The following is a 72,089-nucleotide window of genomic DNA, read 5'->3' as shown; positions in this document are numbered from 1 at the left end:
TGAGTTTAAGTCCTCAACACAGTTTCCATTTTCTCTGAGCATGGAAATGTAATTTAAGGCTCCTTGAATGTGTGTCTCCAGGGTTGCAGACCTAATTAGCCTCAAAGAAATGCGATTTTCCTTTTCCTCAGCCAGGCTTATTTTATTCTTCCTTGACAATGCTAATAGTCCTAATTAAGAAAATATGCTGGGCTTGAAAACAAAATTTCAGCCTTTGTAATAAAAGCTAATATGTTATTCTCCCCATATCTACAAGCAATAAAGTCTATTCTGTGATGGTTGCCAATAAACAAACATGTTGACAAAGTTAGATTTTTGCATTAGCGTACATTGTTTACCAAACAATATATTCTATCTATAAAAAATGAGAAACTCAGAGAAGTATAAATAAGAAGTGAACTACATTCGTTATCCTATTTTTTTTCCAAAAATCACTAGTCTTAATATAGTATACATAACATTTTTGCCTATACAAATGTGTATAACAAAACCTTAAAGTCATATAGTCATCTCTGTTGTGGTCAAAAAGAATTATAGTAGTAAAAGTATCTCCATGTATGTATGTGTGCATGTGTGTGCACACACCTATGTATGGCATGTTTGTGTGAGTGTGTGACAGGTGCATACTACAACACTTGTAGAGGTCATAGGACAACCCTGTATAGTAGAAATCCTTGACTTCTTTGTTTGGTTGGTTGGTTTTTGGTTTGAGTGTTTTTTGTTTGTTTGTTTGTTTGTTTGTGTTTCTGATGTATACCAAAGTTATCCTGCTCAGGGACTTCTGGGAATCACCTCGTCTGTCTGTCATCTATGCAGAAGGGCTATCACATCACACTTTTCCATGGGTTCTGTGGATCTGAACTTAGGTCTGTTGAGTCCTTTACCCACTGTGCTATCTCTCCAGCCTCATTTAAAAGTTTCAATAAAAAACAAACACAGTGGACAAAAAGAAAAGCATAACTCTTAGAGAGAGGGGCACTCCTACAAGAAATGGGATGTATTATGTCAGTTAGAAGAAGGTGTTGCCTGGTCTTGCTTCCAGGGCCATTTGTGTGAGATTTTATTTTAATAGAAAGGTGAGCAGCTCACTATTCTGTTATATGATAAGCTTCACAACATCATTTGCTCTTCATGAGACAGGGTAATTGGAGACACTCAGCCTTTCAGGCTCTGGAACTCTTCCATCCACCTGATCTGCAGCTTCTCATCTTCAGCTCTCCACAGACCTTGTCATCTGTGGCCTCATCACTTCCGTCCCGCTGCTCTTGACAGCTCATATGCTGCCCTTTCATCACTGTGGCTCCTCTTGCTGTTGCTGCCACCATCATGACTGTCACCATAATGACTGTCACCACTACTGTTGGAGTTCTCTCTTTATGTTACCATGTCAGCACACTCTACCAACGGTGCAGCTCAAAAGTCATCAGGAAATATCCACTCAAGAGACACTTTTTGTTACAACACCAGGGGACAACATGGGGGCGGTGGTGGTGGCTTCAGTGTCATTCAAATGAGAGGACAAGCCTGCTTACAAAGCCAGAAAGAGGGTGTGGGGAATATGTTTACTTCCATCACAGCAGACTTTCACTTTAATGTCAGACTGTTCATAACAGTCACAGCCCAGGTCTTCATGCAAATGAGAATCTCTTCTTGCATCCATTCAGAAGTCCCTCCTCCAAATGAAGAACCATATTGGCATTAACCACAAGCCTTCTCCTGGGTAACCAAGGGATATACCCCACTTAGAGAAGGGGTAGAAATGGCTTCAGAATCATGCACAGTTTACATTTAAAGAGATCTAATTTTTCTTTTTTCTAAAACACACTTTATTGTTATTTTGGAAATATATGACATTGTGTTTACTCATTTCTTCAAATGAGGCAAAGTTCATTAATGCTTGTGGTGGAAAACATCTGGCATAAGGTGTGTTTCACAGTAGTGACTGAGACAATGTCTTCAGAAGTCAGCATTGTGCTGCCGTAGCAAGCAGCTGTGACTTTCCTATTGCTTCCCCTAGGCACCCATGGGATGTTCAACACTGCCAATGCACACATGATGATATTGCAACAAGCTGCTTGCGTTATGATACTCTGCTCAAGGTAGATGGTTTGATAGGTTTCTAGGGAAGGTTTGACAGCTATACATCATTGAGTCAGACAGTATCAACCTCCACCAATCATCTTTGCTTATTTAAATTTGCTTAATAAAGACTTTTAATATGAACTATTATTTAACAGTGTTTAACAGTACTTCACCAGTGCTATACTGGTTAGCTTTAAACCATCCCCATTGACATGGACTAGATATCTGAGAATGGAATCTCACTTGAGGGATTTCTCTGATCAGATCGGCGTGTAGGCATATCTGTGGGAGACTGTCTTGATTATTAATTGTGCTGGCTAGTTTTATGCCCATTTGACACATTCTATTGTCATTTTGTAAGAAGGAACCTCAATTTAGAAAATTCCTCCACTAGACTGGCCTGTGGGCAAAACTGGTACATTTGCTTGATTATTGATGCAGGTGGGCCCAGCTCACTGTGGGTGGTGACACCCATGGGCTTGAGGACCTGCTTCCTGTACTAAAGCAGGACACGAGCAAGCCACTGGGAACAATGCCACAAGCAGCACTCTTCCATGCCTTCCACCTCAGCTTCTGGTTCTCTGTTCTTACCTTAAATTCCTGCCCTGACTGCCCAGCATGATAGACTGCAAACTGTAAAATGAAATAAACCCTTTCCTCCCCAAGCTGCTTCTTGTAATGGTGTTTTGTTTTGTTTTGTTTTCACAGCAACAGAAACCCTGACTAATATATTAATTGGTGTGGAAGGGCCCCACCCACTGTAGGCAGTACCATTCTCTCAGTAGGAGACCCTGGTCAGTATAAGAAAGCTAGCTATGCATAAGCCCATGAGTGATCTATCAAACAGAATTCCTTTAGGTCTTGCTTGGATTCTGAGATTTGGTCTGCTTTTAGATGCTGTCACAATTCATATGTGTAGATGCCCTATTATGTCTGGAGGAAATTGTTCCCTTGTATTCATCTACAACACTAGCCCTTACATTATTTCTGCACCCTCTTCTGAAATGATCTGAGTTTTTGGAGGAGGGGATATGATATACATGTTCCATTTAGGGTTGAACATTTCTTTAATCCATTGTTCTATGTACTTTGGCCAATTGTGGGTCTCTGTAGTAATCACAATAATCTGCAATTAAAGGCTTCACTTGTGAGAGCTGAGAGATATATTAATCTATTGATATAATAATAAGTCATTATATCAATATAATTAGGAGCCAGTTTAATACTGTACCAATTTAGCAGCATAACAGTGGTTCTCCCCTAAAGCCTAAGACCTGTCAAGACACAAATTTATAGACAACAATGGTGTCAGGTATGTGTTTCAACTTGCAGATTGGATCTTAAATCCAAGCAGGAAGTGCTTGGTTACTCCAATGATGCTTGGGCAACTATTGTAAAGTGGGCATGTCTTGACAGGCCAGTCAATCTTGAATTAATAGGGTTCACAGCTGGGTAAGACTGATGAATACTTTGGTCCTCTGATAGTGTACATAACATGTTCTAGCACTACAAAAGCTAGAAAGTAGGCATGAGACTTCCAGTCAGTACAAGCCTAATAGCTCCACAATTTATGACTCAGCAGTAGGGTCTTTCTGTCAAGTTCTGGAAGGTAACTAAAAGCATTGACAATGGCTTGTTACATTTGGGGGCCTCAGGGACCCTACTGGCCAACACCTGCAAAAGCAGTAACCTCCCTCACATTGGGCTTTTTATTTCTTAGCCTGTGGTATCTACTATGGACACTAGCATAGTCATGTCATTATAGGGCAACTGCAGTCAACTCACATAACTCATATATCTGAGTTAAATACATGTACTTATGAGTTGTATCCTACATATTCATCCATACTCACATTCCCTCCTCTACGCCACACTGTGCAGATCCATAGAGAGATGTTGACATCTATCTGGAGATGACTGATGAGATAAAAAGAAGCAAGACACCTACCTCAGATGCAGCTTGAGGAAGATTTCCACAATCCAAATCAGCTAAGGCTCTTCCAGGCAGAGGAGAATGAAAGCCAAGTTCTCATTATCTATGCATGAGATGCCTGGCCAGTGCGATTCTCCAGTCCAACGAGCGTGGCTCTCTCTGCATTAGTAACAGGATTGTAGGGAGGCACAGTGTGTCTCCTGTGGACCTAGCGCTCCATGAAGAAGTTGTCAGGTACTCATGGATGAGACAAAGATGTGTAAGGAGGGTTTCATATGGAGCTGTTGTACAGTCACCTCATTTACAGAATCCCTGTCAGTTCTAGTCATTTCCTTTGTTGAAGTCTTGAGGTTTGTTATGGTTTGTCTCTGAAACTCACTTTAAAACTTGTTTTGAAAGCATGGACTCCAATGTAGCCACATATGGAGCTGGGGCCCTGAATAGTGAATGGGTTATAGGGCTCTAACTTCATCAGTGGGTTACTTGATTGATCAGTTTATAGCTTAGAAACTATTAGGAGGTGGGGACAGGTTGGAGAAAGTAGGTCTTAAGTAGATTTTTCTTGCTTATTTTTTCACAGTAATAGCTGGTTTCCACAGGGTTGGAAACAGTTTCTTCCTTACTCCTGTAATACTAATTGTTTTGATATCCCACAAACCACAAATGTTTTAAATGGCTTCAAGAACAGTGGATTATGGTGATATTTTATTTGTACTGAAATGTGATTTAATTTGTAGGTTAATAAATAAAGTTGCCTTGGGGTCAGAGCTAATAGCAAGCCATAGCAGAAGCTGGGTGGTGGTGGCACACACCTTTAGTCCAGAACACATGACAGACAGATCTCTGTGTATTCAAGGATACAGCCAGCATGGAGATACATGCCTTTATTCTCAATACCAACCATAGAAGACCTTGAGGTCTGTATAGTCAGGCAGTGACGAGGAGGTCATGTGGTTGGGTTTACAACCAATAAGAAGGCAGAACAGAAAGTCAATAAAAAGACAGAATCATAGGAAGTAGGCCTCTTGCTGAAGGGAAGGACAACAGTGGCAGGAAGGGTAAGAAGGCTGTTTTAAGTCTCAGCTCTTACTACTGCTCTGACCTCTAGGGCTTTTAACTCTGCATTTGGCTCTGTGTTTCTTATTTAATAATAAGACTGTTACATCTACAGTGGATCATTTCCAGAAGGCTTTAATCTGCTACCCAAATCTCTAAGAAGAATCACTATCTAGGGCAGCTGAAGTCTAACAAAAGGTGTCCTTTAAACCATTAGATGTAAAATTCAAATATTACTCCTTGGTGCATAGACTGCAGAATGTAAGTTGTATAAGGAAGCAAGAAAAACATTAACATTATGATATCTTTCCATCTGCACTTTTCAGTAACAAAGAGAATTGTCAATTGGTGGTAACATTTTCAAAGAAGTCTTTCTTCTGAGCAATAGATTACAATAGTCAATATATGCAAATATTTGCTTTAAACAGATGTGCTTTCATCCAGGCTTTGTTGTTCCTTTAGGCAGCATAGGCTCATTAGACAGATTATAATTTTTGAAGTCTTGAGGTTTGCTATGGTTTGTCTCTGTCACTTATTTCCAAACCTGTGTTGAAAGCTTAAACCCCAATGTAGCAAGTGTGCAGAGCTGGGGCCCTGAGTGGTAATCAGGGTATGAGGGTTCTAACCTCATCAATGAGTTATTGGTTGATCAGTTCAGAGCTTAGGAACTATTAGGATGGGGGGGGGTCCTTGAGTGAGGTTGGGTTATGATGGTGGGATAAATCCTAGGATTTTTCATACTAGAAATGATCATTGGTTTACAGTTCAGTTGCAGATGCATTAGTCCTATATCATTTAGTCTTTGTGTTTCTGGGACAAAATGCTTGGCATAAGCATTAAGGGAGTAAGGCAGCTCCAGCTGAAGCTAAAACAAAACAAAAAGGGGGCTATAGATGTAGCATCAGACACCCTACAGCAATCCTAGTGTGTACAAGACTAACGCAGGGAGAGCCTGGGCCAAGGCTAACCTGTGTGCTTTGGAGATCCTATCTCCAAAAAGCAGAGGAGGGAGAATAGGGTTGGGCAAAACTGACCCACAACATTAAGGATGGCCGTTAAACAGTGGAAGTTTAAGAGTAAAGGAAGGAGGACAAGACAGGAGGTCAGAGGCTGTGTGTTGCCACATTAAATCATGTTCTGAGTATGGCTTGCTGGAGTCACTCACATGGATGTAGCCGCAGTCTGTCTCGATCCCCTTACATATCTGTCACAGGCTCATATTCTGTCTCTTCATATCCAGTCAAGTGGGCATAGCTACACAGTCCATCTTTGTGCCATCAACCTGTTTGAGCACAGGTACAATCTGTCTACATGGCCTCATATTTTCTTCTCTGGCCACTTGAGTTGGTGCCCTCTAAGGAGGACCAAACTTTTTCAGTGTTCACTTTCTGTGTTGATTTTTGTGGGTTCTGCCGCATAACAGAGCATGTGGTTTTGGGTTGGGTGGCTAGTTTTATTACTCCAGATGTCTTTCGGTCTCTAGGTACTGGAAAGATGGAGAGAGCTCCTAGCATGCTTTATATTTGTGTAGCTTATACCCTACGACCTTTAAGCACTTGCCACTGTTCATCCTTTTTCTGGTGAGTCAGTGAGTTGCACACCAGTCTATGGCTCACACCAGATGTCCAACACATGGGACACTGCACAGTTCTGACTCAGTCTCCCCCTCTACATAGAGTATTCTTCTGGCTAGGTCTCAGTGTATAGTTCCCTGATATTTATCCTATTTGCCCAGAATGGGCTATGAGGGGAAGGGGGCCTTTACCTCTGGAGCCTATTGGACACCAACAAAGCAGGGGTCTGCTGATAATAGCCTCTTGCCACTGCTCTAGTAGAGTGATGAAAGGGGACAATTTCTGTTAAATCTACATGGCGCATGAATTCCAGGATTCCCGTCTGGTTGGGCTGTAGACCTGCTCAATGGTATATTCAATGTTGACAGTGTTTTTGAATCTTTGTTCTGTGTTATACTTACACCCCCACCTCTCTCCAGCTCAACTCCTCTTTCTAAAGTACCCTTTCTTTCTTTTCATCTTCGTTGTTTTTAATGCCATCCTAGGTGCCAATGTGTCTGTAAAACATTCCTATATACTATATAAGTGACATATTTTTAAAAAATAAAATCAAATGAAGCCTAGAAAAATCCTCATGTAGCTACTGTCTGACAACTACATTTGTAGTCAGCTAGGTAATTGTAAGTTATTATTGTCAAATGCTATTGGAGAGATTTATGCTAATGGTTGCTCACTTTATCTCACAGTAAGACATTAATTTAGTAAGTTACTTACTCTCTTTTTAGTTAGAACATTAACTAAATCACTTTGGGAAAATAAAACCTAGAAGCAGAATCTAATTGGAAACATTGTTTAAGACAAGGAAGCATTCCTGTATCTATTTAGGGTTTCATTATGCTTCAGCTGGCAGAGAGTTTCATGAAACTCACCTGAAGTCCTGACAGTTCCAGCTAAAATTCATATTTACCAAAGACACAAGTGGAAGGATGACCATGGAATTTTACTGATTTCATTTCAATAAACAATGCATAAAAATTTTCGCTGAATTTCAGGTATCCACAAATATAAAAACCAGTCAAGCTTGTATTTAAATACGTATGGAACATAGCAGGGGAAGAGAAACACAATTAAACCAATAGCAATACTTCCAGGAAATAGAACATTTAAAGAAATTTGCATAAAAGGCTATGAAAACAGGGTGAGAGAGTAATGTATTCTTCCTAGATGGGTCATAGAGTCTTCAGTGTCATCTCAACTCCCCCAGACATGGTACTTTAAAGATGATTTTTACAAGAGTCAAATCATCTATTAAATAAACTATGGGAAATCACGTTGATTCCTGAGATTTGCTCAAGCTGAAGGAGCAACCATCTAGACAATACAAAGGGACCTGGAACTCCAGGAGGAGCATCCTGGGAAGGGAGCATTTGAGCAACAAGATGTAGTGGGTAGCCATTCCAGCTTTGATCTGGAAGTTCCAACCCCCATTGAGGCTTTGGTAACTGTCACGCCTACAAGGCAGGGCCAAGAGAGGACACTGAAGACCTAAGATCTGGATGCGCCGGCTCTCTTGGTTCCTGGACCCTGGACACTGGAGGTAGACCGAGCAGAGTTCTCCAGAGAACACCGCCGGACTGCGCCACACCTTTCCCAGACCCTGTTACCTGTCCCTTCACTTGTAAGTTACCCCACAAAATAAACCTCCCTTTTAACTATGTGGAGTGGCCTTAATAATTTCACCAATAGCAAATGAACACACTAAGGACCATTCCACCCAGGAGAGAAAAGTGAAGTTGAAGAGGGGAAGCTGCTTCACCAAAAATGAAAACAAATGGATCAGGACAAAGAGTGCCTAGGAGTAAGCTTGCTTATTGATTAGGAGAGACTACTGTAGAAGTTAAAAATAGGCTTTGCAGAGAGACATTGAGATATTTTTCTAGAAGCAGGAATACTTAAATAATCTTTTTGGTTCAGTGAAAACTAAAAGTGGAATATTTTCTGTTCATATATCATTGAATTTTCAGGGAGGTAACAGCAGCTGTAATCCAGCCTTCAGGCCCTGTAAAGAACTGAAGGTCCAGGAAGTCAGTCTTGACTTCCCTTTGGGGATATTGCATTGTAGCAGCTGTAATCCTTCTCATTTGGTCTAGAATGGGAAACTACAAGCTTTGAGATATGCAGGTCTAAATCACAAATCTGTCAATTATTGCTGGGCAATGGATAAATTCTAAAATTTTCCATTTTCTCTTTGAAATGTGACCATGCAAGTTAAAGTTTCTACTTAAGTTCCATTTTACATAGAAATTCACACATATGTTTTCTTCTGATGAAGATGCGAATTAATAAAAATTACATTTTTAAAGTATATAGAATATAGAGATTCTAAATGTTGATTTAGTTGAAGATATCCACATGCACACACATGCATACAATCACATAGACACATGTATACACACATTTAACTTCGTGGGTTACTGAGTGACTAATAACACAGAAGCTTCACCATTAAATGAATTGTTTTAAGATTAGTTGTCTTAAATATTACAATAAAGTTATCTGGACTGGAATTGCTTTCCATTTAGGATTGAGAATACAATGCTCAACTGTTATGAAGTCTCTGTTTAAAATGTATACTTTTTGGTATTTCACCATTCCTTTTTAATATTCATAAATAATAATTTACACAGTACTTATACATCTTAAAAGAATGCGATTTACATTTTCATTCTTTCTTTTTAAATTTTATTTTTATTTAAACTCTTTGAGACAATATATTTGGATCATATTCTTTCCCTTCCCCCAGTTCCTCCAGATCTGACAGAAAATCATTCTCCTTCACTAGAGTGTCACTGGGTATATCAACCACACTACAGGACAAGCCCCATGCCCCGGAGTGATTGACCAACACAAGACAGACCTCATGCATTTTTGTTAAACCTTTTCCCCTTTCTTTCTTGGGAGAACAGCAGAATTACTGATTCTTGACTCAGTTCTCCTTGTCTGGGTGGCCTGTTAACCTCATTGACTGTCTCCAAGAACTGGGAACTGGCTTTCTCCCACATTATTTAAAAAAATTGTATTCGGTTTTAAGGTGCTTTCTTCTAAGTAGATCAAAGTTTTCTATTACAAAATTAAGATACCCATGTACTTCAAATGACACAGTATTGAATGATGAATGGGTCATGGGAGAATTCAGGAGAAAAATCCAATAATTATTATAGGTGAATGTATGTGAAACATAATGTACCAGAACTATCGTGATGCTGTAACAGTGGTTACCACAGGGAACTGTATAGGTATAAATATATAAATATATGCACATTTTAAAATATCAGAGTGATATCAAGTAGGTGGCTCCTTAATTCACTTCAAGATCTCAGAAAAGCAAGAATAACTCAAAACACAAAACAATATGAAGAATAGAGACAAAAAGAATATATAAGAATAAAATAATTTCTTCAAATGATACACATGATTAATAAACCTAGCCAAACTAACAAAATATAAAGATAGGATTCAAATTAATACAACTAGTGATAAAAAGGACATGTTATAGCAGATTCTAGCAAACTCCAGAGGGTTATTAAGGCATACTTTAACAATCTCTATTCCAATAAACTGGAAAAAATCCAGAAGAAATGGATACATTTCTGGGCACATAGGACTTACTAAATTAAGCCAAGGAGTTGTAGACAATTTTAAAAGATATATAGCATACAAACAGATTGAAGCAAAAATACAAAATCTTGAAACTAAAAAGCCCAGGCCAGTTGGAGTCTCTGCTGAATTCTATCAGGCCTTTAAAGGACTAACACAATTGCTTCTGAGATGATTCTTCAAAATTTAAAGGAGACAGTGCTACCAAACTCATTCTAAAAGTCAGTATTACCCTGATACCAAAGTTAGATAGAATGCAGCACAAAAGTAGTCATAGGAAAATCTCCCATTTGAACACAGATGCAAAAATTCTCAACAATCCAGTAAAAAAAAAAGCATTCATCATGACCAATTTGGTTTCATTCCAGGGATGCAAGGGCGTTGTAGTGTATACAAATGAAGAAATGTAATATAGCCAATAAACAGACCCAAGGTCAGAAAACAAAAGATTGTCTAAGGTGAAGAAAAGGTATTTGGCAAAGTTTAATATTCCTTCATGATAAAAAAAAAATTCCCTGAGCAAATTAAGATAGAAGAAATACAAATCAACACAATAAAGGCTGTATTAAACAGACTTATAGCCAACATTATATTAAATGTGAAAAACTCAAAGTATTTCCACTAAATTAAGGAAGAAGCCAAAGGTATACATTTTCTCCACTCTTACTCAACATAGTGTTCAAGTCTTATTAGCTAGAGCAACAGAATGAAAGAAAGAAGAGAGATGCTAACAGGGGATGAAGAACTTACATTATCCATATTTGAAGACAGCATGGCCCTATGTATGGGACCCTAAAAACTTGATGCTGATAAACATTTTCAGCAAACTGGCAGGGTATAATTATCATCACTGTCATTGACAACAAATCAGTAACTTTCACATAACAAACAGGCTGAGAAGTAAATCAGGGAGACACTCTCACCCACAACAGCTTAAAAATACCTTGAGTGAACACAACCAAGGAAGCACAAAAGTCTCTACAGTGAAAAATTTAAAAGACTGAAAAAAATATGAAGAAAGTAGAATATAAATATTCTGCTTATGGATTGGCAGAATTAATTTAATGAAAATGTACTGTATTAGCCAAAATGATCTACAGATGCAGGACAGTCTCCATATAAAAAGCTCATTGACATTCTTTCCTGAACTAGGCAAATGCTAAGTGCTAAGATCATATGGAAACACAAAAGACCCCAAACAAACAAAGCTGTCTTCATCAAAAACAACAAGGCAGTATCACGATACCTCATCTCAACTTACACACAAAGCTTTAGTAATAAAAAATTGCATTATTATTGGCAGGAATACAGAGGGCCTAGAAATAAAGACACAACTACAGCCACCTGATTTTTGACAAAGATGTTATATATATATATATATATATATATATGTATATATACATTGGAAGAAAAAGACAGCGTCTTCCTACATAGAACAATGAAGAAAGATGTCTATTCCTCACCTTCCATAAAAGTCAATTCAAAATAGATCAAAGGCCTTGATATAAGTTGTGAATCTCTGAAACTGTTAGAGGAAGAAGTAGGGGAAATGTTTCAAGCTATAAACATAGGCAAAGACTTTCTGAAAATGACCCCAATAGCTTAAGAAGTAAAACCAAAAATTGATAAAAAGGGTTATATAAGGGCTGGAGAGATGGCTTGGCCGTTAAAGGCTAGGCTCACAACCAAAAAGGGTTATATGAGATTTAAAAGTTTCTGCCCAGCAGGGGAAGGGACAGTGTAAGTAGGAGAAAATATTTGCTAGCTATATATCTGATAGAGAGCATTAACAACTAGAATATATAAAGAACTCAAAACTCTAAGAAATCAAGTAGCCAATTCCATAAATGTGAAGCACAAACGAACAATAAACAGATGAAAAAATAGTCAACACCCTTAACCGTGGAGGAATGCACAATAGAATTGCACCTGATATTCCATTTCACTTGCTATAATGGCTATCAGGCAACTACCCAGGCCCCAAATCAGGGTTATGGGTTGACCCACCCCATCTGTGATCTGCTGGGGCACATGAAGGGGCTGATCTTGCAGAACCATAGCTGCAGGATTTCTACACCACAGCGCAACAGCAGAATAACCAAGAGGAGTTCCAATGAGAGTTCAGCATCTATACTATAGCTAACATCAGAGGCCTCGAACCAGACTAATGACTCTGCAATGAACACTTGAAAATAAAGATATATGGACAAAAGGGATGACAGTGTGACTCACTGTGTCACACTACAGCTTCCATGATAAGATTTTTTTCTTTTGCTTTTCTTTTTTCTCTTAAATTTTATGGAAGGCACATTGCAAGGGGAGAGGGTATATACAGAGTGATTGGAAATATGTGGGATCAAGATACATGATGAGAAAGACATAAAGAATAAATAAAAAGAAAGTTTAAAAGAAAGAAAACAAATGGCAACAGATAACAGTAAGGGTGTAGGAAATGTATATGTATATATATGTATACACTAGTCAGAATGTAAACCAAATTAGTCCCTGTGGAAATCAGGAAGGAAGTTCCTCACAGAACTAAAAATAGATCTTACTATGCCATTGCAACCTGTGACCCAACTATACCACTCTTGTACATACATCTGAAGGACTCTGAGTCAACACATCAGAGATGCTTGCACATTCATGTTGATTGTAGCATTCTTCATGAGAGCCAAGTTATGGAATCTGCTTCACTGTCAACAGATGAACCAACAAAGAAAATGTGGCACATGTATGCTCTAGGTTTTTAATCAGCTATGAAGAAGAATGAAATTAGGTTGTTTTCAGAAAAATGGACTCAATTGTAGATATCGTATTATGTGATATATCATTTATCAAAATGATAAATATCAGATATCTTCTCTCATTTGTGGATACTAGATTTTATACAGATTCACAAAATCATATATACACATGCATATATGTATAAATACACAACACATATATATAATATACATATATATAATTTATGAGGGAGCAGAAGTAAGCCTGTGAGAAGAAAGACTTGTGGGAACAGGAAAGGAGGAAGGTGAAGGAGGTGAATATACTAAAAGCCCATGATGCACTTGAGTGAGTGTCTTCATGCACAGCATCACTGTGGCAATGAATATACACTGGTTAACGCCCCAGAGAGGAGTTAAAAACATCCCACTGCGGCCCTAAAGCTGCTGAGTGCCAGTGACTGCTGTCGATTGCATTTGTTGGCAGTGGTTATTTTTTGTTTTGTTTCATTTTGTGTGTTGTTGTTGTTTCGTTTTGCCTCAAGACTCTGGATCCATGTAAGCTCATCTGTATTTGCAAAAGCTTCTGAGAGTGCAATGACAGTCTCGATTGAGCCTGATTCCAAAATTCAAATAGACTTTTGAAGATACTAGGAAGAGTGTATAAAATTTTTACATGGGATAGAGGGAAAGTAATTGTGATCACAGGGTAGCCGGTGAGAGATGGCGGCCGAGATGGGGAGCACACTGTTTTGCAGGAGCTGAAATCATGAGGTTGAGTCCAGTTTCCACCTAGACATATAGGAGTTGTTCCAGCTTTGAGTGAACATTTACATTGTTTCCTTGTTCCTTGGGTGGCACAGTCATCGAAGCTTTGGATGCCTTCAAGGTGATGAAAGATCTGTGGGCTGTGGCCCCTTCTGCTCCCTCTAACAAGCAGCTGTGTGAATGAAACCTTCTGGGTGAGCTGGTCCCAGCCTGTCAGTGGACTGCAGACACACAAAGGAGCCACAACTGGGCAGCAGAATCTTGAGTTGAATATAATAATTAATTACCAAATTAATGTGGTTTATTTTTAAGAAAGTACTAAACTAACAATTTTAGTGAAATAAAACTTAAAATGTATTTAAGGAACATACTTTAACTTCTTAATAAAGATAGATAAAACTTCATGCCAGTAATCACCAATATGCTACTTCTGGCTGATTCTTAGGGCCAGAGTTCAAGATATGTATAGTCCTAGAATGAAAATTTAAAAAAAAATGCAATTAATGTTTTTTTTGATAGTACAAATTGGCACAGCTGTCAGATAGAAGATCTTTCAGGTTTGTGCTATAATTATTGTATTCATAAAACCTTAAAAACAGAATTCTGAGAATCAGACTTTCAAGACTCCAACTTCCAAGGAAATAAGAATGACTGTTTTACTACTCTTAAACATCAAAATAACAATATTAAGTTTAATGGTCCTTAAAGAACAGCCATAATTCACATATACACATACTTTCATAACATATCCTATTTTAGAAAATTGGGGGAAAGAGGAAAGTTATATTGTTCCTGTCTCCCCCAAAAAAATCTAGCATTAATATCTGGTTTCAAATTCTTCCTATCCACGATCACTTGATATTTTTACATGTTTACATTTTGTTATTGTCACTGTGGGATAAAATAGCCCAAAGGCTCAATCCATGAAAATTCTTTGAATATACTTATTATGAGTCTTTATAAGTTTGTTTCAATCTGTTTAACACACTATTTTAGAAATGTCTCAGACTTAAACTTCAGAGTATTTTAACTTTTTTGTATTTATTTGAGATAAGTTTGCTGCATAGATTTTTACATCACTATTTACTATAAAGCTTATGGATACTTTTGATCTGCATCTGAAAGCACATAAATATCATACTTGTGGTGCGGGGTCTCAGTGTACTTCCTGAAGGTTGTACTTGTCACTATGGACATCTGGCTCCATCTTCCTTCTTCTGCACTGAGAGTTCATCACAAGAAACAAAAGCTACACTGCGTCATGAGTAAACGGGTACTCCATCTTCTTTCTCTCTTTTCTTTGTTGATGGAGACAGTGCTGTGATACAGAGCTCTGGCTGGCCTGGTGTTCACCTTGTAGGCTAGGCTAACCTCAAACTCATGTTCTTCATGTTTCCGAGTCCAGGCATTGCAAATGCTTTGCCACTCTTGGCTGCCAGCTGTTTTCTTTATGATCCTCTTTATATATTTTGGGATTTTTTTTCTTACCCTTATCACTGATTTGCATTGTTTTATATGATCTGTCCATGTATGTCAGGAATTTGTCTTTCTCTCTTCTCGTGTAAAAAAATTGTTAGAATAAAAATTGTACTTCTTGGTCAGATTTGTAGCATGCATTTTACCTCTGTTATTTGCTTTATAGTACTTACTGTTATGACATGCTTCAAAGTCCAGACATTTATATTGGAATGCAGGAGTCTGATGCTGTATGAAATGTTTGCTTTGATTGATCTCTGGAAACCATCTGTTCTGTCTTCACTTGCTCAGTGGTACAGTTTTTTCTTCTTTATGTTTGCTTTGGGTTTACCCTTTTATTTACTTTTAATCTTTAGTTAATTAATATTAGCTCATTAACTTTCTAGTTTTCCTCAATAGCAATTACAATTACAGCCTCATTTACTTAGGTGTGAATCAATAAATTTAAAGGTAGTAATTTAATTATTATATATTCTGATGTGTTTAATTTTTCCATTAAGTCATTTTAATTCCTGAGGTATTGACATGTTGTCATATGTGGAAAACATTTAAAGCATTAGTCTTTATTAATTTCTAATAGACTCTGTGACAACTAATGTTTGAGTGGTACCAGTTCCCAAAAGTTTATTATGACATGTTTCTTGGCCTAAACTATTATTATTAGCTTTTTGTAAATGACACATGTTGGAAAATAATTGATCTTATCTAGCTGTTTCATATAAAGGTCTACATATGCTCCCTAAGTCAGTGTTGTTAATTTTGCTGGTCAAGTTTAAATGATTTGACGTTGAAGATCTTTTCTCTGATGACACTTAAAGACATAAGCAAATTTCTAACTGTGTTGACTTTGTCACTCCAGCTCTTCAACGTCTGTCTTCAGAGTGTGAATGTTAGGTACACGCTCATCTAGAATTACTGCCAATCCTTGTTTAAATGGAATGTTCACCACAGATGTCTCACATTGTTGTCTCTGTGCGTAAGGATTCTTGTTAAGGTATAGTGTCTATTCTAGGTACCAGCCAGCAACTTCTTTAGTCTTCTTACCTATTATATTTTACCACCATTTCCTTTCTTTCAATTTTTTGATCATGTTTAAGGCATCTCTTATAAAGAACCTATGCATTTTTTTTAAAAAAAAAAAAAAGCTGCCAGGGCCAGGGAGCTGGAGAGATAGCCCAGAAACCGAGAACATTGGTTGCCCTTTCAGGGAACTAGAGTTCGATTCCCAGTATCAACATGGTGCCTCACAACCATCTGTAACTCCAGTTCCAGTGCATCTGACACCCTCTGTTGACCTCCATAGGCATCAGGCACACACACTGTGCACATGCATACAAGCAGGCAAAATATTCATGGGCACAAAATAAATCTAAATAATTTTTTTAAACCTGGTTTAAGTATAAAAATCCAAGCATGGATAGGAGAGGAGGTTATAAAGTCCTGCTTCTAGCTAAGAAATTATTCACCATTGACAGTTTCTGGGAGAGGGAAAGTCAGTTTTCTTCAAGGTTGTGACTTTTAGAGGCTACCTATGATCCAGTAAGTGGTTCCACAACCATGTACATACTGGCAGCACTAAGTGGATGCAGTGGTTTTGAAAAGGAACACATGAAATTGAGAGGGAATAGTGGTGGAGAAGAAATTGGGTGGAAGAGGACTTGATCAAAACACATTATAAAAATATATAAAATGTTCAAAAAAATCCTCTTTAACAATTGCTATCCACAGACAATGCTAGTAGAGGTATGGCCTTTAGAAGGTGATTAGGATATGAGCCTTGACCTTAGTCCCCCTCCAAAAAGATGGAGATGGACTCTAAAAATCACCCCCAGTGGACTGACTTAACGTCCTTCCCACCCTTTCTGTCATTATGAAGACCTTGTACTTACGCACTCCAGAGGACAGAGTTTTCATGATGCTGCCAGAGAAGTAAATGCTGGGCTCCCACTAGACACTGCCCACTCACCCTGATCTTGCACTTTAAAAAACAGACTCATCACCTTCATCTGTGAACTGTTTGTAAGCATCTGTCCAGTCAGGACACAGAAATCTCAACATCAGCTAACACAGGAAACGTAAGAAGCATGAGCATGTGATTGTGATACGAAAGCATTGTGAAGTTATAAAGAAAAAGATACCAAAGGGTTCAACACACGAGGGGAGGGGGGAGAGAGGAAGAAGGGGGGGTGAAGGGGTGAGGGGGAGAGAAAGAGGAGGGCAGACAGAAAATGGATAATGTGATACTATAAAGGTGGACATTCAGACTTTCTGGAGAGAGTGTGGTAGCAGCAGCTGCCGATGATAGAGAAGCTGCCTGAATCACATTAATCTGCACTTGGCAGGAAGACAACACATCTCTGCAATGCAGGCGAACCCTTCTTGAGAGTGGCACTCATTTAGACTTCAGTTTCCGCTGTGGGTATGATGCCACACCATATGAGAAGGACTAGAGAAAATCATCCTTTCATGTAAGCATGCTAGAGATTGTGAGGACTCTGCAGAGACACCAGTAACAAGGAAGTTCCTCTTGTCCCTGCATCATGGCTGACAAGCTGTGTAGGTTATGGGAGATCCGCTCCCACTTTTAGCCCAGGGTACTCTTGAGGAGGGAGAAGTGAGACATATTTAGATAGAATGATAGAGGGTAGAGAAACAAATACACAGGATAGCCTCAGGAGGGCCTGGATCCTTACCCACTAGCTCCTGCTGTCTCTTCTAAAGGGTCTTTTAAAGGAATGCCAAGGGGTAGGGCAAAAGACCTCCCCTTGCTAGATCAAAGCATACCACACATCTAAGTGCAGACCCTTCCAAACACCTGGTAACCATGCATGTGGTCAAGCAATCCTCTAATGCAGCCCTGATGGGTAAAGCAAGCTCAGATCTCACTAGGAAACCTTTGTGGGCCTCCACAGTAGGTGTTTGAAGATTTTTACTGGAGTTCTTCCCTAGTGCTACATCCAGCCTGTAGAGCACCTATGGGCCCATGCAGACCTGTCAACCATCCCATCAGGTACTCCTGACATGGTCAATGTACTTCCCAGATCATCCTTTCCTCATGTCAGTCTTCTAGCTGCCCCTAACCTGTGCTCATGAGGATTAATTGCACTCATGAAGTTTATTTTCCATTACTCTCCCTGCATGGACACATGGTTGACAACACCCCAGCCACATGCCTGCCACAGTCTATGGCATACTTCTATTAAAAGATGGTCTCCTCTCCTCTGCTCTCCTCTCCATTTCTCTCCTCCCCTCCCCTCATCCCTCTTGTCTTCTTCCCATCACCCACCTGTTGCCTTTTTGTTGATGTGCTGTACTCTCTGTTATCCTTTTCTTTATAGCTTCATGATGCTTTCCTATTACAATCTCATGGTTCTTCGTAATATCTTTTCTATTTTAGATGACATTGAGATTTCTTGTCCTGACAGCACAGACGCTGGCTCAACAGTTTATACGATGAAGTAAAACTTCCATCCACACAGAGATCTTCCAGAAGAAAAACACTTCAAGGACACGGTGAACTTCAGGTGCTTCTAAGGAACAGTGCTGGGATACAGACAAAGCCTCTGGCAAGCAGCAGCAGCCAGCCTAGCCACAGTTTCTGCAAATGCTAGGTGATGCAAGAATACTAACAAAGAAAAGAAGCCACTGCAAATCATCCTAACAGTACAGGGAATTCCACCTTTCAAGGCATTTGACAATGCTTATTATCATTTCCTGAAATCAAGTATCTTTTGAAATGAAAAGAATCAGTTAAAGAAAAATTAGAAAATAATTTAAAAGGAATAAAGCAAAACCTTCTAAGTGCACAGGTGTGGGATGACTCAGCCCTAACAGGCTTGAGGGCCAGCCAGCCCAAACCAGTAATAAGATACTCCTGAGAGCCAACCTGGGTCTGCCTAAGCAACAGCAGCTGAGACATGATCTGAGATGATCTGGACCAATGAGAGGCAGCCATGTCACACCAGCAGATGCATATTCATCAGACCTTCTCCCCCCCACCCCACCCCCGTGGGGTGGAGGGTATATAAGGCTTGTCTCTTCCTGAATAAACTGAGCTTGTTGTTTTGACATTCTCCCAGAGTCTGTGTCATTGACTCTGTGCCTACTAGGCCCTCCCTCAAAGGGAGCAGCACAGGACCCTGACACACTCAGGTAATTGAATACAAAATGTATACATATGTCTTTACATGCTTATTATGAGATGTGAAAAAGATTAAAAACCATGATAAAATTTCCATATAATATCCCAGAAAGAGATGTAGAAGAAAAAAATTGTAAAAGAATCACTGAAATTCATGCTGATCAACAAGAACAAAAAGTAGAAAATAAATTAAATAAGAACCAATTTGTAGCATGAATCTTAAAAGTTCTTAATAAAACCAAACCTGAGGCCAGTTATTGGGGTGAATGCTGGTAGATCAGATGCAGAACAAGCCACAGCTAACCTCACCTGGCCAACTTCTCAGCTGGTCTTGTTTCCTCAGACTGGAAGCCTCTGTGTCCTCATATCCGAATGGCTCTCAGCTGAACTGTGCTGCTGGAAGCCTGAAAGCTTAACCAGCCAAATGCTGCTAGTTTCTGGTCCTCACACCTTATATACCTTTCTGCTTTCTACCACCTCTCCCTGGGATTAAAGGCTCACTTTCTAGGATTAAAGGTGTGTGTCACCATGCCTGGCAGCTTCCAATGTGGCCTTGAACTCACAGAGATCCAGAGGGATTTCTACCTCTGGAGTGCTAGGATTAAAGGTGTGAGTGTCACCATTTTCTAGCCTTTGTATCTAGTGGCTGTTCTGTCTCTGACCCCAGATAAGTTTATTAGGGTGCATAATATTTTGGGGAACTCAATACCACCACACCAATTATCTCCAAGAAACAATAAAATCCATTAAGGCACAAATTCTAGGAATGATAAAGTGGTGATTGTTATGTAACTTTAAAACTTATGAACAACAAATGCACCAACAATGTTATACATAAAAACAGCAATGTATGTTGAAGTCATTTGTAAATGCAAATTATAAAAAAATGCTTACAAGCCAGGCAGTAGTGACACATGCCTTTAATCCCAGAACTCAGGAAGCAGAGCCACGTGGATCTCTGTGAGTTTGAGGCCAGCCTGGTCTACAGAGCAAGATCCAGGACAGGCACTAAAGCTACACAGCAAAACCCTGTCTAAAAAAACCAAAAAAAAACCAAAAAAACAAAAAAACAAAACAAAACTGCTTACATCTTACACAGAAAAGCTGTTATTCTTATCTTTTAAAGGGTCTAGTTTAACACTAAAATCCAGCACACACACACACACACACACACACACACACACACACACACACACACTTCTGCATACATACACAAATACACACATGCACACTCATATACTCATCTATATACAGTTACACACATGCACACACACATGCCTACTCTTATACATAGACACATTCACTCAACCCCCCCACATATGCACACTGGCACACATAAATACTTACACACATCTAAACATATACCAAGCATATGCAAATGTGTATACATCTTAAATGCATACACGCATGATAGCATTTGATTTACTGGCAATTAGTTTTGATATTCAATTGTATATGTAGTTACCTGTGACCATACTATACAGCTGTAGCATTCCTTTAAGTAAATCCATAGTGTTAAATCATATGGCAATGTCATTATTTAACCCTGTAGTTACATATGTTAAGCCTGCATCAGAATAGCTTGTGGGTTTGATCAAGTACAGATTGCCAAAACTCACCACTGGATCTTCCAGCTCGGTTGGTCTGTGGTGGGACTTCATGTTTAGATTTTAGCTCCATGCTTGTGGTTCCTTAAAGTATTAGTAATCACTGTTATTTCTCTGTTTTGGTTTCTTGTGACTATTGTTTACCTCTCTTCCAACTTTTGTGAATCCCAATCTATGTATTTTAAGTGTTTTCTTCGCTTACACTTCAGACCAAGACCACCAGGGCAATTGCAAGTTGGGCTCTTTGATTCTCTCAAAATGGTGAGCATATGCAAAGTTCATACACTCCTCACTGTAGGAATACAGTGATTTTTTTCTGTAATAAATGTTCAAACCATTTTAGCACAATGAAATGAAAAAAAGATACATTCTTTTATAACAAACTTAAATTAGAAAAAAAAACATGTACATTAAATGGATTCATAAATGCCTACTATAGTCATAGACCCCTAATGTATATGAAAGGCCATCAATGTTTTTTATTTTGATTTATTAAAGTTTCATCTTCATGAAAAATACTTCTATGTTAAGGTAACAGAAAGATTAAGAGCTGAATTATGAATGACAATTTCTCAGGCTTGGGAATAAAATTGAACTATCTAAACAGTTACCTGTATTCTGTTTCTACTATCAGATTTCTAGAATAATCCAGAATCATTGCTTCTCTAAAATACCTGTATTTGAAGAACTTACATGGGAAACTTATTTCAAGATCCAGACTTGTGTATCATATCTGAAGGGCAGAATGCTGTCTTTAGGAGTCATCTTAGAGTCTGGATCTTTCTCCTTTCCCATTCACCTTCATTTTGTAACTACCTCTAACCATGTAAGGAATTTCTAGATTTTCTCATTAATTTTTCAAAATTTAGTTTCTCTCAAACACATACACTCATCAGTTTTGACCTAACTACAGAAAAACATTTTACACATTGAAGAATATGTATTTCAGTGTATTTAGGTACATGCCTTCCACATCAAAGTTTTGGTGTACTATTAACTGATTTACCTGTTAAGAAAGAGAGATACCATGAAGTAATCAGACTAAATTTAAAGAGAATATTTGCACAAAGAAATGGTCACCCAAGTTTAAGATGCTTAAAGTAAATGATCAATAAGTAATTTGTATAATTTTTGTCCCATATCCTTTACAGCATAACAGTCTAAAATAAAACTTTAACAGTTTACCATATAAATAGATAAATGCAAAATTGTTAGTTTATCAAAGGTTTTATGTTTTAATCTGTTTCTAATATACTCAATGTGAGGGACAGCAAACATTTACTAACCATAATTTAGTTAAATGTTATTAGAAATTATTTTGAACTTTGACAAAAAATGTTTATTGCATGATTTGAAGGGATCAGCTTAATATAGCTTGTATCAAATTAAAAAGGATTTTTTGATATACATTCATATTTTTAGAAAGGAAAAGGTTTCTTTGGCCACAGTTTTGGAGGTTTCCAACCTTGGTCTGTGTTCTTGTGTCTGTGGAGAGACAAGCACAACCTAGCAGAGAGTGCTTGGTAGAATAAAGCCACTCACCTCAGGGTCAAAAACAAATGAGGAAACAAATGAGTGACTAAGTCTCCCAGTCCCTTGGAAGATGTGCCCCCAGTGGCCTACAACTCCCACAAGATTTCATCTTCTAAAGGTTCCACCCCTTCCCAAAAGTGCCACAGGCTAGGGACATTTCAGGTCCAACTTATAGAAGCATTATGAATAAAGCTGCTGGCAATATTCATGGGCACAATTTTAGGAGGACATGTTTTTGCTAATTTGATTGATTTAGGAGCAGATAGTTAAAATTTATATTCATTTGTTACAAATGTACCATAATCTATTGAGGGTTATAAACAACTCCTTCCAGAAGGAAGATTTCATTTTTCAGTATTATAAATAAGATCTGGCCAGTGATTGCAGACATCACAATTATCTAAATTAATTATTGATGGTATCTCAGGAAATTAATATTAATAGCATAAACAAATAGCAGTTCAATCTCATATAACCTGCTGCAGAATAAGACAGTTTCCTAATATCAGTGTCCATCTTTCATATTTGCATACTAGGCTTCTAATATCCAGGTATGAAAACAGCATGAAACAGAAGTAGCATTTCTAGAATTAACTTTAGTACATTCTCAAAATCTAGACTTGCAAATAAAAAAAATCATGATATTTTAAGTAAATTTCACTACATCTATGAAAATGAAAGTTTAAAGTCAAATAAAATATAAAATATTTTGTTAGAGCTATAATGATTTAGTATTCTGAAAAGAACTAATTTATACTATCACATACCAAATAAGTTCCAAAATACATTATTACGCCACAACCAAATGTTCCAATTCAAATGGACAGATGGGTGGTGTCATGGGTGCCCACATCCATTGCACTGTGGGTTGTAGGTTATAATAAAAAAAAAACATAATATATATTATGTGAATGTTCTAGAGGGAGATAGATTGAATTGTTTAAACATTTAGTTTTAAATTTTAACACTACTGAAATAACAGGACTGGAGTCAGGAATCAGTGTAAAGATTTTATTTTCTCTTTATGCTATATCATCTAGGTTCTATTTAAAAATTATTTTCTGTGGACATATTTATGTTTTACACTTGTATTCTGTACTCGAACTAAAGCCAAAAATGAATCTTAGGACTACAACATGCCCCAGTTAACCCCATCATTACCAGTTAAGTGAATCTTTATCAATATTCCCATGTGACTACTTCAATCTCCATTAATAAAATTGTTTTTCTGTTTCAGAATTATTGAAAAATAGATGAACTCTTTTTCCTCTGTACTATCCAATCATAAAGGACAGACAGGCTGACATTTTGCCTAAGCAAGGACCAGATGAAACATTTAAAATATTGCTATGGTAAATATTAACCTTCAGTGTCCTTATTCCCATGAATTTATAGCTAATCTCCATGGCAGCAAGATGCACTATTGACCCTGACTTAAGGTTAATCCTTCTTTGTTTTCTTTTTCCTGTTCAGAATTAGACTGAAGAAATAAATACACAAACCCAGATTCTAGCTCAACATTTCAGAAAATGATTCTAGCAGTGTCTACAAAGATGCTGAAGTTATTACAAAATCTACACTCATCATTTTGGAGACAAATATTGTATGATCAACTCCTATGCATATTCAAAATTGCAATCAAACAACTATCTAAAAGACAATCATGGTTTAAAAAATTTACCCAAAAAAGAAATAAACTGGTAAACTGTAGAATTACTTAGATGCTTACATTATATTATACCTATATTTAAATTTTTTGCAGAAATGAAAAATGATGTTTTTCAAGTAGCCATTCTCTTTTTCACTCTCTCAAGCCATATAAGTGGGTTCTATATTCTCCATACTCCCATAAGCACTTGGGATTGCCTGTATTTGAAATTTTAATCACCATTGTGGGTGTAAAGTCACCCACAATAATTTGGATTCATTTTTATGATGACTGATGCTCTTGAATGCTGTTTCTTATGCCATTGATTGTCTGTACATCTTCGGCTAAGCTCTGCTCAAATCCTTTACCTATTTTTTATTTATGTCGTACTGTTTTTTACTGAATTGTCAGACTTTTCATATATTATAGATAACATGTCCTTATATGATTTCTAAACATTTTCTCCAATTATGTGCATTGCCTTCTTGCTAGATGACTTGCATTAGAGTACTCGTTTCTGATTTTAATGTAGTAAACCTACTTGTTTGATGTTGTTGCTTGAGTTTTATGTGTTGTTCATAAGAAACCATCCCCTAATCAAGGGTTAATATTTTATTCTTACATCTTACTACTTCTATTAAAGTTTCATTTTTTTGGCTTTTGCCTTTGATCCATTTTAAAAGAATGTCTGTCTATGGTGTAATGCAATCAACCAACTTGACTCCTTCATGTGTAAATGCCCAGTTGTTTCAGAAAAATTTGTTGATGACACTTTTTCTCCCCTTGATTTTTTTCCCCTGAATTCTTTAGGAAATCAACTGTTCATAATGTAAACTATATTTCTGGACATTCCAATCTTCCACTGATCTGTATGTCTATTTTATGTCAATTCCAGACTATCTTAGTATAATTTTTGAAATGGGAAGGTCTTAGTCCTTCAAATTAAGCTTTTAAAAAAGATTGCATTGTGAACTAACTTTAAAATATTCAGTGAAAGGAAGGCTCAATTGAAAATACATGATTATTGCTTCCAAGTTCATCTTTCCATATAGCTTCTGGTTGCAGAAACTAAATGCCATATACAAAATTGCCTTTCCTTGTGCTTTCAGTAACACCCAACATTTAACTGGGGTGGCTTACATGTTCAGAGTTTTAGTCCATTATTATCATAGTGCAACATGGTGGTATGCATGCAGACATGGTGCTAGAGAAGGAGCTGAGAGTCCTACATCTTGACTTGCAGACAGCAGGAAATGGTCTAAAACACTGGGCGTGGCTTGAGCATATATGAGACCTCAAAGCTTACCCCCACAGTGACACACTTTCTCCAACAAGGCCATACCTATTGCAACAAAGCCATACATCCTAATAGTGTCACCCTCTATGAGCATATGGGCACCAACTACATTCAAACTACCACATTTTACTCCCTGGCCCACATAAGCTTGTAACAATATCATATTGCAAAATACATTTAGTCCAACTTCAAAAGTCCCCATAGTCTATCACAGTCTCAAGAATGTTTTAAAGTTCAAAGTCTCTTCTGAGATTCATGTAATCTCTTAACTGTAATGACCTATAAAATCAAAATCAAAAGCAGATCACATACTTATGACATAAAATGGCACAAGATATACATAACCATTTCAATTTTAGTATATGTGCTGCCGAAGTGAGCACACATAACCATTTCAAAATGTAAGGAACAGAGCATAGCAAGGATATACAGGACCAAAGCAATACCTAAAACCAGCTAGGCAAACTCCAAACTCTGAATCTCCACGACTGATGTGAAAACCCTCTTCAGATCGCCAACTACTTTCAGCTTTGTTGACTGCAACACACTCTTATCTCTTGGGCTGGTTCTACACCCTGTTAGCAGCTTTCCTTTGTAGGTATCCCATGGCTCTAGCATCTCCAACATCTTGGGTCTCCAAGGCAATCCAAGCTTCACCTTCACAACTTTATGCAATGGCTTCTTTAGGCCTCCATTCAGGGACACTCCTGACACATGCCTGGCCTCAACAGCTTTCCTTATTCATGGAAGAAGGTTCCATAACACCTTTCTTCTATCCTTGACTCCAAAGCCAGAACTACGTGGCTGAAAGTGACAAGTTCTGCTGCTTGCTGTGTCTGGAACACAGCCCCCTCATTCAATTACATCTTGACCAGCTTTCTTTTTACCATGCTTTCCTTCACTGCCTAAGCTTCACTGTCCTGGAACTTGCTCTGTATATCAGACTAGCCTCACACTCAAATCCACCAATCTCTGCCTTCTGAGTGCTGGGATCAAAGACATATACCACCACACTCGGCTCTAAGCTCTTCTTTAATTTATTTTCAAAGGTTGAAAACTTAGCTGGGTGGGATCTTGCCCTGAAGTCACAACTCCCTTTATTCCATTTCTTAATCTGTTTATCTCCTTGAGCACAGGACTTAGCTTCACTCCACTTCGTTATGCTCCTTTTCTCCTCAAATTGTACATGTTGTATTCTTACTTTCTCAGTTTGCTCCTTTTCATTAAAAATCTTCATTAGAAGCCGGGCGGTGGTGGCGCACACCTTTAATCCCAGCACTCGGGAGGCAGAGCCAGGCGGATCTCTGTGAGTTCGAGGCCAGCCTGGTCTCCAAAGCGAGTTCCAGAAAAGGTGCAAAGCTACACAGAGAAACCCTGCCTCGAAAAACCAAAAAAAAAAAATCTTCATTAGAGTGAATACTTGTAACCCATACAACAGAATCTATACAAGGCTGCTTTGAGATTTCCTTAGCCAATGCAACTTATCCAAAACTCTTCACTTTCGGCCTCAGGTAGACTTTTTGGAGAAGAGTAAATAGAGGTCACATTCTTTCACTAAAGTATCAAAGAAAGATCTCTAAACAACACACTAAGATTCTTCTCCTCTGAATCTTCATGATCCAGGTTCCCACAGTTCATCAAATCACACTCAGCACCATGGTCTTCCATGCTCTTGCTTGTATGGCCCATTGAGCAGCACTCAATAAATGCATTCAACTGCTTTTCTAATCCATATCCCCTTGCCCCAAGGTTCATATTCCTTCAAACAAAAGCATGGTAGGCCTATCACAGCAATACCCCACTTCTGGTACTAGCCTCTGTCTTAGTTTGAGTTTCTGTTCTGTGAAAAGACACTATGACCACAGCCACTTTTATAAAGGAAAACATTTAATTGGGGTGGTTTACATTTTCAGAAGTTTAGTCCATTATCATTATGATGTGACATGATGATGTGCAGACAGACATGGTTCAGAAGAAGCTGAGAGTCCTACATCTTGACCTGCAGGAAAGAAATGGTCAGAAACACTGGCCATAGTTTGAGCATATATGAGACCTGAAACCCCCCATAGTGATACACGTCCTCCAACAAGGCCATTCCTATTGCAACAAAGCCTCACCGCCTAGTACTACCACTAGCTATGAGCTTATGGGGACCAATTACATTTAAATCACCACAATCTTCAAGACATTAAATCAGCTCTTCAAGAACCTCAATTACAAGCTTGGTTTGTAATAATTTTCCAGATACCTATTCCCACCTAACCGAGAAGCACAATGATGGGCTTGTGATCTGCACAGCAACAGGACAGAGCTGCAGACAATGACAACTGGGTGATGTTGTGTGAACTAGCCATTCCAAAGCAGAGTTCAATCAACTGGGTGATGTTGCATGGACTGTCATTCCAAAGCAGAGTTCACTTGCCTGGCTTGGTGTTAGGTGATATCAATTGCTTGGGAACACAGACCAATTGACAGAATTCAGGTTTTTCTCTTCCAAAAGTCGACTCTGTGAGGTCTACTTAATCTACCATTCTGGAACACAAGGAACAATAAATAACAGGAGTGATGAAAATCAATACTTCTTCTTAAGGGTGTGATTGCTTTAGTGACTTCGTCTACATCTGCCACAAGGCAGGGCAATGCCTTTCAATATTCAGTATAGCTCTAAATCTTCCTTTTCTTGATTTACCCAGATTTTCAAATATTCAAACCAAAATTAAAAGTACTGACTACATGAATACCATGTATGGTAAAATTGGAGCATCATTTTTATGGATATGCACCTACCTACTGATTCTACAGTCTAAATAGGATCCAATAAATCTTTCATCTATTGTTTTACAATGTAATTTATACAACTTTAGGCAAAAAAAGCCTCATTCACAGCACAAAACTCACCAGTGTTCATTACCCTTCCTGTGCCTTAAATTATTTGCTACCATGGTGCAATTGATTCTTATTAAAAACTCAATATGCCATGGGTATACACTTTATAATTATAGTGTGTTAAGAGGAAAATCACTTAGTGTGGTGATATATTGTGTACCCTAATAAACTTTGTATGAAGATCAGAGGACAGAACAAGCCACTAGATTAAACATAGAGGCCAGGCAGTTGTGGCACACATTTTTAATCCTAGCACTAAGGATCTCTGTGAGTTCAAAGCCACCCTGGACTACATGAGATTAACTCAGTCTAGGAGAGAAAACAGAGCCAGACATTGGTGGCACATACTTTTAATCCCAGTACTGGGAAGCATACATGCCTTTAATCACAAGAAGTGATGGCTGGGTAGAGAAAGGTCTATAAGGTATGAGGAAACAGGAACTAGAGGTTTTTCAGCAGAAGTATCCCTTTCAGCTAGAGGCTTTTTCAGCCTTTTCAGCTGAGAAAGCTCATTCAGCTAGAGGCCTATCCGCTGAGACTTTTTTTCAGGCTGAGAGGTCCTAGAGGCAAGAGGTGGCTTGTTCCTTTGTCTCTCTGATCTTTCAGCATTTATCCCAATATCTGGTACTGGGTTTTTTACTAAAAGACCATTTAACATTTGAGTTACAACTTAGTAGATGTAAAACAAAGGACAACCAGGCTACAATCCAGATCCCTAGAGAAACTAGGTAACAAGGAAGACCCTAAGAGAGATGTATGGATCGCCCTGAGAAGGGGGAAATGGAGATCTCCTGGGTAAATTAGAGGGAGGTCTAACAGGGGAAATGGGAACATGAGGGATAGGGATGGTCCAGTTGGGGGAGGGATCGAGAGGGAGAGCAAAGAGGGAGATGTCTTGATAGAGGGGGCGAGTATGGGGTTGGGAAGAAGCCTGGTACTTGTGAGGCTCCTGAGGGTCCACAGGGATGACCCCAGCTAAGACTCCTGACAGGGGTGGAGAGGGTGTCTGAACTGGCCTTCTGTGGTCAGATTGGTGACTAACCTAATTGTAATCATAGAATCTTCTTCCAGTGACTGATGGGAGCAGATGCAGAGATCCACAGCCAAGCACTCGTTCAAGCTCTCCTAATCCAGTTGGAGAGAGGGAAGAGGGGTTGTGTGAGCAATGGGGGTCAAGACCATGATGGGGAAACACATAGAGACAGCTGGCCTAAGCTCCTGGAAGCTCATAGACTCTAGACCAACTGCTAGGGAGCCTGCGTGGAACCAACCTAGGCCCTCTGCATGTGGGTGACAGTTATGTAGCTTGGTCTTTCTTGAGGGCCCATATCATTGGGACTAAGATCTATCCTTAGCTCATGAGCTGACTTTTTGGAACCTGTTCTGTATGGTGGGATGCCTCACTTAACCTTGATGCAGCAGGGAGGAGCTTGGTCCTGCCTCAACTTGATATGTCATGCTTTGTTGACTCCCATGGGAGGCTTTATCCTATCTGAGGAGTAGATATGAGAGGGGTAGGAAGGAGGTGGGGGAAGAGAACAGGAGGAGAAGAGGGAGGGGAAACTGTGATTGGTATGTAAAATAAACAAAAATAAAGAAGTAAAATTTAAAAAAAGAAAAAAATCACTAAAATAAGAACATGTTTCTATATGCACATATACCAACACATGGAAGTAAGAGAAAGGTTTCTGTTCATTGGGGTGTGTGTGTGTGTATGTGTGTGGTACTGTGTGTGACATACGTACTTGTTATTGTGATATGCATGCATATGTGTGCATGTGGATGTGAGTGCACACATGTGGGAGTATGCATGTGGGGACCAGCAGTGAGCATAGGTATCTTTCCTCAATCACTATTATTTTTTTCAGAACATGGGCTCTACTTGAAATTGAAGCTCACCAATTCATCCAGACTAGCTGGCCAATGAATTCCAGAATTGGGCTGTCTTCAGATGACCTGCCGATTTTTACTCCCTCAGAGTTACAGGCGTGAGGAAGATTTTGTAGCTATTTATGCGGTTGTTGGGATCTGAACTCAGGCCCTCATTCTGAGAAAACAAGCACTTTACCAACTAAGTAATATCTCCAGTACTAATAAAAAATATGTAAAAATGTATTATCTATTTAGTTACCTGTGTGTGTGCACTCTTGTGTTACAGTGCAATGTGAAACTCAGATAATGTTAAAAGTTCTTTCCTTCCACCATGTGTGTCCTGAGGATTGAACTCAGGTCATCAGCTTTGGCAGCAGATAACTTTTCTTTATCGAGACAGGGTTTCTCTGTGTAGCTTTGCGCCTTTCCTGGAACTCACTCTGTAGCCCAGGTTGGCCTCGAACTCACAGAGATCCACCTATATCTGCCTCCTGAGTGCTGGGATTAAAGGCATGTACCACCACCACCTGCCCAGCAGCAGATAACTTTATTTGCAATGTCATCTCACTGGATACCTCACCCCCCCCCCAAAAAAAAAAACAAGGCTTTTCCAGGGAAAGTCAGATAGAGATCAGGAATGGAGGCAAATTACCAAGAAGATTTTCTGCCCATAATGATCATTTATCATGCATAGGTCCCATATGGGTTAATTCAAAGTTTTTGGGAAACTAACAAATCCAATATTTGTTAAGTAAATTATTTTTAAAAGAATTTCAGATGTCATTTCTATAACTGTTACATAGATGTATGTTATGTAATACTTGGATAAGTCTTATGTTTAAACTACATAATGAATATTAATAATTTTGCATATGTGTCAGATTATGTTTGTGGATATGGACACATGTATATATACACACAAAGATAAATGAGAAATCAAACAGGATTTGGCAGGAGTTGCTTGAGAATTCAGGTCTATCTGGCATCATGGATGGAGCATGAGCCAGTGAGCTCAGCTCATGCAAATCCTTTGGGAAGAGTCATTTTTCTGTTGTTGTGAGCTAGTAACGTATGTCAACTGAGACTCCCTTTTCTCTATTTATGAAATCCACATATGGCTGAAACTCCTGGTGAACAGAAAATATGGTCTTCTAATTGAAGAAAGTTACAACTGCTCATAGTCACCAGCAAATACACTTCCGTTATAGACAGCCATTGGTTTCTCTTGCCAGGCATCATGTTCTTATTCCATGCAGTGAGCATTCAGGAGGTGGAGAAGAAAGGTTCAGGAGCTGAAGGGCATCCCTGACTTCATAGTTTGAGTCCAGTCTGCCTGTTTTTAATCAAAAATAGGCCTTTAAATCACTTAGAAAACCCTCCTCAGGAAAATTATGCATTCTAGAGATTTTAGAAATAGTATAAAGCTTGCCTAAAATGTAGGTTGGCCCCATGCTCTCTCTGGCCATTTTTCACTCTCATGTAATTCACAAAGGTCCCTTTGTCCATTGCATCCCTCGTCCTTGAGAGTGCCCGTATCACTCTGTAATAAATACTGCCTGGCCCTGATACTACGATTTATGTGTCTCATCTGAAATCATTAAATGGAGATCACAAAATCAGGGAGCTAAGGATAGTACCATGCAAGATTCTAGAATACATTCATAAAATGTGTACCTTGGGTGCATGCCATAGTTCATCAAGGAAAAGTGTTTTGTTCTGCAAGCCTGACCACCTCAAATTGATCCTTCCAATTCAATAGGTAAGGAGAAGATTGCCCTCCAGATGTACACCCCAGCATGTGTGTATTCACCCCTCTCAGCCCTGAAGCACACACACATTTAAGCAGAGAAAATGCTTTTATGTAAGACGGAAAAGACAGAAGAGATGACCCACACTTGGCCTTTGATCCTACATCAAAGTATTGACAAATAATATTTATTTCAAATAATCTATACATGCCTTTAAAAGCTACTCTCCTGTTTTCATTGGCATTTAACTTAAGCAAACAGTAATTTCATATCCTCATGTAAACGGGCCTGGATATTTTGAGAACTTATATTTGCAGTATGCATCAGTTTGCCTTGCAAATTTGAAAGATAAATTATTTCAGCGCATGTGCTGTAAGTCCAGCTTTAAGGAGTAAGGAAACTACAAATCACTCAGGTATTGACCATGTCACGGAGACATTCTCAGTCAAGATGGACACAGTGGTTCCTATCAAACCAACTAAAGTGCTGGTTTGGTGAGGATTAAGGATTAAGGTGAGGCTCCAGGGAACATTAGTAAAGTGCTTTCTGATAAAGAAACCCCCAGAAAGGGAGTCCAGTCCATGGATAAAACAGGGTCAAGGTAATGCTTAGGCATATATGGGCACAATACATAAGAAGGCTTCATGCCAGTAGTCACTTTGCTGAGAAGTGGGGCGTGAACTGGATGCTTCTTGTACAGTAGGGTGGTGATAGGCCTATGAGATTGTTATGAGGGGCTACGCAATTCTTCAGAAGGAGCTCCTATAGTCTTAACAAGTGACTAGAAGGAGGCCTGAAAATTTAGTTCAATTGGTACAGTGTTTGCCCACATGTAAACAACCCTCAAGTTATTTTTCAACACTGAATAAAGCTGGGTGTGGTAGCACATGCCTAGTATCCTGGAAGTTAGGAGGAAGGAGTGGATGGACGGAAGTTTAAGGTCATCTTTGACTACATAGGAAGATCAAAGTCAGTCTGGATGACATGAAACCATGCTGAAAAACAAAATAAGATCCATAGGGTCAACCCAGTTTTGTTCAGAGAACATGAAACTTCTTTGTAAATGTCTTGGTTTCTGTTTTTCAAGTAGAAGGCACTTGGCCAGCATAAACTACTCGAGTCTTCACAAAATCCTGGATTGCTCTCTGTATACAGCCTGGCCTGCATAGTGAGGCCAGCAAGGTAAGGCATCTATTTTAACTCTCTCCATCCTTGTTTGCAACGGTAAGCTAGCTTTCAAACTGCAGTGTCAACTCCTGACAGAAATTCTGCCTTCCCACTTCCTTTGCACAGCAACTTACCTCAGTTTCAAAGTCTCCCCTGCGCAGTGTAGATCCTGACTATTCACTGATTGGTATGTGAATGTTTTCAATGGGACCTTGTGGTGATTTGAATGAGAATGGCCTTCATAGGCTCCTACATTTGAATGTTTGTTTCTTAGTTGGTGGACTGTTTAGGTCAGATTAGGAGGTATGGCCTTGTTGGAGGAGGTGTGGCCTTGTTGGAGGAGGTATGGCCTTGTTGGAGGAGGTGTGGCCTTGTTGGAGGAGGTGTGGCCTTGTTGGAGGAGGTGTGGCCTTGTTGGAGGAGGTATGGCCTTGTTGGAGGAGGTGTGGCCTTGTTGGAGGAGGTGTGGCCTTGTTGGAGGAGGTGTGGCCTTGTTGGAGGAGGTATGGCCTTGTTGGAGGAGGTGTGGCCTTGTTGGAGGAGGTGTGGCCTTGTTGGAGGAGGTGTGGCCTTGTTGGAGGAGGTGTGTCACCAGGAGTGGGCTCGGAGGTTTCAAAAGCCCAAGCAAAACCCAGTCTCACTCTTTGTCTCCTGCTTGTGGATCAGATGTAAGCTCTCAGGTACTGCTCCTGCACCATGCCTGCCTGTCAACATGCTCCCCTCCAAGACTGTCATGGCTCACCCCCTGAAACTGTAAACAAGCCCTGGATTAAGTGTTTTCTTTTATAAGTTGCCTTGGTCATGGTGTTTCATCACAGCAACAGAGCAGTAATGAAGACAGACCTTGAATACTATCTGCTGTGGAATGTCATTCTGTATGCTGTGAACATGTGTTGATAAAGAAAATGCTGATTGGCCAGTAGCCAGGTAGGAAGTACAGGCAGAATAAGCAGACAAGAAGAATTCTGGGAAGAGGAAGGCTGAGTAAGGAGTCATCAGCCAGACACAGAGGAAGCAAGATGACAAGGCAGAACTGAGAAAAAGTACTAAGCCACGTGGCTAATCATAGATAAGAATTATGGGTTAAGCTGGGCAGTGGTGGTGGTGCACGCCTTTAATCCCAACAATAGGGAGGCAAAGCCAGACAGATCTCTGTGATTTTGAGGCCAGCCTGGTCTACAGAGTGAGTTCCAGGAAGGCACCAAAACTACACAGAGAAAACCTGTCTTGAAACTGCACCCCCCAAAAAAGAATTATGGGTTAAATTAAGTGTAAGAGCTAGTCAATAATAAGCCTGAGATAATGGCTAATGGCCAAGCAGTTATAATTAATATAAGCTTCTGAGTGGTTATATTATAAAAGGCTGAGAGATTTGTCCCAGTTGTGGGCTAGGCAGGACACAGGAAAACTTCCAGCTACAACTATCCTAATATTTTCTGCATATATACCTGCCCACATCTTGAATACAATGATTTTGGTGATTCTTGAGGTAGAATAACTTCACCATGTTAACAGAGCACAAGCAGGACACACTGCCACTAGAAGGCAAGCTGTAGGCCTCCAAGGTAGGCAAGTTTATGAGATGTTACTGGCATATGTTTTGCTCTATAAACATGGGCAGCAGGCTGCAGATGATCTTAACTGTATGGCAGAGTATTGGTGAAATTATTAAGGCCACTCCACGTAGTTAAAAGGGAGATTTATTTAGTGGCGTAACTTACAAATGAAGGGATAGGTAGGTTGCAGGGTCTGGGAAAGATGCAGCGCAGTCCGGCGGTGTTCTCTGGAGAACTCTGCTTGGTCTACCTCCAGCGTCCAGGGTCCAGGCAACAAAAGAACACGGTGTATCTGGATCTCGGGTCTTCAGGGTCCTCTCTTGGCCCCGCCTTGTAGGCATGACAGTTACTGAAGTCCCAATGGGGTTGGAACTTCCAGACCAAAGCTGGAACGGCTACCCACTACAGCAGAGGGTGGTCAGTCAGAGCTCTGTGGCTGGTTGCCTAAAGATAATTCTAGCCCCACCTTCATCTTTTCTTGTTCAAGTCCAGTGTTGTCTAGTGACCATCAGCCTGTTCCAGATTTGTAGCTGAAGGTTTTCCTATGTCTCACCTGGTGGCCAGTCAGACCCAAGCAAACACACAGAGACTTATATTACTTATCAACTGTATGGCTGAGACAGGCTTCTTGCTATCTAGTTCTTATATCTTAAATTAACCCATTTCTATAAATCTATATCTTGCCATGTGGCTCATGGCTTGCTGGTATCCTTACATCTTGCTTTTCATGGTGGCGGTGGCTGGCAGCATCTCCTGACTCAGCCTTCTACTTCCCAGAATTCTCCTCTCTGCTTATCCCGCCTATACTATACTTCCTGCCTGGCTACTGGCCAATCAACGTTTTATTTATCAATCAATCAGAGCAACACATTCACAGCATATAGAAAGACATCCCCAGCACAGATTTTACTCTCCCCCACTTCAAAGCCTTCACATTTTTAGGTGCTGGGGGTAAAGAATGGAAGTCAATGCAGCTGCACAAGAAGCTCTCTCTCCCCCACTCCCTCAAAAGGAAAATTAGTGTCTTCCCAGTATTCAGAGTAAATATGATGCAAATTTGAAGGCACAGAACAGAAATCCCATATCCAAAGTTTCCTTCATTGGCCTGAGCCATTTTTCAGTATTTTGAAATCACTGGTCTTCACAATGAAGCCTTTTTCTCATTATCTACTATGATTTTAAGTTTGGGAATTTGTTCATATTTCAGGGTATGCATTAGATTCTCACAGTCCTTACATAGACCTTAAAACTTTGATACCATTAATAGTTGAAAATTTCATTACTGGCAATTAAGTAAATTGAGACTCAAGGATCAACATAGAACTTGGAAGATACAAACTCAGGTACAGGAACATTCCTCTGTGAGGTGTTTTTTATGGCAGGAACAGGAAAGTTTCTAACTCTTACATTTATTTTCCCAGAGAAAAAAAGTGAATATCTACTATAATATATAAAAGCATCTATAAGCTAGTGAGCTAGGAAATAAACTATGATAACTTGAAAGACCAATCACATGACAGTGGAGTTATGCACATCCTAGTTTAATTCAAGGAAAGATGAGTGATTTCAGTGAAAGAAACCACTGTGTTGCCTTTTACTCTCAATCAGTGTTCTGGCTTCACATATTCTGAGGACTCATTCATCCATTCATGAATATAATAGCATTCATTTCTGATTTGCAGTGCTTTCAAAAAACATGAAGTCCTAGACAAGAAGAAAAATAATAAGTCAATTTTCAGCAATAATAGTGAAATTTCAAATTAAAAAATTTCAAATTAAGAAAATTGAGGGAACTCAGGAGTGGTAGGCAGTAGAGTTTTGAGTTTGAAGCTACACTGGTCTACATGGTGAGACCTTTTCTCAAAAGCTAAGACAAACAAGACACCAAAGAATAACCAAAGTATAAACCAAGCCAAAGAGAGAAAAAAGAGTAACAAAGGAAAATGTATACTACAAATGAGATACTATACATTCATAAGAATGAAACCTTTTCATAAATAAAAAAATGGATTAACCTGGAAGACAGTATGTTACATGAAATAAGCCAGAGAAGAAAATAAAACATAGCACACTCTCATATGCAGAGTATAAAAATGTTCAACTCATCATTCTAAACAAAGAGAGAATTGTATAGCCTGAGGATGGATGTTAGGTTGGGGGAATAAGAGTTGTATCAAAGGTTCTAAATGTTCATTAAAGGAGAATAAATCCTAGTGATCTACACACAGCACTGTGACTGGGGATATATCACTTCATTGCATATTCCAAAACTGCTAAGGAGTAGATTTTAAATGTTCATACTGCAAAATAAAGATAACCCTTGAAGTAAAGGATATGTCAGTTAGTTTGCTTTGATCATCTCACAACCTATACGTCTATCAAGATACCATGTGAAACCCCATAAATGCATACACATAATATTTGTCTATTGAAGTAAGTAGAACTGTTGCAAGATTGAAGCTTTAATTAAGGAATTAGTTATCACGCATCTCAAATTTGCAAAGAATAACATGCTAAATTCTAGTGATTCCTAATCTGGTTTTATAATTAATAACATCTATGTTTGGCCAAACTATTATTTCATTTCCTAAATCTCTATGACTTTACTCTCATTATTGAAGAGCAAATATTAAAATAATCTCACCTGGGTGTGGAAGCTCATACCCGAAATTCTAGCACTTTGGAAATTCAGAAGAGAGGATTGCCATATAATACAGAGGCCAGTTTAGACTACAGAGGGATACTGGGTCTCAAGAAAAAAAATTAACTAAAAGCAAATATGAAATACCTCATGTCTTAGGGTTTCTACTGCTGTGATAAAATATCATGATCTAAAACAACTTGGGGGGGGGAAGGTGTTACTTCAGCTTAGAGTTTCATATCATATTCCATCACTGAGGAAAGTCAGGACAGGAACTCAAATACACCAGGGACACATTAGCAGGAGCTAATGCAGAGTCCATGAAAGAATACTGCTTACTGCCTTGCTTATTATGGCATAGTCTGCCCTTTTATAGAACACATACCACTATCTCAGGGATGGCACTGTCCCCAGTGTTCTGGGCCCTCCAATCATCAATCATCAATCAAGAAAAATGGGCTACAGGCTTGACCAGAGGCAAATCTAATGGAAGTATTTTCTCTGTTGAGTTTCCCTCTTCCAAGATGACTCTAGCCTGTGTCAGGTTGACATAAAATTAACCAGCATCCCATGATATGTTCCTTTAGAGATATATGGACTTCATTAAGCTTATTCATAGCCACAATACCATTGTTGCATAAAAAAATCATTTATTTTAGCATTATATGGCAAGTGTTCACATTTCCCTGAAATGCCACTTGAAGGTTTGACTAATTTGATAAAAATGATCCGTCCCTGTAACCTTCAACTTTGATGATATGGGAGAATTTTCTGAATACTCAACAAACCTCTGGTTTTGAGCTTGGAACTTAGTATGGGAACTGAAAAAAATCTCACGGCCACTGCTTTATCCCAAATATTTCCTGTAACATGCTAGTTAGATCTAGAGATTTGAATGAATGTATATTATTGGATGATTACACTTCATTTTATTAGATGAGTTAATCAAATGATATGTTTAGATAAAAATCCTTGTATCCACAACTTTTATTACATATAACTATTAGTTCTTTGAAGTCTCAATTTAACTTTTTATTTTGAGTCAGAACCTCTCAACATACGAGCTTTGTATCTTTGACTTGAATGACAGCATGGAATCTTTGGACAGAAAATGTGTCCCCTATAAATCCAAACTGTAAGAAAGACTTGAGATCATCTTAGAGCTAGGACTATACATCACTTCTTCTGTAAAACCTGGGAAGTAAGAATGTATTTCTCCTTTGTTTAGTTTTGTCTTTCCTAATTTTTTAGAATCTCATACATATATACAATGAAATATGATCATACCCACTTCTCATCTCCCTAACTAAGAAGGCAATCTTTAAGTATGCAGTTTTCCATGTTATCTCCACATGGTTCTAGGGAGTCCATCTGAAATAATAATCACAAGGAACAGACTTACTATGAGGAAGCAAGCTCCAAGCATCACAGCCTTTATCTTTACATCAAGGTCTATTGGGAACTGGATCCCAAAATTGTCCACATCTGTCAGTAACTCCTTCAGAAAACCAGACCAATGCTTGGAAATCCTTCCAACCACAATTTTTTCATCAAGAGATTTGATCTGAATTGGAAACAAAAGTCAATGAACAAAAGGAGAGACTTAAAAAGTTCTAGAAAACTAATAATAAAACTACTTTCAGGGTTTAAATAAGAGGCAACAAACTCCATTCAAATTATGCTCTCATGTAACTGAACATTGGAAGAGTTAATACATAAAATAGGAATTTTTGGCATTATATGTGAAAAGTTCACAATGTTTCCCCAGTGTTTTCACTTGTTTCTTGAAAGCAAGTTATATGTCAGCTTAAGTTTTGTTAATGTTTCTGGAAATGGAAATAACTTTACACATATCTAGATACTTTCTCATATAGATCTACTTTTACACATACCAGTATATAAAGTCTTTATAGGATGTATTAAACGCCCTCACACATGCTCAGAACTTTATATACACATGCTTTGTAAGATCTCTTACAGTGTTTCTATATTACCTGTGTTTTCTAAAAACATGTCTGTGATTAGATTTTTAGGTCATTGAAGGCAAGGCTTCATGTATAGATAACTGGATTCTAGGAGAGGAATGAAAACCTGCATGGTTACCAAGTGCAGTAAGCAATGGGACAGAGTAACATGGAGACAGCCATTCGTGGGCATGGAGAGAGGGTTCTAAAGGCTTATTAGAAAGTGGCAGCCCACTGGGCAGTGGTGGTGCATGCCTTTAATCCCAGCACTCGGGAGGCAGAGCCAGGTGGATCTCGGTGAGTTCGGAGGACAGCCTGGTCTACAGAGCGAGAAAAAAAAAGAAAGAAAGAAAGAAAAAGAAAGGAAAGTGGTAGCCCTCATCAGCTTTAGAGTATTTTCGCCCCTTCTGTGGAAATGTAGGCCTAAATTTTTTTCAGATTTTCTGACTTTTGAAGAGAATCAGAGAGTCAAAATGACAAAAATTCCCTCAGCTTTAAAAATTCCTCCAGGGAATAAATGTAGAAACATGTTTTCCAATGTACTAATTCAACAGGGAGATCCCAGTGAAGCACTATACCTCACTAACAATTTTCTTCTGAAAAAGATTCACCTCTTTTTCTTTTATGTATGTGAGTGTTTTGCTTGCATGTAGGTCTATGCAGCATATGCATGCAGTGCCTGAGGAGCGTTGTATCCTTAAACTATGAGTCCAGACAAACTCTTCTTCCTTCAGATTGCTTCTTGAAATTGTCAGGTATTAGTCATAGCAATGAGAAAAGTAGCCAATACAGAAATTGTGCATATTTTTAAGATGGCTGTACCTTTTTCTTTTTTAACAGCATCAGTACTGATCTCTCATTGGGCCAGAAAACATTTCTGTGATCATGGTATTTCTCTTTTGAAATATTTGTACAAAGAGCTCCCTTTAATACAACTGTAGCTCATTGCAAAATATGTTCTATTTATAAGGAAAGGAAATCCAATAACTATGATCACATTTGTTACCTTAAAATCAATGTTTCCTCCAAGGCTGCATACGATACATGGACCGACAATTTTGAGAACATCTTGCCTCTTCTCATTTTGAACTGTAAACTTTGGAACACATGGGTGCCATGTCTGAACAACGTAACCTATTGTCACACCAGGAGGAGCTTGGACTTCCATCTACAAATGAAAAAGAACATTAGTAAATATGTTTATCATCATATTGTCTATTTGTGGCTTCATTTACTAAAATGACGCACAGTGCTCCTATCTACAACACCCCTTAATTAGATCAATGTTATTCCTTTTCTTAATTCATGGAGGAGGCAACCACACTAAAGAAAGATGAATTAACTTGCATCAGATTCCTCAGTTAATATAGAAAAGGGATAAATTGAAGGCTTGACAGGTGGCATGCTTCATTAATATCTCCATTTATTAAAATTGTCAAAATTATTAACAAACTTTTTTCCTTAAACTTGTTTATTAACAGTAGCTTATCTATATAAACAGAACTCTGACCACTGGTGAACTTTCAACTATGAATCCTGATATTGTATAAGGAAAGGAGGCTGAGTGCTGTGGGATGGTCTGTATGTCAAATGTATTGCTGATTGGTCAATAAATAAATCACTGATTGGCCATTGGCTAGGCAAGAAGTATAGGCGGGACAAGGAGGAGAATAAAGCTGGGAAGTGGAAGGCTGAGTCAGAGTCACTGCCAGCTGCTGCCAGGACTAGCAGTATGTGAAGATGCCGGTAAGCCACGAGCCACATGGCAAGGTATAGATTTATAGAAATGGATTAATTTAAGCTATAAGAACAGTTAGCAAGAAGCCTGCCACGGCCATACAGTTTGTAAGCAATATAAGTCTCTGTGTTTACTTGGTTGGGTCTGAGCAGCTGTGGGACTGGCAGGTGAGAGAGATTTGTCCTGACTGTGGGCCAGGCAGGAAAACTCTAGCTACAGCTGAAGACTAGACTCATGGCCCTGCTATTTCTTTACTAGGAGGCCATCATGGTGCATTACTGTGCTTATCTGTAAATGATCATTTCCGATGATCAAACCTCATGACCATGTTATACTGTTCCTCAATTGTAGCACTGTCCTCATCAAACACATTTTTCTCAGATACTGCTATGCATGTGAAATTATACCTAGTCTAAATGGCACAGAAAACAAATTAATTCTTTATAAATAACACTTGTTTCTCGAAATACAGTATGTATAGTATTAAACTTCAAATAACTTTTTTCCTGTTGTCTCTGTTTGAGCACAAGTTAAGGATATTATTTACAGAATCACTAGGGGATTCAGGCAGACATGGTTCTGGGCTAATGAAATCCAGGCAAATGCTCCCTTCCCTATGAAGTCTCTAAGCCATGGTATCTGCTCTGAAAGGCACATTTGCAATGAGTAGACACATCAGGCAATATGAAACAGACAACTGAACTTTAGCTGAGGACATCTCCATCTGGGGAACGTTTACTACAGAGGACACAACTTGCTGTGTATATTAAAAGAGAAGAAATGAAAAAGACAGGAGATAATTGTTTTCTGTTTGTCCCTCAGTGGAGTGTTCAAATCATCAGATAATCATAAGATGAATACATCTACCCTTCTCCCAACTCTTCTGTGAATGCACTCTATTTCTAGAAAAATATTCCAGGACATCCTCAGACATGCAGCTCCATTAGTTTGGTCCATGCCTGTCATGATCATTTCTGACAAGAGATTTGGCCAAAATGTCTTCCCTTGAACATCACAAACTATTGCTTGAGCTGTAACTCAGCCACTAAGGGGAGATTAGCCAAGGGCACAGGCTTAGACATTTATCTTCCTTCCTATAGTTGAAGGAAGACCAAAATATTGATCATGGATCATTTTTTAAAATATCAATAACATGACAACAAAATTCTTGCAAACTGTGTTGGTAAGTATTCACAGACCTTCTGGAGGCAGCAGGGACAGAAACAAGAACTACATCTTAGTGGTCGCTTCAAAAGTATAACTTCACGACCTGAGTTATCAAGAATCCTCATAGAGAAAGACCTGCAGTCCCCACAGCAATTACGTGCGCAGAAATTGGACTCTTCGACTGCGTAGTAAACTTTCTGACCAAGCTTGTCCTTGATTTTGTATTTGTTAACAGTTTCAAAACCTAAAATGGCTAAATGAAAAAAAAAAACAGGAAATCATAACCAACAGTGCATTAAAATTCTCAACCTATCTTCAGATCATGTAATATCTAGATAGTCTGGGCCTAGATGATATTCTAGATAACACAAGGAGAGAAAAAAGGGAGGTATATATAGATAATCCAGTGTGAGAGAAGGAAAGAAAAAAGAGAAGGAAGAGAGGCTAGCAAATAAGAAGAAACTGAGTACCACTGGAGGACATGGAAAACAAAACAGTCATTTTTGATACCTCTATGGTCTAACTTGTGGAGACTGCTGCACGGGACAGGCACAGTGGTGACAGATGGATGGATAAATGTCCACTTCTCTAGCATAGTTTCCATGTATTACAGAGAAGCTGGAGAGTGGCTGATGTTTTTTAAACTATGTGAACTAATATGGTAAATCAGTTGGGTTGAGATTTTGTTCCGTAAATCGTATTTTTTGCATTATGATTAGGTGATGGGGAGACTTACTCTCCATGCACACATGAGAGAGACTGAAAACCGAAGGTGAATAATAACATTGCACTGAGCCCAGGGTCCCCTTGAGGATGTAGGTAGGTACTGGACAAGGGGTAAGTGTAAGAAAGGTGCATGGCAGCTCAGCTCAGATTTCAGCTGTCATATCACAGTGCCATGTCATGATATCACAATGCCAATGGCATCCCAAATGAACTATGCCTTACTGGTGTTCTCTTTAATGCTAAAAGCAGAGAGATGTCAAATGCAGATTGTCAAATATCATGGGATGATGCTATGCTAGCTATGGGAATATTCTCTCATTTAGAGGCAGAAAGAGTAATTAATAGTCAAATTTGCCCATAGAAAAATGTCCTTCAGGAATCTTAGCACTATGGACTCATTTTTGAGTCTTTGATGAGACTTGACGAGGCCTTAGATTCAGTCTCTTAAAAACTGGCATGGTATCAACACTTGACACAAATATTTTTGCAAAGATTTTGAAATCTACTTAGAAAACTAATTTTTTTTTTACTGAGAGAGCATCTATTATTCAAATAGCAGTTCAATTATGCAACTTGGCCTATACTTGTTTTTCTATAAAGTAAGATCAACAGGCTTACCCTGATTCTAGTTACTCCTAGTTGCTTGAAAAATTAAAACCAACAAAATGAATCTATAGCAGGGCTACAGATGTAGTTCAGTGGTAGCATAATTGCTTAGTATGCACACGTCCCTAAGTTTGAGTCCTAGTAGTGCAAAAGAAAAAAACTATAAAGTTATATTTATAACATATATTTACCTTTCAATAAGATGAAAGTAAAAATGCTGGTTATAAACAAAGATGCTGAAAATGAGTTGAGAAATCATCATCTTTTTATATTATTTATAATATTAAAAATAATTCCATTTGAGAAAATAAGCAAAATTCATAGATGTGGTTCTTTTAATCAAGGACTGAAGAACTAGTGAATGTGGATTAATATTACACAGTGAGTGTATTTGCTAAATAAATAATTTGAAACTTACATATCTAAAATTTAGAAATGGAAGGCTATATAAAATGCAAAATCTGACTTTGGGGCTTAAAATTCTCAGTAATACTTACTGTGGAATTGAATATTTGTAAACATTTAATATACAAAATATTATAAAGAGATAGTGTTTATTTCCTGAGAAAAACTTTTTAGAAAAACTTAAGCCCAAAATATTTTAATATTTAATAATGTAATTAAAGACAATTTAAATAAAATAAGACAACCTATGTATTTTAATAAAGTCCAGAAGTGTGCCACACAATGCATGTTCTCATTTTTTCCAATGAAAAGGAACTTTGTAGACAGGTGACTATGAATTTAGAAGATGTACTCTAGATTTCAGTTAAGTTTTTTATCATGCTCTGGTAGATGGAAGGAGACACAGTAGTTTTTACATCTTCCTATGGTCTCCCTCCCCTTGGCAGTCATTATGATTTTCTAGTAGCTTCCTCAGTTCTTTTTTGCAACTGGAGACACTGGACCAATGAAGACATCTGTAGGCACCTGGCCCATGCTCTGCACAACATCGTCACACAGCAGGGCTCTGTGCTGAGCTAGGAAGTGCTAAGGAGTCCTACAAAACCTGGATTCCATGCTCCAGCAGGGCACTAATAGCGATTTTACAGAGCACCTCCATCCTAATTCCAAAAGACCATTCACTGGGTGACGTGAACCGTTGACAAGGTTTTGTGCAGGCCTCACACTGGTCACAACTTGGCAGACAGCAGCTAAGAAACCAAGTAGGGTGATAAAACATGGGGTGATTTATAGATATGGGAGCAAGGGTAAGTTTTGGGTGTTCTTTGTCAAAGTAGTATCGGTATCACAAGGACAGTTGACCATCATAATATTTACCAAAAGATTCCTAATCTATAGAAATGAAAATTTCTAGATACAACTACTTGTTGAAGACTACAAGGAAAGACATTGCAAGCAATAAAGTTTGCCATCCTGCATCATTCAGAATGCTATATTTGTGGTGCTCAGTATGCCCTTACTTTCATTGTCTTTTTAGAAATATGATGAATAGAACAAAATACAAACCTTCCACAACCTCAAACTGCTGATGAATCATAATGTGATCTACCTGTCATGGTGAAAAGAAAATTAAGAATTTCAGATGTTTTAGTCAACCAAACTTGGATTCATGTTTTTATTACTTATAATCAGCTACCAACATTTATCAGTATCAAATTCTCATAATTGTTTATTTTTTAATAAAACCATATTTAACAACTCTTTTATTAAAATATATCTATTGAGCCAGGCGGTGATGGCGCATGCCTTTAATCCCAGCACTTGGGAGGCAGAGGCAGGCCGATCTTTGTGAGTTCGAGGCCAGCCTGGTCTACAGAGCAAGATTCAGGAAAGGCGCAAAGCTACACAGAGAAACCCTATCTCAAAAAAAACCAATATATGTGTGTGTGTGTGTGTGTGTGTGTGTGTGTGTGTGTGTGTGTGTATTGAATTAATTTACTATTATCATGGGAAATTCAAAACAGTGAATCCCAGGCCAGACTATATCATCGAGTAGCACCCTTTGTCAAAAAACATTTTTACTGTCTCTAACTTTTATGAACCACAGTAATTACCTATCCATAAGTAAAACTGGAAGCATGGTCTTGTTTAATGAATGTTTTATTCATTTGAACTTACCTGAATTAAATATTCCAATCCAGGTGGTAACTCAGAGGAGGTGTTGGAATCCATGGGGGTCACAGCAGGTCCACCTGGCTGGTGAGATTCTGGCTGACTTTAGGTAATAAAGAAGCAGGACCTTCATCTGCATAGATAGGTGGTGGGACTGGGCAGCCAGCTTAAGGTCCTAAGTCACCAGGATGTCCAGAAGTTCCCGAAACAGGAGTGAGCCAAATAGGTTGTTACTGCACAGAAAAATGGAATGACCAGTCCTTTTGGAATTACCCTGACTATGTATAAGTTGGTATTTCTGACTCTAGTATTATGAACTTTAAAGTGTGATTGGTATTTTTTAAAGCTATTTCAACAAAATATATGGGATTTCATATCTTCTGCTATTTTTGAGGATGCTGGCTGTGAACAGTGAAAAGCAGAGAGCTTTTCCTTCAGCTCCATAGCTATTTCCCCCAAATTGAAACATTCCCATCTGGAGGAAAAAGGAGAAATCATAAGCTTCAGGAAATACACAAATCTCACTGATCAGAGAAAGCTGAAGTGTACAACAGTCACAAGGCCCCTCCCCTAGAGTATAGGCTCAGTTATCAAAGCTGCTGTGGAGAGGAGACTTTCTTGCCATTTGATCTGTCTGCAAATTGTGCTGAGAGCTGTAGGGATGCCCCATTTGTGAGTTATCAATCAACCATGCTGCCATTGCCTAAGAGACATCCATGCTCCTATATGTAACTTTTCACCCACACTCCTGTGGAGAGCCTCAAACTGGACTTTGGTATGTTAATGGAACCCTGTCTTGAGTGAGAAGACATCTGTTCATGACTCCCTGGAAAAAGTTAACACAACACTCTTAACACTCAACCTTGAATGTAAAATATGTGAGATGAAATCACGAATGACTGGAGTTATTTATATCAGGATTTTGGCATGAGTTCATGGAAAAGGGTGCTAATGAGAAAACCAAAGCAAAAGATGTAAGGTACTATTTCTAGGACCAAAGCATCCTGCAAAAAAAGAATAACTTGGAAATCTAACAATGACTTTTCTTATATGTATAGAACAGGGGAAGGTTTTCCACTGTGGGGATATTTGTCAAGGTCTGGAGTCATTTGTCTATTTTCTACAACTTATGAGAAGGGTGGCACTGAATTGTGGTGAGTAGAAGCCAGGAATGCCACCACTGTCCCAAATGCCCAAAGTGGCTCACTTGAAAAATAAAGAATTCTCTATTCCAAATATTAAAGTTCAATATGCAGCAATATATATGACTGCAATTAAGTTTCACAGGCTTATTTTTATAGTTCATAGAAAAGCAGTTTTTAGGCTCCATAATATAAAGGCACTGATGGCTGCAGGGAGACTAATACTCAGAATAGGCAGTGCATTTAAGTCAACACAGATGAGGAAATCCATGTGGCATTAAAAGTAGGGCTTAGCTAAAAGAAAATGTATAAGCGCTTCATAAACATAGCTTTTATAGTCAATTCCTTCTAAATAAATGAACATTTACAGATGATCGATGATGTTATTGTATTTGTTGCACAGTGAAGAGAAACAATTATCAAGAAGATAATTTGCACTTAAGCAGCCTGCAATTAACTTCCAGGAGAAAGAAAATGTTTCCAAAGTGAAGTTTTCAGACACCAGGAAGCTATTTTAGACAGCTATAGCTTAGATGGAGGTGGAAATGCCAGGAAGGGAGAAGCTTTGTGAGATGCTGGATGGAGAAACAGTGGAGAAGGGAGGGGAAGAACAAGACATACCCCTGATTTGGGATGTGAACTTGGCAGGCTTCCCCAGGGAGATATCCAAAGAATAGACAGCTCTCCAGTAACACAACAGGACAGTTTACCTCCAGAAGCCCTTTGTAAGGAGTTTTCACTTTTTTCTAAGTTTGCTTGGCAGGCAAGGAGGGACTCTGTGATTTCATGACACCATTTATATCTCATCAATGCTGAGCACTCAAATTCCCATTGTGCAAAAATAAATTGAAATGATAGCCTTGAAAAAACATAACAGATATACATAAGAAGGAACAAGTTCACAATTTGATACTATAGGGAGGAGAGAAAAACAGAACAAAACAACAGAGAGAAACACTGTTCTAAAGCACAGTTGAGAGAGTTCTGGACAAGACCCCACATGAGCTCTAGAACTGTATGGTCACATTTTCCATCTAGTCTAGACTCCGTCATCATCCGAGTGCCGTTTATTGGAAGCTGTTGGCCAGCCCATGATGGTGACACCTCTTTTAAGGAACCTTTCAAGAGTAGATCCAATGAGCAGAAACTCAAGAAGGAGCATCATGAACCTAAAACCCCAACTGGCAGCCAAGCCCAAAACTACAGCCTTCACAATCCACACATCTAAAGGAAGCTGTTGACTCAGTTCTCGGCATTAGTATTGGGCTCCTGGGATGGATGGTCTAGCGGGATAGCAAGAATGGAACTCTGTTGTGATTGTGTCTGGACTTCAACTGGAGCAGCCAGTTTGAGAAAGTCTGACATGGCTGTACATCCAGATCTGTCTAATGAAATACCTGCCTCAAGTTCTCATAATGTTTACCTGTTCCATTCTCAGGGCCCATTCCCTTTTGCATAGAAATCCCCAGAAGAAAACTGAATGGATTCTAAACAGGATTCACTTGTTCATGCTTACTTGCTTGCTTCCTACTTTTTAACCTTAAACCTTTAAGCTACAGGTTAATGAGGAAGAGTAACTTCTGGCAAAACAACTATAGGATAAATTTTCAGTTCTCACCACACACACACACACACACACACACACACACACACAGACAGACACACACACACACACAAACCATTTTCCTATATTTTACATAATTATAACAATTATACATATATATATTTAGAATAAAAATGCATGAGGCTGCACACGGTTAAAGTATATGATATACATGGAAGAAATGGTCATTATGAAACTTGTCACTATGTACAATGGCTCTATGTCAATGAATGGAAACTTTAATAAAAATGATGTAAGTTCTGGTGCTAATTGACCTTTAGGTTGCTTCTCAGAGGAAATGAGAATGCAGAGCTGAGGAAGATACATATACCAGTATTGACCACATGATAGAATGCTGCAACACTACAGTTACTTCTTCTTTGTTTTGTTAGGGGGTATGTGTGGGTACACTTTCTTTTCTCTTTTAACCTCTTAGCTTGTAACTTATGATGCACTTATTATATATCATAGTGTTGGAGCATTTTCATTGGATGCCATAGTATTTAGGTTATCACATATCAAGTAGATAAGAATCGCTGAAGGATTTTACACACTTGTAGGGAAGGATGAGTGCTTTTCCAGTTTTACTTGGGTAGCTGCTTTATCACTGTTCTAGTTGGCTTTCTTTTGCTGTGATAAACAACACGATCAAAAGCAACTTGGGGAAGAAAGAGTCTATCTGCCTTAAGTATCCTGATGCCAGCCCATCATTGATGGAAGACAGAGCGAAAATTCAAGCAGGAAGCAAGGAAGAAAGCTGCTTACTGACTTTTTTTTTTTTAATTTTTATGGTTGATTTTTGTTTTTGTTTGTTTTTTTTTCTGGCTGGCTCAGATACATTTCTTATATAGCCCAGGCCTACCTGCAATGGATGACGCCATCCAGAGTGTCTTAGAACTCCTGCATCAATTAGCAATTTGTAAATGTCCCCTCAAACATTCCCACAGACCAATTTGACGGAAGCAGTTCCTCGATAGAGGTTTTTTCCACAGGTAACTCTATTGTGTCAAGTTGACACAAACTTTCTAGCACAGTTGATCCCTTGTAAACTTGACACACAAACGTATCACTGATCAACCATGTTTCTTTTCTTGTTTACCTTCAATATCTCATGTTAATATCACAATACAAAGCACAGTCCTCTGGGACTCATTCAAGATCTTATGGGCTCTGAAGGGTTTGAGTAGGCCCGCCACTCTTATCTCAAATCTGCAGCACACAGCTTGTCTGTAGGCTCGAGTTCGTACCACTTCACACCTACCTCTGTCTTCGGCACAGGTTCTACAGTCTGCAATATGCTAGTGTCTCCACTGCAGCTGAGAATGCATCTTTACCATTGACTTCTCAGCCTCCAACGGTGCCAAGCCTCAGCTTTTCTTAATGACCCCTTCGAGCCTTTCAAAACCAGACCATGTGGGAGACTCTTACACATTATCAGATTCAACTTCCAGCTTGAGATGCATCCTTGGGCCCCTCCATGAACCACAGATTCTGTGCACTGTCTTTGAAGAAATACTTCCCAGAATATTTTACCTTACTGATGTTGGTCTCTTATTAATCACAGTTGATTTTATAGCCCCAGATAATCAGCATCAATTGTCCCAGTAAAGCAAAGATTTCACTTCAGTTATTCTGGTCACTTTTTAATCATAGTCAATTAGATACTAGCTTACCAGAAACTACAGATTCTTATTTCAAATTATCACATGATCAGCAGCTCTCATAGTCTTTCAGGGATTCTCGATATTTCCTCTGAAACTTCCTAGTCCAGGCCTCTACCATCTGTAGTGATCTAAGATTGTCTTCTAAGTTCCAGTTTGGAACTCCCAAGGGCTTTTCCAGAATAAAGCTCTAAAATTCTGTATTTTTTTCCCATAAAACATACCAAAGCATAAAAGCCTAGTCAGGTTCATCACATCAATATGCTATTCTCTAATAACATTGCCCATCATAGTTTACTTTTTCTGATGCTGTGATAAACAACATGACCAAGAAAAGTGTGTGGAAGAAAGGAGTTGTTTGTTGTACACGTCCTGATCACAGACCATCATTGAGGGAAGTCCGGACCATCATTGAGGCAAAACTCTGGTAGAGGCAGGAAATATGGAGGAAAACTGCTTCCTGGCTTCTTGTACCTGGCCTTCTCTGCTACCTTTCTCATACATTCCAGGCACACCTGCACAGATGTGGTACCAACCCACAGTGGTTTGAGTCCTCCCAGCTCTAGCAGTAATCAACCAGTTGATCAATCAATAATAAAAGCTGGACACACATACCCACAGGCCAGTCTAGGAGAGACAATTCTTTTCATTAAAGTCCTATTTTCAGGTGACGTTAGCTTGTGTCATGGTGAGAAAACAAACTTTGCATTTTTTTTAATTAAGTACAGTTAAAAGTTGATGTATGACTCATGGTGGTCAACTTTATGTGTCAACTTAATAATGACCACAGCATACTCAAACCAAACTTCAGTCTGGATGTGTCTAGGAAATATTTCAAACTGAGATGAGCATTTGAATCTGGACTGAGTAACTAGGTTTCCCCATCCTATGTAGGTAGGCTTTCTCTGATCTTTTGAGAGTGTGAATAGTAGAGGAGAGAAATCTCTGAGGCTTTTCTTGGGTTAGAAAATAAGTGTTCTGCTCATAATGTTCCTGGTTCTGGGGACTGTAGACCCAAAACAGACTCTGTTTCACTGGTTCTTCTGATTCTTGTATTGAATTACACAGTGGAATGCTTTTGATTTCCACTTTGGAATTAACTTTGACTCTTAAACTTTGTGTAAAAACAATTTATAACTTTATATCCTTTTTAAAATTATATTTACTTATTTTTAGTGTAGTGTGTGTGTGTGTGTGTGTGTGTGTGTGTGTGCATATATGGGTGCTTGGGTGTACACACATGTGTGCATGTGTGAACATGTGCACGTACCAAGGGGCATATGTAAATTTCAGAGGAGAGCTTTTGATAATCAGTCTCTCTCTTCAGCATATGTGCCCTAGGGACCAAACCATCTCACCAGCCCAGCCTCATATCTCTAGTTACATATTTCCCACTGCTCTTTTCTCTAGAGGACTCTGACTAATTTAATGGATCTATTCCAAGACATAGCATCACATAGTTGGAGAAATGATTGGATTGTGTTATAGTTGAATTAATTAAACAATCAGACAATTGCATTCCCATTCTTATATTTTTAAAAGACACAGAAGCAGCATCTATCCTTTACTAAAAAAAAAAAATAACAAATTCACGCTATATAATTTTCCATAAGAATGATAATTCCTCTAGGGCATACACAGAATTTCACATCACAATTTGATCAGCATACGCTTTCTTCTAACAGTTGAATGAAGTGCTAGGAGAAATCACAAATCCCCCTGTGGCTGATCCATTTAATCCCCGTGTCCCTTTTCCACAAGGGGGAAGAAGAAACTGTGCAGTTGGTAGACAAAGTTGGCCTTCTAATTCATATTAAGGCAGGAGTTTGAAAGACTGGAAAATTACAGGGATTTGAGAATAAGGAGACGTTCACTGCAGGTTCTGGCTGACACCTCTTTCCAGCTGGGACGGTAAGAATTTGAACACAATTAACAAGTGCTTGCTACCTTTCCCTCCTTCCTAATACTAAACCTAACAATTGTCTAGGAATATCTCCAGAAACACCCTTGATATAGTATCATGACTAGAAGGGACTTAGAGAAGAAAGTGTTTATGCTGGCTTAGAGTTCCTGAGGTGATACAGTCCGTCCTGGAAGGGAGGCAGGAGCAAGAAGGCCAATCTGGTGGTGAAGGAGCCACGTGACTACATTCCATCGGCGCACCGGAAGCAGAGAGAGAGAGAGGGCTATAAAATTCCAAAGCCCACCCCAGGGATGTACTTCCTCCAGCCATGCTCTGCCTCCTAAAGATTCCAGAACCTTCCCAAACAGTCCCACCGGCTAGGTACCAAGTGTTCAAACACATGAACCTATGAAAGATATTTCACATTCAAATCATAACACAAGGCTAATATTTACACACACATAACATATAATTATGTGGATTATGCATGCACATATGCAAACTCTGTAGGAGTATGTCAAGTGCCAGAAAATTTAAAAGCCAAAGCACTTCAGTTACCTAGCAATATTGTATTTTCATATTCCAAATTTTGTTTTTACAGATGTTTAGAAAAAAGTTTTGTTTCTTGGAGTAAAATTTATGTGGACAGAAGAGTAAACTGAAATTCAAGATTTTCAGTCTTACCCACAAAAGATAGCCCTGGCACATGTGCAGCTGAAGCCAGAGGATTATGAGTTCAAGGCTTGTCTCCAATACAAACAGTAAATCAAATACCTTAAAGAGAGACATTAATAAACTTTGTCTCTAACATAATTCATTGACTACCTTAAAGAGAGGTATCAGTTTGGGAGAGTGGGTGAGTTGAGAGGTTTATTTTCACTATGAGTGCATGAATCATCCTCGTTCACTTGGTTAGAGAGCTGTTCAGTGTGAAGCAACTTTCTTGTTCTAGCCTTGCTTGTCCTACATCAGCGAGAGAAGGAGCAGCTGAGACTAGAAAGAAGGCAGTGGGTCGGAGAGGCCTCTCCTGACCCCATAGTAAGCAGGTCAGAGAGGAACAGGCTCTGAAGAGCAGCTCTTCATCTACTTACTGTCTTTGGTTTGCTCGTTAGTTTTGTAAGACACTTAGCCAACTAACCCATGATCTACTGTTTTACTCAAGCTGGGCAAAAATACTGTATGAAGCTGTCTGTGACTAGTTCTTCCCACATTTGTGTTGTTTTCTTGAATCTACGATATAGAATTGTTTGTTTTGTTTTTGCAGACAGACTGTCCTACAAGCTATCCTTCATTTCTAGTCCACTCCATCACAGCACTTTTGACATGCGTTTTTCAGTGCAGTGTGCTGTGTTCTCCAGGGCATGGTTGTCTACAAAGTTTTCTTTTTACTCCGCCCTTGAACTTGGGCCCTAGATTCCTATGCCTTTTTTTTTTCTTTTTTCTTTTTTTTTTTTTTTTGAGCTAGGGACCAAACTCAATCTAAGAGTGAATATTCAAGGAGGAGGACTATAAAACACCTTGAGCACCTCCATTTATCTGTCTTTTACTTGTTTCCAGCATCCTTAAAGAGCTGGTGGGTGTCCTCTCCTGGGTCATTATCTCTATTACATTAAGCAGGATGCAGTGTACCTACTCCATCTCTTCAAGGTCTGGAAACTTTTCTGTGTATTTGAAGCTCCTATTCCATTTGTACTATAATGCTTATTATGCACGCATATACATGCATTAACTAAGAACTATGCATAAATATATATTTTGTAAGGATTAATTACAATTAACACAAATTGGAAATACTCAACAGTTGTAGAGAATTATACTTTATGACCTATATTTGGAGTGAATGTTACATATACAGAGGGAAGAGTTTCAATGAATCAACACAATTGTTTTTAAAATATTTCAGACTTAGGGTAGGAGAGATGGCCTCTTGGTTAATAGTTCCTAATGTCCATGGAGAAGACGCACGTGCAGTTCCTAGCATCTGCGGAGGGCAGCTCTCAGGTGCCTGTGACTGTGGATCCAAGGGATCACACATCCTCTTTTGGCTTCTTCAGGCACCTCCGCTCACATACATGCATGTGTACACACACACACACACACACATGCACACACACACACACACACACACACACACACACCTCCACTCACATACATGCATGTGTACACACACACACACACACACATACCTCCACTCACATACATGCATGTGTATACACACACACACACACACACACACACACACACACAGATATTTCAAATGCCACTGTTCTTATAAATCACTGTTCTTATAAATCACTGTTCTTATAAATGTAAATATGATTTCTCACCACTAGATGGCTCAGTGTGAACTTTAACTGTCTCCGTTTTGTACTGGATTGAACTGGCTCTACCATTCTACCTCAGATTCTTTCACTGTGATCTCATTTCTTTAGTGCTGATAATGAAGTATAAAGATATTACAATGAAGACAGAGTGCTTAGTGTATTTCCTGAACCAGCAGAAGTACTTGGTGACTGTCATCACTCGCATAATTATTACAGAAAGATGTGCTTAGGGTTTTGTTCTATTTTTACATCCTTATATTTTTCACCCATGCATGTTTTGAAATCAGATATTTGCTCTACATTAAATCAGATCTTTTCCCCATGGAAAAATTAAATTATATTGTAACACGAATCTTAAAATGGTATTTTAATTTAAAAACCCATAAGCCTGGTATAGGGGTAAATGCTGAAAGATGAGAGAGACAAAGGAACAAGCCACTGCCATATCTCATCTTGCCAACTCCACGAATCCTCTGAAATCCTCTGAGTCCTCACCTGAAAGGCTCCAGCAGAAAAAGCCTCTAGGTGAAAGGGACATTCCTGCCGAAAAGCCTTTAGTTCCTGTGTCCTCACACTTTATATACCTTTCTCTGCCCAGCCATTACTTCCTGGGATTAAAGGCATGTGTGATTCCCAGTACTAGGGTTAAAAGTGTGTGTCACCACTGCCTGGCTCTGTTTTCTCTCCTAGACTAAGTCAATCTCATGTAATCCAGGGTGGGTTTGAACTCACAGAGATCCAGATGGATCTCTGCCTCCTGAGTGCTAAGATAAAAGGTGTGTGCCACCACTGCCTGGCATCTATGTTTAATCTAGTGGCCGGCTCTATCCTCTTATCCTCAGGCAAATTTTATTAGGGTACACAATATATCACCCACATGGCATATTAAGGAATGTATTTATACCTTTAGAAAGATGCACAAAGGGCATTCATTACTTGGAAATTTTGCTCAGCATCAATTTGAATAATACTGTCTCCAATCTTTCTTTTGGGTAAAATTATAGGAATTAGATTTTGCAATGCTTAAGTAGTTGTGCTTGCCATAATCTAAAGGATTCATGCATGAGATCTGCTTGGTCTTCCCTGATGTTAGGATTCCGCTTAGACACTGTCTCTGCCTTCTGATTTTCTGTCCTCAGTGGATTCATTAACTCCTCCCACGGTGTGATGGGTCCTGCAATTGTGCAAATAACTGAAGTCTAAAAATCAGAAACAACGTTTTTTCAAAAACACTGTGGTGGTGGTGGTGGGGATTCTAACTAGTCAGGGCTATAGAGAATAATTTGATTCTATAGCCCCAAGGAAGGGCTACAAGCTCCTTTTTATAGCCAAAGTTATACACAGGGCAGAAAGTACATTTTGGGATTTATGGCATTTTGAGCATCTTTGTGTCTTGACTGGAGCTAGCACTCTCCAGGCACCTCTGAGATGGAGGGGCACCCAGGATTTACTACTTCTGGTTAAAAGGTGTTAGTTTAAAATGTTTACATAGTCACAGGATCATTTAAATTGCCCTTCCCCTGCCTGGGAGAATGCAGGGTGAAGGGTCAAAGTGGTTACCAGTCCTAATATACTCAGAAATATGCATATAGGCTATAAGCATTCATTTTTTTTCATATTCCTAGGCTCTTCAGTGGAGAGCAGATATGAGCACTCTCCCGTTTCTCTTATCTATTAGTTTATTTTTATTTTGTACTTTGTCATGTGGTTTGGAATTCAGTGGTTGTAAACGTACTGCCATTAATTAAGTCAGAACAATCAAGTTTAGACATTTTCAAATTGCCCTTTTTTTTGAGCCCATATTTACACAGATCCTAATAGGTGCAGGCTAATCATTTCCTGATCTATTCACTATTATTCAGAATCAGATGGAGGTAATAAATTATATTACTCAGCATTAAAGACTTCCTGTTTCTGTGGGGTTTATTTCATTTATACCCAGGGAATAGATGTAAATAAATTACCAAACATATTTTTTTCTGAGATGTACAGTTGGCTTTCAGTGGGAAAATAACTTTTATGTTTATTCATAGTCAAGAACTATAAAATGCTTCAGGAAACAATTTAAAAGGACCACTGGTCTAATGCTTGGAGATAACTATAAACTGGTGGTGCTTGAAAGAACACACTGGCATGGATGAAGAACATTATGTTTACATTGGCTGCCTATAGGTTACCATTTTAAACTGTGGTGACTCTGAGATGACTCATCCCTAACAGGCTTGGCCCAGCTGGCTCAAATCAGTAAAAAAGATATTTTTTGAGAGCCAATCTGGGTCTGCCTAAAAGCCTTAGCAACAGCATCTGAGACATGATCTGGAGATGACCTGGACCAATGAGAGGCAGCCATGTCACACCAGCAGGTGCATATTCACCAGACCTTCCCCCAGGGTGGAGTGGAGGGTCTATAAGGCTTGCCTCTTCCTGAATAAACTGAGCTTGTTGTTTCCACATTATCCCAGAGTCTGTGTCATTGACTCTGCACCTACTTAGCCCCTCCCCCAAAGGGAACAACAGCATAGGACTCTGCCACAGGTGACCTTTAAAAACTGTAAGTTAAACTTTTGGTCCTTTGTTTGTGATTAAAGTTATGAATTTAACTTTTGAAATTTGCTAAGTATATTTTGGAAAAATTTAAGAAACTTCTATCTTGTTTTCCACAATGACTATACTAAATTACTTGCACACATAAGATTTGCCCTCTCTGTACATCCTCATCACACCTGGCATCTTCATCCTTCTGCATAAGAACTCCTCTTGCCCTGGTATGGTAACATCTCACTGTGGATTTGATTGGTGTTCTCTGGCTGAATATTGGGAGTGATGCTAGCCCCATAGAATTAGCTGAGAGGGATTTTATCTCTCTCAGATTTCTGCTTAAGAACTGTTGTTATTTTTTTAAGACATTAAGATCATATGTAATATGATCACATTTCATTATAAACATGTACAAAATTCTCAAGAATAACCTTTATTTAGAAAGTTTTAGAAAATTTGCCTTGGAACCATCTGGTCCTTAGTTCTTTTTTGGCAAGGAATTGGTTCAACCTACTATTGCTACAGGTCTATTCAGATGTTTATGTTCTCTTTGTTTGATTTTTTTTGTTTTGTTTTGTTTTGTTTTGTTTTTTGTTTTTTGAGACAGGGTTTCTCTGTGTAGCTTTTCGCCTTTTCCTGGAACTCACTTGGTAGCCCAGGCTGGCCTCAAACTCACAGAGATCCGCCTGGCTCTGCCTCCCGAGTGCTGGGATTAAAGGCGTGTGCCACCACCGCCCGGCCTGTTTGATTTTTATAGGTCAAATACGCCCAGAATTTTATCCATCTCTTCTAGATTTTCCAGTTTGTCAGTACACTGGTATTTGTAACAATACCTAATAATTGATCTTTTTATTTCTGTGGTATTAGTTTCAATGTCTACATTTTCATGTTTAATTTTATTAATTTGAGACTCTTTTTTCACTTATTTTAGTATCCCTTCCAGTTCCTCCCAACTCCATTTTTCTGGATCCTCCACTTTTCTGTCTCTCATTAGAAAACAAATAGGTTTGAAGGGGATAACAATAGAATAAAATAAGGTAAAACAAAAACTAATGCATGGGAATAGGACAAAACAAACATATAGAAGGAAAAGAGCCCAAGAAAAGGCACAAGAAACAGTTATACACTTGGAGACCCACTTGTTCATATGCTCAGGAATCCCATAAAAACACTAAACTAGAAGCCATAAAATATGCAAATGACTTATAGGGTAAAAGAGAAAGAGAGATGAGCATATATGTACATATAATATATAATAAAATAGCATATATAATAAAATAAAATATAAAAAAGAGGTTTTTTAGTAGCCCTGACACAATATTATGGACAAGATAAGACACCATTGAGTTTGTTTTTGTTGGCCATCTACTGCCGGGCATACAGCCAACCCTTAAGAGTAGTTTGTTTCCCTAGTGAGACTCAGTTGTGGAAAACTAGATTTTCACTTGCAAGTGGCTTTCAATTGGCCATCGCTTCTGGGTTAGTGATGGCGTATGCATCCACTCTGACACTTTCTCTTCTTTTGTCTTGATGAGTCTGGTTAAAAGTTTGCCAATTTTGTTTGTTTTTACAAAAGCCTAGTTTTTAAATTTGTATTTTATTTTCAGTGTCTATTTCTCATGTTTTTGCTTTTATCTGTTATTTCTTTCCTGTTACTAATTTGGGATTTGATTTATTCTTTGTTATCTAGTTCTTTGAAATGCATTCAATATGTTCTTTATCTGGAATCTTTCTATTTTTGATACAGGAAGTTACAACTATACACCTCCCTCAGTAGGAACTTGCTGTATCCTGTAAGTTTTGAAATGTATTTTCATTTATTTGGAGAACTTTTAAACATTAAATTTTTATATTTTTACTACCAATTGTTCTTTCAAAAATATAGTGTTCAGTTACCATATGTTTGGGTAATTTCAAACTTTTTATTTTATTGTTGATTTCTAGTTTTATGCATTGCGAACAGAAAATATCCTGGATGTGTTAAGAAATTTGGTGAATGTCTTAAGTCCTGTTTATGACCTAATATATGCTCTAGCCTAGAGAAAGTTACATATGCTAATGAACATTACAGCTGCTGGCTGTAATAAGTGACTGTCTTATCTATTTACACTAAAGTCTAACAATTTCTTTGCTGAAGTGTTCTGATCTATATATTTATTAAGGTAAGATGCTGAGCTTCCTCAATTATATTACACTGGAGTGCATTTCTCCCTATAGGCTTAATGGTGTTATTTTATATAGTTGGGCACATACATATTACATGGACTTAAATTTATATCATTATATCTTCTTGTTGAATTGGTCCATTGAACATTATTTAGTAGTCTTTGTTTTTTCTTGAAGTTTCATCTGAAAGTCTACCTAGAAGTCAAGCATAAATGTAGCTATTTCAGCATTACACTTTCTTAGAATGTCATTTCCCATTCTTGTACTTTCTGTATGTGGTTTTCCTTACTCAATATGTAATTTTATTGGTTATTTTAATCTGTTAATCCAGCCTGTGTCTTTTCACTTCAAAACTTACTCTGTTTACATTCAATGTATTATTTATCTGTAAAAACTTATTTTGGGAGTAATTTTCTTCTAATTATGAAAATACTCTTCTCCCTTCTATTGTTGTCATATGTGGCTCAATGGTTGTGTAGATAACAGTTGATACTTTGTGTTTATATCTTGTGCATCTTATCTCCAGGTAGGATATTTCAAGGGCTTTTGGAATGTTATTTAACTTTCTTTTGATTCTGAATATAGGATGCTCTCAAGTATCTGTTCTAAGTTTACTTTGCTAATCATGGGTTCTCAGTTTTTGTTTTGAAGGGCCTTTTTTAACCAATTATTGTTGAAGGATGCTCTTGCTCAGCATAGTATTCTTATGTGACAATTATTTTCCTTCAGGATTTATAATACATCTTTAAATTTCCCAAGCCTTTGTGGTCTTTCTGGTATTAATCTAATGGGGATATCGTTGGTGTGACAATGTTTGTGTGTGTGTGTGTGTTTGAGAACCCTTTCTTTATCTTATACTTTTGAAAATTTGACTGTCACATGGTGTAATGAAGATCTTTTTCATTGATGTTTTTTGTGGTCCTACAGGTTTCTTAGCTAAAAATATTTGTGACTTTCTGCCCAAATAAGAATGATTCTGTTATTTCATTGAATAAGATTTAGATATCCTTAATCTTTAAACCTTTTCTTTCAGAATTCAAAAAAATGAAGACATTTCATTTATGGTGTGGGTTTGAAGGATCTCCTCAATTCTTTCCTTTTCTTCTTTCTTCTTCCTCTTCCTTTTGGACTCAGTATTAGGTACTTTGATATTGTAGTGATAAGGTAAGGTATTACCAGTGTAACTCAGAGAAGAAAGAGTTGCTTTGGGCTCACTTGTCAGAGTGAGGCATCCACCATCACCACAGTGGGAAAGATGGTGGCATGTGGACATGGTGGCTGGAGCAGCAAGCAGAGTGAACTGGGAATGCCGTGCAGCCTTTTAAAACTCAAAGCGGGGCTTCAGTGACATACTTCTAAACCTCGTAAACCTATCCGAACAACATCACCAACAGGGCACCAAATGTTCCAACATCTGAGCCTGTGGGGGACATTCTCACTCAAACCACCAACCTGTCTAGACTATTGTAAAGGATCTGCCTTTAATTTTAGCAGTTCCTGCTTCTGCTTAGTGGGCTCTGTTTATCGACACCATTTTGTTCTGTCATACTTTCTATCTCTGCTCAATTTCTCATTCCAATCTGGCACACACTGCCTTCCTAATTGTATTTTACTGTCTACCTGCATCTTCTTTAAACAGATTGACTATTTTCCTACATTCTTTGAAATTCTTTATCACTTTGCGTACATTGAGTTCTTTGTGATGTTGCTGGAGAATCACTGTACTCTTTTGGAGGTATTGTGTCTTCTTGCTTTTCTGTACTTTCTAAGTCCTGTCTGGTGGATGGATTATCCCCACCATTTTTGGGTAGCATTCTTAGTAACAACTTTCCTCTTCAAGATATGCTTTGAAGTATCAGTCATTATACAGTGCTGGCATGGCGTCCTTTTTGTGCCCTCCAAAACTGTGAAAACTGTAGTGCAGTCAGACATACTTATTGTCTCTATGGACCATGCAACACTGGAGATACTAGCAACTCAGGCAACTGAGTGTGGATAAAGGATGATGTGTAACTCATGTTGTGACAACTCCTGTGAAGGGAGTGGTTACAGTAGCTAGATGGGCCAGTATCTGCATAGTGTTGCCAGGACTCTCTTTTATTCTTAATTCTCTGAAGGAGGTCTTTACCTTCTCTGCCCACGGAGTGTAAGTGGAAGATTATTTTTTTGTTCTTTCTGTCTCCCTGCTTTCTATGTTGTCATGGTTACTACAGCTGACAAGGTTGTAATGGCTCACTTGTGATTTCCACTGTTCTTCCACAGTTACTCATCTCAAAATATATCATACATATTACTTTAGGGATTTTTGTGTGGAGGAGGAAATAAATTTGGGGCATCTGTTCAGCTACCTTAAATCTCTACAGCATTATCAATTGTGATTTTGATGTGGATCTCTTGAATATTTATTTTGATATTTATCCTACAGCATTTTTAGTAGTATTGGTACATTTTAAATGAATCGCTGATATTAAACTTTCAATACATAATATTTTCAAAAAAATAGTTGAGTATATTAAAAATCTTAGTATTATAAATAATTATTTGATCATTTCTAAACATAAATCAGTAATCTGAAATTATGACAATCTTGTGTCTCCTCTCAAATATACCTATTTGGTCCTTTATTTCTATTCTGTTTATTGTTTAGAACTTTAAAATTTTGAAATTTTAAATGTGCTTCTGCATTTTAATCTTACTTAAGAGGGACAAAACATAAGTATGTATGATATTTTCCAATGAACTTTATTGTGATCTAAAGTTGCTTTCTTAGAAATATTATCTAGAAGAGAGGTATAAAATTAACAGATGGCCCAGCAATGGTGGCGCACGCCTTTAATCCCAATACTTGGGAAGCAGAGGCAGGTGGATCTCAGTGAATTCAAGGCCATCTTAGTCCACAAAGTGAGTTCCAGGACAGCCAAAGTGTTGCACAGAGAAATCCTGTCTTGAGAAAAAAAATTAATGGATAACAACCTTCTGAAAGGAAAACATATTTCTTCTTGCTTTAATTATGAATGGAAAATTCATACTATTTCCAAATACAGGATCTTAAGGGTTTTTTTTCTTGTAATAAATTTTAACTTCCACAGGAATTATTGTGTACTAAGGAAATCAGGGGTAAACAGTGGAATTATCCTTTCCAACACAGAATAATTGCACTTAATTTTTAGAAAGAATATTTATTTCACAAAAAGAATTGATGAGTATTTCTTGAAAATATTGTATGACAAATAAGACATGGTTGCTGATGAAATAAGTCACAAAGCTAGAGCTTAATTCTATTATCAAGTATTTTTGTGTTTTGTTTTAAAACAACTGTATTATGAAATACTGACATGGCATGCCTCATCCTTGGTGTCACATAATGGAAGGAAGATTAGCTCTGCATCTCTTCATCATTTTATCATTCATATCATTAAAGCGTCTGTAAACCTTGGTCCGAGACCTCAACCTCCAGGCTTTGGGAACAACTGTTCACCTGTTAGTCTGTCAGTCTCTCCATTACACTGGCAACAGCCATGCTGTAGTCTATAGTCTATATATAGCGTGAAACATTTAAACTCCAATAAAAATGTAATTACCACCCCAACACATGTAACTGGTGTTTACAGCCATTTCTAATTAACTCTGCATAGAACTGAAAGTGAAGTCTTCAGGTGCTTTCATGAGATTAGCTGCATTTGCATTGTTTGAGCGCTATCTTGTCTCCTTAGATTTTATGTTCACAATTTCCTTCCAATTTAATTGTTCCCTAAAGCTCCAACCCTACCAGATGAGATTAAAAAATGAAACAAATATTAGGAGAACAAATTTAAAATAGCTTGCAGTTTTCCCCCATATTTGTACTTTAATTTCCTCCCTATAGTGTGCCTCATCCTTTTATGATCTTCGTGAACTCCTGGTATCTTTCTCCATACTCTCCCTGCTATTCTCTGTTCCACATGTATCTGTCCTAGGACCCTGAAGCATGTCTTGCTTGGTTTTTGTCAACTTGACACAAACATAGACATATCTAGGGAGGGAGGGATCTTCATTGAGAAATGTCTTCATCCAGATGCCTGTAGTCAAGTCTGTGGGGAATTTCTTGATTAATGATTGGTTTGGGAGGGCTCAGCCTACTATTGGTTCTGCCAGCCCTGGGCAGGTGGGGTTTACAAGAAAGCAAACTGACCAAGTTGGTAAGGAGCATTCCTCTGCGGCTTCTGTTGCATTTATTGTGCTGACTTCCCTTAGGGATGGAGCATGACCCGAGAGCTGCAAAACACCTGAATGATGCCCAAGAAAACATGAACACAAGGCTGATGAAATGACAATACAGGATTTAAAAAATAGACTCAGTAAAGAGGTGTAAATATTGAAGCAAACTCCAGTAGAAATGAAGATTGAATTGATAAAACTCAATGGCATAATTAGAGATCATTACAAGTAGAATGGATTGAATAAAGGTAGAATATAAGGACTCAAACATCATAAATTAGAGGAGTTAGATGACACAAGAAAGAAAGCATTTTTAAGTCATAGGAAAGGAACATGTGTGACAAGTAAAAAACCACAAATATTGAAGTTATAGGCAGAGATGAAGGAGAAGAATTCCAGGTCAATGGACAGAACATATCTTTAACAATAACATAAAAGAGAATTTCCCCAAACTAAGGAAAGACCTATCCATTCTGCTACAAGATGCATACAGAACACCAAGTAGACAGGAATATAAACAAAACAAAACAAAACTCCCCATTGTATATCATAGTTAAAACATTAAACAGCACAGATAAAGAGTTGAAAGCTTCAAGAAAAAAAAGCATGAACTACATACAAATAAAAATCTTTGAAAATACCAGCTGGTATTCTCAGTAGAAACTTTGAAAGCCGGAAGAGCCTGGAGCAATGCACTCCATGTTCTGAAACACAAACACTGAAAGCCTAGGTTACTACACCTGGGAAAACTGTCGTGACTGACCAAGGGGAAAGAATCTTTTCATGATCCACACAGACTAAAGAATACATGCTCACAAAAGCAGCCCCACAGAAAATATCAAAAGCAATACTTTAACTGAGGACAGGAATAAGCATAGCAAAAAGACTATGAGAAGAAAATAAATCTGGGCTAGAAAGACGGCTCAAAGGTCAAGGCAGCTTTTCCAGAGGTCCTGGACTCAACTCCCAGAGCCCACATGGTGGCTCACAACCATCTGTAACTGTAGTCCTATGAGATCCAATGCCCCATTCTGGTGTACATGCAGATAAAGCACCCATATATACAAAATACATAAATAAATAAATATGTTTTTAAAAAATTGTAGCTATAATTACTGAAACACATATATAACAAAGAACACAAACAGCAGAATAAATCAATAAAATGACTAATCAAAATTCACCTTTCAATAACAACCTTAAGTGTTAATGACTTCAACTCTTCAATCAAAAGACAGAGGCTGGCTGACTGAGCTAAGAAACAAAAGTCATCTTTCTGTTATGTACAAGAAACTCATCTTAAGTTTAAAGACAGAAAGCACTTTAAAGTAAAAGAGTGAAAAAAGTATACAAAGCAAATGAATGATGTAGCAAGCAGGATTGCTGTCCTAATATTTGACAAAATAGACTTCAAACTAAAACTCATCAGAAGAGATAACAAAGGACACTTCATTCTAACTCAGGGGACAACCAACCAAGAAGACATTACAATTATGAACCAAACTCTGATGCTTAACATTTCTTTTAGAAATTACCACTGGAAATAAGTACACAAATTGATACCAACCCAATAATAGATGATCTTACTATCCCACTTACTCAGGTAGGCAGCTCATCTGAAAAAATTTAATAGAAAAATATTAAAATTAAATGTTGCCATACATCAAATGTATCCAACTATTCTACAGAATATTTTACCCAAGCACCAAGGAATGTACTTTGTATTCAGCATTCCATGGGAAGTTTCTCCATGGAAAATAGACCACATTCTGGGATAAAAAAACAAAAAAACAAAAAACAAAGCTTACCAAATTCAGAAAGGTTGAAATAACTCTATGTATCCTATCCGACCATAATTCAATAAAACCTAAAATAAACAGCAAATAAATCTCTAGTAAGTACACAAACTCATGGAGATTAAACAGTTCATCAGGCAATAATGAATGGGAAAAAGACAAAATAAATAAAGAAATTTAAAAAGTCCTAGAATTAAATGAAAATGAAGACACAGCACAACAAAACCTCTGGAACACATTAACAGTAGTCCTACTAGTTAAATTTATAGCTCTAAGAGCTTCCATTAAAAAAATCAAAAGGAACATAAATAAATGACGAGATACAACTCAAGAATTTGGAAAAACATCAAAAAATTAAATCTAATCCCAGATGATGGCAAGAAAGACTAAAAATCAGAGCAGGAAATAATAAAATAGAAACAAAGAAATGAACACAGAGAATCAATGAATCTAAGAGCTGGTTCCTTGAGAACTAAAACAATATTTACAGACCTTTGGCTGAACTAACCAAAAAGAAAGAGATGGCCAAATTGACAAATCAGAAATGAATAGGAACCATGACAACAGACACTAAAGAAATTCAGAATATTATAAGGGGATAATTTAAAAACCTGTACTCAACTAAATCAGAAAATCTAAAAGAAATGAACAATTTCTAGATTCATCAAAACCGCCGACATTAAACAAAGAAGAGCTCAACATCATAGACAGAGCTGGAAGAAATGAGATTGAAATAGTAAAAAAAGGCCTCTGACTGAGAAAAGCCCAGGCTGAGATGGATTCACAGCAGAATTCGACCAGATTTTCACAGAAGATCTACAGCTAATGGTGCTTAAATCTTTCAAAAAGAAAAAGAAAGAAAGAAAACAAACCCAAAAGAAAAAAAGGACTTCCAAGCCCCTTATATGAAGCCAGTATTACTATAATATCAAAAATAAGTAAAGAAAAAAAAACAATAACAAAAAGACTACAGGCCAATATCTCTGATTAACACAGACCCAATAATCAATCCACAACGAAATATTTGGGAAGTGAATATAGATATATACCAAAATGAACATTCACCATAATCAGGTTAGCTTATCCCAGAGATGTAGGGATGGCTAAACATATGTAAAGAAACACTGTAATAAATCATACAAATGGATTTATGAACAAAAATCTCATGATTATCACAAGAGATGCAAAAATAGCAAAATCCAACATGTCTTCATGATGAAAATCCTAGAGAAAGCAGGACAAAAGGGAACATACCTCAACATAATGGTGACTACATATGAAAAACTCTCAGCCAACACCATTCTAAATGGAGAAAAACTTGAAGAAATTCTGTTAAAATCAGGAGCATGACAGGGCTGTCCACTATGCTTACTCTTTTTCAGAATAGTGATTAAGTCACTCACTGGAGCAATAAGGTAAGAAAAGGAAAGTAAAGGAATACAAATAGGAAGGAAGAAATCAAATTAGTCCTACTTACAGATGACATGCTATTATACATGAGAGAGCCAAATAAATTCCACCAGAAAATGTCTAGAAGTGGTCAACGGTTTCAGCATTGGCAGGATACAAAATCGAGTTTCAAAAGCAGTAGCTTTTACATACAGCCAACGCAAGTAAGCTAAGAGAATTCATGGATGCTTTCCCATTGACAATAGCCTAAAAGAAAATAAATAGCTAGGAATAAGTCTAATGAAAGGTGAAATGCAAATGTCAAATCTACAATAAACATGTCACATCTCTGAGGAATGAGACTGAGATCAGCAATAGAAAATGGAAAATCTCATGAAATAATACTGTAAAAGAAAAATAACAATTACAGATGCAATGCAATCCCAGTCAAAATTCCAACATTGTACAGAGAAATAGAAAAAAAGTCCCAAAAGTCATTTAGAACCACAAAACATTCCCATTAGTCAAAGCAAATGTGAGGAAAGAGAACAAAAGAACATTATTGTTGGAGGAATTACCATTCCAAATCTCAAAATATATTACAGTACTATAGAAATAAAAACAATATATGTCCTCAAAAGCAGAAACAAAGACCAATGAAACAAAATAGAAACCCCAAACAGTAGAATAGTACAGTAATACACCTAAATAATGCTGCATGATTTCTGACAAGGATTCCAGAATAATATACTGGAGAAGAAAGCATCTTTAACAAATACAGATACTTGCTGGGAATACTGGATATCCACATGTAGAATAAAATGGAGGCATATCTATCACTCTGCACAAAAATTAATTTCAAATTCATCAAAGATCTCACTGTGAAACCCGAAACACTGAAACTTCAAGAGTAAAACCGAGACAGTGTCCTGAAACATACAGGTTAGAAAAAGACATTCTGAATATGACTGCATTTGCCCAAGATTTGAGACCAACAAATAACAAGTGAAACCGCATTAAAAAAAAAAGATTCTACACAACTACGAAAGCAATCAAATGAAGAGTCACAGAGTGGGGAAGAATCTCTGTCAGCTCTGCATCTGACAATGGATTAATGTCCACATTATGTAAAGAACTTAAAAAAAGTCAAGAAAACAAATGGCCTAATTAAAAAATGGCTGTGAATTTCAACAAAGAGTTTTCAAAACAAGAAATAAAATGACTAAGAAATATTTCAAAAAAATATATATTGTCTTTAACAATCAGAGAAAAGAAGACTAAAACAACTTTGAGATTTCATGGTATACCAATTAGAATGGCTAAGATAACAGAACAATGCAGAAAAGGATGTGGGAAAAAGAGAAATCTTCATTCACTATTTTTGGGTTGTAAATTGTTATATTCAGTCTGGAAATCAGTCTGGAAACCAGGGGAGAATTCTCTAAAAAAAAGCTAAAATTAAACTATCACACAAACTAGCAAAACCATTCCACAGTGTGTGCCCAAAGGATGAAGCATCCTACTCCACAGATACTTGTTCAGTGATGTTCATTGACATGCTATTCTCATTGTCAAGGAAATGTAAATAACATAAATACCCTTCAGCCAGTGAAGAGACAGCAAGAATGTGTCACATATAAATCATGGATTACTATTCAACTATAAAGAAAAACAAAATTTGCAGGTAATGGATATAACTAGAAAATATATTGAATGAGGCAACCCAGAATCATTAGGAGTTCCTAGCTCCAAATCTTCAGCTGTGATTATATAACGTGATTTCTGCCCTGATCTTACTTTTTTTTCCTGTCTGCTACAGTTGTATTTTGTTTGATGGTGTTTCTTCCAGTGCTTTTTAACAAGCGTCAATAAATTATTTATATAAGATCTCTCTGAGAATGTAATGTTGGCATTTAGTGCTTATCTTAGTTACCTTTCTATTACCATAACAAAACACTGTAACTTGAAGCAACTTAAAAGAGAAAGAGCTTATTGGGTGCTTATAGTTTCAGAAGGTGAGTCCATGATCATCATGGCAGAGGAGCACGTGGTAGAACAGTAGCTGGAACTTGCATCTGATCCATAAGCACAAGAGATAACTAGGGATAGCATGGCCTTTTTAAACACCTAAGCCCATCCCAGTGACACAGCTCCTCCAACAAGGCCACACCTCCTCCTAATCCTTCCCAAACCATTCCATTAACTTGGGACCAAGTATTCAAATATGAGCCCATGCAGGCCATTCTCATTCAAACCACCATATTCCTGTTAGGACTTCTTTCCTTGCATCTCGTAGATATTGTTTTTTCTTTTATATTTAATTCAAGAACATTTTTATTTCTTGATTTCTTTTTTTTTTTTTTTTTTTAAATTGACATTCTTTTTTTTTTTTCTAAAGATTTATTTATTTTATTATGTATACAGCATGTATGCCTGCAGGCCAGAAGAGGGCACCAGATCTCGTTATAGATGGTTGTGAGCCACCATGTGGTTGCTGGGAATTGAACTCAGGACCTCTGGAAGAGCAGTCAGTGCTCTTAACCTCTGAGCCATCTCTCCAGCCCTCTTGATTTCTTAAAAGATCTATTCATTACTTAAAGAACAGCATTAATCACATAATTATTTCAATTAAAATCTTCTTCTGAGTTGTTGGAAAGAATGTGGATTTCACATTATCTCTCAGCCAGAGATACAGTTTTCTTAATTTTGAAAAAAATTCTGACTTTATCCCATGAAATTATTAATAGACATCTGGGAACTGCTGTTCCTGAAAAATCATTCACTTCTCACTTAGGCTACAGTGTAGAGATAAGCATAACAAACCCTGGCATTTCTAATTTCATCTGTATCTTTACTTTTGGGTAAACTTGTGGAGTTCTGTAGAAAATATGCTAATTTTCAACACTTATGAACTCTAACCTATTCCATCTTCCTTCAAGACTTACAGTACAGAGATAATACTATCTCAGGCACTTTGTTTTTGGATTTAGTATTATCTAGCTCTAGATTGTAGAGATGCACCCTGAAAACATACTGTCATTGTTCTAAACCTACAGCCTCCTTGGATTCTAGGAACATTAGAACCTTGAGATCCCAGTAGGAGCAACAATCTCCTGGGAGCCAGCTTGCCCCATTAAAATACTTCATTAGGACCATTTTTCAGAACCAAAACTTAAATAATCATCACCATACCACAGTTTGATCAAGACTGCTCAATTATGTACTATTCTCACTTCCTACCTAATTCTTCTCTTTAATGCTAAAGCTCATAACTATTGGAAAGATGCACTCAGATGTTTAATTTTCCTTTCCAAAGTGTACATTTTACATAAAGTCCTTTCTTGATTCTTCATCATTACTTTTGTTTGTTTTCTTTGGGACCAATGCCTAGAATTTACATGTTGGAACCCCAAGAATTGGGCCTCTGGCTTAGGTTCTGGGTATATAATCTCACACTTGCTATGTATCTTTTCTCTGAACTTCTTATTCATGTCTAGGTCAATCATTACCCTATTTTTGAAGATTGAAACCTGATCCTAAGAAACATTTTTTCATGTTAGATTTACATGTGGAACAGCTATGAAATGAACCTACATGTCCAGAGGAAGAAGGTGAAAAGAGGAACACTTGACGTAGATCTTTGCATAAGTGTGAATAGTACAAAAAGATAGTAGGAAAGCATAAGGCCTCTTCAGGGTCATCTGAGTTACATACATATTATTTACATGTCAGAAGTAAAATGATTCTGGAAGCATTTGTTATAATCCGCTAGGGCATTTAATTCTTTTTATTCTAGACAGAAATATAAAAGCCTGTTTCCAAATTAAGAGACTAAATTCCAATGTAGAGGCTTAAGAACTCAAAATCTTAAGCAATGTCTTCAAAAACAAATAACAATCAAGTTATCACCCATATCACACCAGCATCTATGAAGCCTCAACAGAATTTGAATCCTTTTGTCTGAGCACATGTTTCTTAGTTCAATAGCCTGCATACATGTCTGCCAAATAGCAAGAAACAAAACCCAAAAAGTGATGGATTTATGAAGAAATGATTAAGTACTGAAGAAAGAATCCTCATGCATAGGATTAGTGGTTTTATAAAATAGACATCTGAGGGAGCTTTCCCCTTAAGCTATATGAGGATCCAGGAGAAGTTAGATTATGAGGGAGCAGGGTCTTATTGAACATAAAATCTCAGTCCCTTAATCTTGGGTCCCGAGCCTCCAGACTGTGAGAAGTCATTTTCTATTGTTATAACACATCCAGATGTGGTCTTGTTATAATGGCCCAAAACAACAACAACAAAACCCCAATACACCTGATGGGAGTTTTACAGGCTGGTATGAATGAGATCCTAGGCATAAATGTAGCTATAGTCAGTTATGATTGTCAATATTTCAAAGTCTCCGACAGATACAGATGAAATGGCTACCTTAGACATCAGTGCAAAGAAGACTGGACCTTCTTCTGGCTCACATTCCAGTCCTTTCAAGTTGCTATTAGGAAGAGTCCAGGATGGGCAGGTCTCAGTAGCTACAACAATTTACATTCCATTCAGAACCTAGAACCTAACTAGTTCTATGGATACTTGGAGGTGCCCAGGGATATACAGTTAATAATTTTTCATGATCTTGGAATAATTTACTTTTAAATAATTGAGCAACTTTCTGTCTCTCTAAGAGGTTTGTGATTGCTAAAGGCATTGTTATTTTTGTAGGACAAACACCATGGACTGCATCTTTCCCAGACCCTTGTAAGTTATCCCACAAAATAAACCTCCCTTTTAACTACGTGGAATGGCCTTAATAATTTCACACACACACACACACACACACACACACACACACATATATATATATATATATATATATATATATATATATATATATATATATATATATATATATATATATGGAATCTCAAATCCAAATACAAAAATAAAATACCTTGATAAGTGAAATATTTGCTTATTTATTGATCTAAAGTTTTTATTTAAACAGAGCATTACCCAAGGGATGGAGTGGTAAACGTAGGCATCCATGTGATATCTAGGAAGAATTTTCCAATGAATTAACAGTGGTTATATGTAGATTTGTCATAGAAGAGCAGATTAACAAGTAGTTTTAATAAGTTAAAATCCTATGTACACAAAATAAGTCATGGAAATTTACATTGAATGAGACATGGATGTTAAACATCCTAGGTAAGTTTGTTATGGTTTGAATATCAAATGTCCCCAAAAAGGTTCATGTTGTTGAAGGATTTCCCCTAGATGATGAATCTATTCATTGAAATGTAATTGAATAATAAGGACTCTGAATTCATTGATGGATTCATAATTTGATGATATTACTAAGAGAAGGCAGGAGGTTGGACATAGTTGAAAGAAGTAAGTCATTGAGTACCCCTCCAAAGAATGGACGATCCCAGGCTCCTTCCTCACTGCTTTCTGACCACCATAAAGTGAGCAGTTTTCTCCTCCATGTGTATCGGATAGGATGCTCTGTTATAACATATGCCCAGAAACAATGGAACCAGCCAAAAACACATGGAAAGTCCTCAAACTACAAGCCAAAACAAATCTGTCTTTGATTAAAATATTTCTCTCAGGCATTTAATGAGGGGAAGAAAAATCTAACAAAGTACTGCAGATCCTTTAATAAATGTTACCTTTTAACCATGTAGTAATTGTATGTATTTGTAAAATTACATTTACACATGTATATATGAGTTGGTATATATACATAAATATTCAGGAAAAAAATGAGTCTATTGTGTATGCTTTC

The 72,089-nt window shown here is 37.9% G+C and overlaps 1 protein-coding gene across 3 annotated transcripts; it reads right to left on the bottom strand.

Annotated features, from left to right (window-relative positions):
- Positions 1–36,189: 36,189 nt before the first annotated feature.
- On the bottom strand, positions 36,190–70,850 carry LOC131915272 (phospholipid scramblase 1-like). Of its 3 annotated transcripts, XM_059268365.1 has the most exons (7): positions 70,736–70,850; positions 45,589–45,815; positions 44,977–45,019; positions 42,207–42,427; positions 40,276–40,437; positions 38,708–38,869; positions 36,190–36,368 (listed from the first exon to the last, which is right to left on the bottom strand). In XM_059268365.1, the coding sequence occupies exons 2-7, from the start codon at positions 45,640–45,642 to the stop codon at positions 36,330–36,332; spliced, it is 681 nt and encodes a 226-aa protein (XP_059124348.1). In that variant the 5' UTR covers positions 45,643–45,815; positions 70,736–70,850; the 3' UTR covers positions 36,190–36,329. The 3 variants fall into 3 exon arrangements, with proteins under 3 accessions (XP_059124348.1, XP_059124349.1, XP_059124350.1); XM_059268366.1 differs by lacking the exons at positions 42,207–42,427; positions 44,977–45,019; XM_059268367.1 differs by lacking the exons at positions 42,207–42,427; positions 70,736–70,850 and having other exon boundaries at positions 45,589–45,660.
- Between the last annotated feature and the right edge of the window lie 1,239 nt (positions 70,851–72,089).

The sequence above is a fragment of the Peromyscus eremicus genome, chromosome 7 (genome assembly GCF_949786415.1).
Source record: "Peromyscus eremicus chromosome 7, PerEre_H2_v1, whole genome shotgun sequence".
NCBI classification, from domain to species: Eukaryota; Metazoa; Chordata; class Mammalia; order Rodentia; family Cricetidae; genus Peromyscus; species Peromyscus eremicus.
The sequence above is the reverse complement of the archived record's forward strand: the minus strand, read 5'-3'. Positions and strand labels throughout refer to the sequence as shown.

What these genes read in the sequence shown, in the direction of transcription:
- LOC131915272 (XM_059268365.1), bottom strand. Translation starts at nt 45,642, where the DNA reads ATGGATTCCAACACCTCCTCTGAGTTACCACCTGGATTGGAATATTTA. An exon ending in GCAGTTTGAGGTTGTGGAAG is followed by an intron (nt 42,428 to 44,976) that starts GTTTGTATTTTG and finishes TTTTTCATTTAG; the next exon opens with CCATTTTAGGTTTTGAAACT. An exon ending in GTCCCTGCTGCCTCCAGAAG is followed by an intron (nt 40,438 to 42,206) that starts GTCTGTGAATAC and finishes TTTCATTTGTAG; the next exon opens with ATGGAAGTCCAAGCTCCTCC.